At 56.0% G+C, this 70,690-nt stretch overlaps 1 protein-coding gene across 1 annotated transcript; it reads right to left on the reverse strand.

The window, feature by feature from the left end:
• Positions 1-35,217: 35,217 nt before the first annotated feature.
• WNT9A (Wnt family member 9A) lies at positions 35,218-58,689 on the reverse strand. Its single transcript, XM_065875230.1, has 4 exons — positions 58,595-58,689; positions 39,306-39,562; positions 37,951-38,213; positions 35,218-35,700 (listed from the first exon to the last, which is right to left on the reverse strand). Exons 1-4 carry the CDS (start codon positions 58,687-58,689, stop codon positions 35,218-35,220), a joined length of 1,098 nt encoding a protein of 365 aa, XP_065731302.1.
• Between the last annotated feature and the right edge of the window lie 12,001 nt (positions 58,690-70,690).

Consider the following 70,690-nt stretch of genomic DNA (forward strand, 5'->3'; position numbering starts at 1 on the left):
AGTCTGTCCCTTTGGTTGTGCTGCCTGTCTAGGATTCCATCATGGCAGTCCCCTCCTGGAGTCATTCCTGAGACAAGGGTCATTTGATCTCCTGCAGGGCCCGTCACTTCTGAGTGGATGGTTCCTCAGGCCAGTTCAACTGCGGTTCCTGGCAGGGGCCGAGGTCTCTGGTACCCCAACCCGGGCAGGATCTGGAGCATGGGATGGCAGCCCCTGCGAGGAGAGCTCCAGGGCGCAGAAGCCCTGGGAGACGACCTCCCAGCCCCACCGCAAACCCCTCCTCTTCCAGGGTCTCCAGGGGCCCCTGATCTGCGAGGCAAAGGATCCCTGCCCTGCAGCTCAGCGCTGAACTGGCAGGCTGGGCCGGGCTGCGGCCCCACCCCTACACCGCGTCCCAACTTACCGCAGAGAACATTTGAACCCTGGCAGCCAGTCCCACTCCCGCCCCTGGCCCAGCTGCTGTGGCCACCGCTGCTGTTCAGGCCACCTCCGGGCTTGCGGGAGCCTCCGCCCCTTCTGCTTCTTGGGACCTACCCCCCTCCCCTCTGAAATCCCCTCTCCTCGCCCAGCCCCTTTCCCAGGACTCTCCCCCAAGCCCCTCCCCTTGTCCTACCCCTCCCTCTTCTGGGGACTTCACCCCTCTGACAGCGCCTCGTCTCGCCCCGCCCCCTCCGGGGGACTCCTCCCACCACCAAAGGTTTTTCCCTTTCTCCTTCCCTTTCAGGCTCTCCCAGGCCAGTTCCGTTGTGAGCTGCCTGCTCCCTGCTCCAGGGATGTGGGACAAAGAGGATGCGGTTACTGTGAGCAGGGTAGGCCTGGAGCTGCAGATTTAAACGTAATGTATGTCTCTGTGCAAACCACAGGTGGAGTGCTGTGGTCGCATTCTCCTGCCAGCCCTTATTCTGAGGAACTCTGTCCCAGAAAGGCGCCTGTATACTCCAAGGCATGCACCCTCTCCCCCTCTGTAAGTGAGTAACAAGCGGGAATGCAAACCAGGACGCTGCCTTAGACCCCACCCATTCACCCAAGGACCTCTCCCACTTCTGCTTCCTCCCCCTCTTCATTACTGGGTGCTGCATACTGTCAGTGCTTAATAAGTGCTGGGGACTGACACCCCACTGTGGCCTCCGGGGGGGGGGTGGGAGTAAAGATCTTCACCCCAGGAAACGGTTGGAGGGGGCAGCAGGGTCCCCTCACCTACCCACTGCGCCTGGACTCCCCGCCACCCCTTCTACCCTTGACTGTCCGGGAGCTTCAAGAGAGAGGCCCACTTTAAGTGCTGCACCCCCAGGCTATGTCCTGGGCAGGCCGGCCCCCTAATCCACAGCCCAAGGTCTCGCTGACCACTGAGTCCTCAGGAACCCCAGGGAGGGTGAGGCCGTTGAACCACCCCCTAATCCCCCAGCCCCAACCCTAGCTGCCCTCTACCCTTCTGCCTGGCCCATGTCCCCCAGAGCCGAAGAGAAGACCCAAGTGGACAGGCGCTGTGGGGGTCATGGGAATGTGGGCTGCTCTGAGCTCCCACCCCACCCACCCAGGCCTCACGGTCGGGGGACACTCTCAGGCTCCTCTTGCTCAGTAGCCCAGGCACACGCAGGCCCTGGTGATCACGAAAACAGCACTTCACCCGCCCCATGCTCCTCCCGCCCCCCGCCCCCCCCACCCCACCGCTGCTACAACTCTCCACATAGCTTAATGCCCAAAACAGACTGAGGCCACAGGCGCTTGGAGGCTGGGGCGACGACAGAACGCAAGAGTGGATCACACAGTGTTCCTTCCCTCCATCTCCATCTCAGAGAGCTGTGAGTCAGCTGGGGTGGCCCCGACGGAGGTGGGGGGCTGTTCTCATGCGCCACCATCTCCCCAGCCCTGGCCAGAGCTGGCAAAAATATATACATACATTCAATCTTTAAGAAAGTGGCTGATATTTCTGTATGGAATTACAGCATCAGCTCCCAGCTCCCCCCACCCCACGAAGATCTCTGGGATGCTCTCCCAGGACAGAATGAGCCCAGCCCCTCTCCCTCCAGGAGCAGGAGAGAACTTCTATCCCGTGAAGGCCTGGGAAGGGAGGGGCTAGGGAGGGGTGTTCTGCAGCAGCAGGGAGCATGTGCAGGGTGGGAAGAAGCAGGGTGGTGGCCAGTGGATATCAGATCTGAGGGAGGGGCTGACTGGATCCCCTACAGGACCCTTCTCCCCAGGAAGCCCTTCTCCAGAACCCCCCTCCCCCAGGACACCCCTCCCCTAGAACCCCCTCCCCCAGAAGTCCTGCCTAAGCTTCCCTCTCCCTGACTGGGGAGCCAGCCCAGCTCTCAGCTCCTAAGTGGGGCTCTTGGTTCTTTATGAGTCTCCTACCCCATAAAAGGATCACCGCTGTGCACAGTCCAGAACCTCTGGAAAGAGCTGACAGCAGCCCTGCAGGCCCTGCCAGGCCCCTGGCAGCCCTGGGTTGGGCGGATGGGAGAGGGGCTGCTCTGAGCGTGGGAAGTATGGGCTCATGACCCACAGAAGCACTACGGTTGCTCCGTCTCAGGTCTTGGTTTCTCAGTGGGCCTGGTTCTGGTCTCTGTGGCCTGGGGAGCTGCCGCCAACCTGGCCTTGAACGTGGGACAGCTGCAGCCCTGCCCTGCCTCAAGCCCTCCCACTGACTGAGGCCCAAGCCCCTCCCAGGAATGTCCAGAGGGACCAGGTGGGGATTAACAGCAAATGCCTCCGATTAATAAAAGGTTTGATGGGAATTTCATATGTTGATGCAGATCCTAAACATTTTCCAGGAACATCTGGCAGAGGTGGAGCCCTGTTTATGCTCACAATGAGAGTATACTTTTCCAGGTCTTCAGCCTGTCTCCCTCGCTGGGCCCCAGTGGGGTCTCTGGGTTGCCACCCACCGCCTCGGCCTTAGCCCACCCCTTACCCGGGAGCAGAGAGTCACTGGAATGGGAGCCAGAATCCAGGCCCACCCCTGGGAGGGGCCTCAAGTCTGATTCTTCCCACTCACCTCTGCCTGCCTCCTTCCTCCTCCTACCAGTACAGGAGAAGAGTCCTTCCTGGACGCCATCAGCCCTGCAGGTGCACAACCTGGGGAGGGGGGCAGCCGGGAGGCGGCTCCAAGCCTCTGCAGTATGGGTTGGGCTGGGGTGTGGCCCCCTCTGGCCCTTACCCACGGTAGCTGCCTCCAGCCTACACACGCACACACAAACACACACGCACACGCACACACACATGCACACGCACACACGCACGCGCACGCACACTCACACCAGGGCCTGGGGCTTCTGCGGTCCCTGTGGGTAGGCTCCAGAAAAGACAGGGCAAAGCAAACCAAGGTCTGTCTGAGGTGGTGACAGGAGAGAGCTGGACTCCAGGGGTAGGTTGGGCCTAGGGTAGACCTGGAGATGAGAGGTGGGGTGAGGGGTACCCAGGGCAGATCTGGAGGTGTCAGGTCAGGGGCGGGTCCCTAGAAGGGTCAGCACCACCCCAACGCCGCTGTTTGACAGGCCCCGTGGCTGCCGGCGTCCTCAGCAAAGACCTCATTTGAGGCTATGTGGGGCTAAAAGAGATCTCGTGACAAGTCAGTCTCCAATCAGAACTATGCCAAGGGGGTAAGGGCCAGGCGAGGCTCGTCCCCCAAGCTGCCTCAGCCTTAGTCCCTAATCCCAGGGCAGCAGGTAGACAGTGAGCATGGAGTCCTGGACTGAGGCCAGTGAGACTCGTTAGTACTAATCCCACCCATAGGGCCCCCGTGGGGGTTGGGAGCCAGCATCATGGGGGCGGGGCTCCTGTCAGTCAGCGGGGCACAGCCTGTGCCCCCCGCCCCCGTTCCCCCAGCTGCCTCATGCCATCTGTGTGGCCCTTGTAGGAGCCACTGTTTATTTGTTTTCTTTTCTCTTTTTTTTCTAATAAAATGCAGCGGAGTGGCGGCAGACACCACACCCTATCTCCTTATAAAATGCATGTGTGTGTGCTGCGGGCCCGTGGGCAGCTCCAGCCCAGCAAACTGTCCCCACTGCCCTGGGTCCCAGTGGATCTCAGGGCCGGCCTTGGAGACCCCCAGACACTTGCACATGGAGGCTGGGTCGGCTGGACAGCATACCTGACTAGGAGGGTATGGGTGGCAAGGTCCCCCTCCACTCGGGGCAGTCTGAAAGACAGCCCCGGGCACCCAAAAGCAAGATGGGGCCCACCGTCCTGGGCCCTGACAAGGTGCCCCTGGGGCCTGGGAGCACAGGGCCACGCTTTGGCACTGGGGCTCAGGGATTATTCCTGCGTTCCGTTGGAGTGACTAGATGGGGAAGGGGACTGTTCTCTATCCCCTACTGCTGGGCTTGCAGTGTGGAGTGAGAGGGGCATGTGTGGGCCTGTGTGAGGGTGCCCGGCTGCTGTGGGGCGTGGTGGGAGCGTGAGGCCTCCCTCAGGTTGGGGCGGGCCCCCATGTAAGTCTCAGCACCAAACATTTGCTCCAAATTACAGCCAGTGTGTCTCTTAAAGTTTTATGCTTTTCCTACAGAGCTAATCCCTGCTGCCTGCAACACCCACCAGACAGACGTCCTCAGCCAATCCTGTGTGAATAGGCCCAGCCCAGCCCTCCCGGTCGGGGCCCAGGGGACATGCCACCCCCACCAAACCACAGTGGCGCCTGGACTAGGTAGACGCACGAGATCGCCTTAGGCCCAGATGTACCAGGCTCCAGGTGTCCACAACCCAGATGGCCGTGACCCAGATGATGCCCACAGCCCAAAGAACAGGAGGGTGGATGGCCTGGGGCCAGCTCTCCATCTCCACCTCAGCCCAGCAGCAGGGCTGCATTATCAGGTGTCACCTTCAGCTGCCTGCCCCTGTCTATCCGGGAGCCTGTCCTTCTGCCAGCACTGATAGGACCTCCTCTCCAGCACTCGGCACAGATAGCTTACCTGTCAGCCCGGTGCCCCCCACCTGCCTGCATGGCCCCACATGCCAAGGAGCCTGGGAAGGTGGGGCCTCCCCTCAGCACCTCATGTGGGGAACCTGCCCCCATCACCTCTTCTCTGTACCCACCCACCCTGGGGCCCAGCCAAGCTACCCCTGAGGCCGGCTGTGTCCTGGCCACTCTCCTGCCAGCTGGGCCAGAAGCCACTTCTCTCCCCACTTTCCCCTAGCCATCAACCCTCAGGACCAGTACCTGTCAAAGAGGCCCCTCCCAGGAGACCCACTCAGGAAAGGCCCCTCCCAGCTTCCAGCTCCCACGCCAGAACTGTCCAGCCACACACACCCCGGCCTCCCTCCAGCCGGCAAACCCCATACAGTCCCTGCCTGGGCCTGCCTTTTAGGTCTCAGAATCCCCACCTCCATCCCGCTCTGTTTACCTCTAGACTCCCCTGCCCAAGGGCACTGGAAGTTGCCCTCCTTCTACGACCTCCAAGCTCAGCAAGCTCCTGCCCTGCCCCAGGATCAGCCACACTCACCTAAGGTTTCCTAGAAATGTCAACCCAGCCACTCTGCTGCCCCCTGGGTGGAGATGGAGGGAGTTGGCTGTTTCTGCTACCCAGAATGGCTTCCGTCTACTTCCTTCTCGTCCTGAGGAAGGACCTCTGACCCCACCCCTATCCTTTGGAGTGGGCTGTCCCTGGGCCCTCCCCCAAGCCCCTCAGCATCTCTCGGAGGCATTGGTCAGCGCCTCTTGGCAAGAATCCTCCAAGGACACCTTAGTCCGCGGCCTGGTTTCCAAGGCCAAAGGCCCTAAAGTGCCTCCCTTGCATTCCAGATGAAGGTCAGTGACCCCAGGAGGGAGGGATGGTAGGGAAAGGAAGGACCCACAAAGGGTGGGGGCACAGAGGGGATGCAGCTGGACCCCGCACCCTACGATGCAGCTGGGGGTTCTCTCCATAGGAAGGTATCTTCAACATTTCCTTCCCTGGGTCCCAGCCACTCCATGTCTGTCTGTCAGTCTGTCCTCTGTACTGGGCCTGGGGCTTCCAACTGTCTTGCCTGGGGTCAGGGTCAGGACTGGGAAGAAATGAAGCCTTTTCTACGAGGCTGCAGCTTACCTGGCCCTGAGTCACAGACCCTGCTCAGCATCCCCTTGGTGTCAGCTGCCTGCTATTTTCACTAAGCAATCTATAACGAGCCTTCTCCTGTGTGAAAGCAGCCATTCTCAAGATGGACCTCCGGGCCTTCATGCCCTTGGGGGTTACTTTAACTGTGAGCTAAGGGTAGCCATGCAACCAAGCAACTCCTAAGTGAGGTGAGCACTGCGGAGGCCCCTGGACCACCTGCTCTGGGGACAAACACCACTGTGTCGCTCAGTCAGCACTGTGGAGAGACCCTCATGAGAGACCCTGAGGCCTTGGCCACACCAGCCTTCTCCAGCCCAGCAGTCACGGGTCAGCCCTCTTGGAGGACAGCTGCTAGCGAGAGGCCTCAAGGCAGAATGGCCAGGCAGACTCCAAAAAGAGGAAGTAGTTGATTGTTGATAATTGCGTTGGTCACTCAGTTTGGGGCTATTTCTTACGTAACCAGAACACATTCCCCCTGAAGCCACTGCCGGGTGGTTTTCCAGGTGTCCATGTGTGTGATCTGCCATCCTGAGGGTGAGTCATGCCAGGCCCACCAAGGCATGCAGCACATGTGTGCCCACAGAGCTGCTAGATCCCAGAGCTCCCGGGATTGTACCCAGTCACCCCCCAACCCCGACTGTCAGTAGGGATATCTGTCCACATGTATCATAGCCAGGGTGTGACATGAGGGGCCCTAAAGGGTGCAAGAGAGCTGTCTCTCAGGCAGAGGGAAGACGGGAGGATGAGGATACACCCACTGGGGCAGGAGGCCTAGGACCCAACACTGGATGCCATGGCTCCTGACCCCCAGGAGATCATAGAAGGTGCAGAGACAGGCAGGGCCATGGCAGTCAGCTGCCCTGCTCTGGGGCCTCGGCCTGATGCAGTGGATCCCCGGGCAACCTACAAAGTCCACAGTTGGGGGGCAGGTAAGGAAGGCCCGAGGCCCCGACCTGTCATGTGCACCACCCGTGAGGAAGGCCCAGTCATTCTCAGGGCCCCTCCCCTGACAAAGCTGCACACCCATCCCTGTCTACCTCTCCAGCATGGCTTCTCCAGGTTCCTGGTTCAGAAACGGGGCATTATTCCCTACCCATCCCCCCTTACCTCACCCACCCAATGCCAGAGCCAGTCCTGTGTGCAGATAGAGAAACTGAGGCCCAGAGGGCTAGTGAGGAGAGCCTGACTCAGTATGGTCCCCTGGGACCAGGAGTCACCCCCAGAGCTTTGGGGAGCTTCCATCCATCTGTCTGTGCAGGGGAAAGCCTGTGGCCATCGTCCTGGGAGCTGGGGGCTACTCCGAGGGTCTGGGGGCTTTGTCCAGGTGGGCCAGGAGGAGAAGGCCAGTCCTGGCCCATACAGGCAGAAGGCAATGTGTGCAGAGCTGTGAAGGCTGGCCTGGAGTGAATGGAGGAGCCAGGCCTTTGTTCAGCCACACTCGCACACTCACACACTCGTGCTCACTTGTGCACACAGCCCCAGGAGAATGCACACACACTCATGCACACACACAGTGTACACTCGTATTGATATATGCATGCACGGACTCCCAGAAGAATACACACCCCCCAGGAAAACACACACACTCACATACACACCCAGGAGCATGCACACTGGCACACGCAGGCGTGCATGGCTGCCAAGTGCACCATGGGCGTTCCCTCAGTTTCTGGCCTGGAGCTGGTGAAGGCTGTCACCAGCTGGCCCCACCTCCCTGCTCCTGTACTCAGGGAAACTTTATAGGAGGCAAGGTGGAGGCAGCCACCAGCTGGACCCTACACCAGGCCCAAGGATCTCAAGTGCCAGCCCAAAGGCCTGGATCCCGGGAGGCGGCCGCTGGGTCAGAGCACATGTAAGAGGTGTGGGTGGCGCCCTGCGTGTGCACATGATGGACCCAGGGGCTTGGTTTACGATGGGGCTCCCGCACATAAAGGCACCGTGTTAAGCAACGGCATAAAAATAATATATAGGTTACCGCAACATTTTTATGACCTTCCCCGGCCCTGCCCTGGAATGCTGGGATCCAGCAGGTGAAATAACACACGTGTCAGCGGCTATGCGGAGCTGAGTGCATCGGGAGCCTGGGCAGCCAGGATGCTGAATCTGGACCCTAGTCCTCCTGGGGAAGCAGAACCAGGATGGTGTCGGGCATGCCTCTGAACCCCAGAGAGCCCGCAGCTTGGACCAGGGTGGTGCCGGGGCATGCTACAAGAGGGGATGCCCTTCACGTACTGTGGGCAGGCTGCAGAGGAAGACTGCACTAGAAGAACCTGCAAGGGCTTGCAGCCACTGTGGGGACCAGAGAAGGTTGAACCAATGCAGGTAGCTTTGTGACAGGGAAACAGGTCCCTTGCATTCATGACAACCTCTGGCTGCAACAGGGACAGAGAGCGATGTGGGTGGTAGGGCAGCTGCAGACATCCCCCCCCATAGGGGAGGGGCATCCCCCTGGGGACACTTTCCTTGTCTGTGAGACAGGAAGTTGCAGAGTCTGTGAGCAAAGCCCTGTAAAACACCTGGTCCTGCACGAATCTCACAACATCGTCTGTCTTGGTGTGCAGGCCAGCCCAGGTCTTGGAGCCAACAGGAATTGCCCTTTCCCTCCAGGCCCAGGAGAGCCTGAAGATCTGAACTGACAGTTGATAGGGTAACCAGCCCATGTGCCCACAGCCCATGCTCCCGAGTCCACTCACCCACCTGCACAGCATACCTCTCTGGACCTGGGGGCCCCTCCTCTGAAGCCTTCCTGAGCTGACCACATAGAGGCCAGGCTGAAGCCTCTGTGGCCACAAGCAGACTCTGGTCAGCTTCATCCAGTTGTCCTGAGCTCCCAATGGCCAGCAGAGCCTGAGTTTGGAGACCTGCCAGGCTGGCAGGAGAATGTGGCCAGCAGGGGCAGGTGGGGCTCAAGAGGCTGCCCCTCACCCTGCCCCAGGACCTCTAGCACCCCAAGCTTCCCCACTGGGGCTGGTTGCAGATGGACAGAGTCCAGGCTCAGGCCTCTAGCTGGGAGGGCCCTGGCTTGGCGTGGCCCTGGGGACTGGAGACCGATCCTGGAGAGCCCTCCATGAGATGTCCCTGACACGAGTCCAGTCCCTGGGGCCGTGGCAGCCTGGGGCCACACACTACAAGGCCCCAGAATTGCCCTGGTGTCCCCCAACCCTGGTGTCCTTCAACCTCTGCCTGTTGAGGGACTCCTGGTGGGGGAGGTCTCTCTGAGTGTGAGGCACCATTAAGGAAGCTGGGAAGGGAGGTGGGGTCAGCCTGCCCCAGGCCACAATGGACTTTTTGAGGGGGCCTCCATGGGGCTCCCGAGCACCCCAGGGCCCAGGTGACCAGGAGTGGGGGGACCTGTGGGCAAGGCAGGCATAGTCCAGGAGTCTGCACACCAGGACAGGGGTCCATAAAAGTGGTTATGGGAGGGCCTTGGAGGGAATCCACAGAAACACACATGTCCCTGCAAGAAGCAGAAAATGCCAACCGCCCCCTGCCGGAGGGCCCCTCACTTGGGCAACCTGGGCCACCGTGGGCCCCACAGCTGCTCACCAACCCCTCATCCATGCCAGACCTGTTGGGGTCCTGGGACTGCAGTGGTGACAAAGCCAACTGGAAATTCAGCCAAGGTGGGGTGGGGCCAGCCGGGCCAGTGGGGGGTCAAACAGCAGACAAATATGGAATTTTTATAGTACATCAAATAAATGCCAAGAAGAAAAAACCAGACCCTGACAGAAGATACTGGGACAGTATCCTCCAAGGTTGGGTTGGCTGGGACAGGACCTTCCAAGGACAAAAGAACAGAGCTGGGCTTCCCTGGTGGCGCAGTGGTTGAAAGTCCACCTGCCAATGCAGGGGACACGGGTTCGTGCCCTGGTCCGGGAAGATCCCACATGCTGCGGAGCGGCTGGGCCCGTGAGCCATGGCCGCTGAGCCTGCGCATCCGGAGTCTGTGCTCCGCAAAGGGAGAGGCCACAACAGTCAGAGGTCCGTGTACCACACACACACAAAAAAAAGAACAGAGCTGCCTACTAGGCCCCTGCTACAGAGTGGGACAGAAAAGACAAGTATGAAGGGCATAAAGGTCAAGGAAACCCAGCAGAGCTTACCCTGGGAGCAGGGTCTCTACTGCAAGAGGGGGTACAGGCAACAGGATTTTGTGGTGTGGAAACTGAGAGGTCAGGTGCTGTGTGTCTTTGCACCCACTTTGCCCATTGAGTTTTCCACAAGTACCACCGCAATATTTTAAGCTCTACACACTGTGCTAGACCCTTGCACACCCCTGCCAGGAAATGGGGGCTCTCCCGTCAGAGCTGGGGACCGTGTGATCGCTTGGACATGGACGTGGGTGCTCCGAGTGACCTCCAAGATCAGGCACTGAAGGGGACACAGCCTCCACCTGGAGCCTGTGCTCTCTCACTCTCCCTCTGCCAGGACCCCAACCCCACCCACGCCATGCTGTGAGGAAGCCCAGGAGTAGATGCGCCCCACAGGTCCCAGCCTGGCCTTCCAGCCCCTGTGGCCGAAGGGAGCAGGGATTAGCTGTCCACCAACTCCTGCCCAGTTGAGAACCCGGAGTAGGACAAGTGCTGCTGCTGGGAGCAGCTGCATCTCGGGGTGGGGGTCATGTAGCCCCCACCCTGGACCGGATGGCCAGCAACAGGTGCTGGTCTCTGAGAAAACTATGGGCACCACTTAGGGAGCTGGTCTGGACCTGAGCCTGGAGGCCACAGGGCAAGGACTCAGAGAGAAGTGCTGTGGTTCTGGATCACACCCAGCCAAAAAGGAGATTGAGAAGGAATTCTGGGAATTCACGGGGAGATGGGGATGAAAGGGGGTGGGGGAAGAAGGAGGCAGAGGGCGCCATAGGACTCTGGCGTGGGTTTTCTGGGTACTCCAGACTCCCCGAGGAGCCTGTACAGGACTTACCTTTTTTCTGCTTTCCTGAAGTCCACAAGAGCTTGCGTCACATTTATGAGCAGAAAAAAGTTATTAACCGGGTAACGTCTCCCTGCCCTCAGGCTAAGGCCAGACTCCTGGTCTGCTCCCAGAGCGCTGTGGGTGCGGCCGCCCACAGGCTTCCTCTCTGTCTTGTCCCTCCTCCCCAAGGCCTCCCCGCACTGGCCTCCAGGCAGTGCCCCCCACCCAGGTCCACAGGGAGGCAGGAGAATGGGGTAGGGCCCTCACAGAGGCCTGGGGAGGGAGAAGTCTTGCCCCAGGAGACATGAGACTCAAGCATCAGGCATATAGCCAGCATCCAGGTGCAAAGGTGAGACAGGACAGGCCACCCAAGGCCACATCTCAGGGTCCAAGGGCAAGTCTGTGGGGCCAGAACCCACATCCAGGGTCAGGGATGCTCTCGGCGGCTAACTCAACAAGTTACAGCACAGAATCTGGAGAGGGCAGTGGGCCCAAGGGCCATCAGAAGTCTCAGGGCTGTGCCCTGGGACCTCGGAAGGACCTCGGTGACTCTTAGTTCCTGAGCATGGCTTCTGGATAGCTGTGTGGCCCCAGGACCCTTGGGGCCCAGGAAGGAGAGAGTGATGTCCAGGAGACACACGGCTGGGGGGCGGGGGTTGGGGGTATCCCTTCCTGCAGAGACCAAGTGGTTGCAAAGCCAAGACCTCACTCGGCACGCATGTGCCATCACGAGGGAGACCAGGCCCCTCTGGGGTTTGATACCATGGGAGGAAGGTGGGTGTGCAGGGCGTGCTCTCAGACCTGGGAGGACAGAACAGGGTGGGCATTGCCCCCCACCCAAAAGGTCATGGGCTGCCTCCCAGTGGTCCTATCCTCCCAGGTTGGTGGGCAGTGGTTTGGCTTCAGCCCTGCCAGGTAGTGAGCCCATAAAGCTGGGAGAAGGGAGGAAGCCATACCCTGGCCTTGCTGCCCTTCCCCCAGGTGAGGCGCCCTAAGCACATGCAGCTTCAGGGTGAAAGCCTGAGCAGAGGTGACCCTGGCCAGAGCTCACACTCCGGCCTCAGCCACAAAAACCTCCACAGGAGCAGGACATGCCATCAGCACGGGAGCCCTGAGGAAGGTGTGTGAAGAGCCTGTGGAGAGTAACGCAGGGGCAGCAGCGGTGAGCCTTGAGCCTCCCAGTCTGGCATTTGGGGCTTTCCAAGGAGTGCTCCTCTCGGCCATGCTAACCTCCACAAACCCGGGGGCGTTGTCCCAGCCCAGCCAGCGCCTCCCCCTGTGGGAACTTCCCTGGCCACTCACTTCTTCCTTAGAGCAGCCACCCAGAGGTGGGGAGACACAACTGGGGGTGCAGGGAGATTCTACAATATAGAGCCCTGGGGGTGGAGTGAGGCCAACCTAGGAGCCAGTCCACGTTGGGGCATGTAGGGGGTCCCCAAATGCCCACCCTTCCAGCCACAGTCCAGGGGTGCTGTGCTGGACTCCCCCCCAGCCTCTCCACCCCCCAACACCCCCCCGACCCTGCACCCAGGTCTCAAATATTCACAATCTGGAAACAGCAAAGACAAAACACAAAAACAAGGCGAAAGAAACCACTTATCCCCTGGAACATCTTGGACACGTTTCTCCTGGACGTAAACCTATGCCTTTGAAACACAGCTTTGGGGAGTGAAGCTTTTCCCCATAAGAAGGGAGAGAAAAGTGGTTAGGCTTAGTCAGAGCAGCTACAGCCTGGAGGCTCAGGACAGAGCACGAGCCAGAGAGCCTGGGAACACAGACACTGGTGCCAGCACACAGGACGCATCCAGGGTGCATGGCGCCCACGATCCACTCAGGATACACTGCACCCACACGCACACATCTGCTCCCATGGGTTGCAGAGCCTGCAGCTGTATGCACACATATGAGGCCCTTCTCTCTGCTAACTGGGAAGGGAGCACACTCCCCTGCTCATGACACATGGGCACACAGAAGTCCTCCAGGAGCCCACGCCAGCCACCTCAGCAACATGGGGGACCCCAGGAGCCTGGAGGGCAGGAGAAACCTGGGGACCCCTGGGCCACTCTCAGCTCCAAGGGCAGTAGACCGGGCCGCAAAGCACTCCAAGCAGGGCCTGAGGCTCTCCCCCATAGCCCCTTGGATTCCTGGATCTCAACTTTCTCCAGTCTCAGCTGCCTTTCCCAGGAGGGACTCTGTGGGCAGTGGTGGGCACGTGGGGCCTGTAAGGAGAACCAGCTCAGGACTCTAAGCCTCTGCCCCCTGGGCAGTCTCAGCTCTGGAGTATGGCTGGCCGGGAGGGCAAAGTCCAACTGGGTTCCCAAGCCCTCATTTCTTACATTCTATGCAAGGGCCAGATCTGATAGGCAGGATTCTTCTCACCGAGTGCCCCTGGGCCAGCCACCAGTCCTTGCTGGGAGTCTCACTGGGCAAAGGAACTCGGTGTCTAGCTGCACCCCCTCAGCCAAGTACCCCAGGAACAGTGTCTGAGCTGTCAGCCAGCAGAAAGCAGAGGACAAAATATGTTTGTCTGTGGATTGAGGCGAGAGGAAGGGCACGGAAGGATTCTGTGTAGCCTCCACCTGCTCCCTCCCCTGTCAAAGCCTCAGTTTCCCCACCTGGATGTCCTCCTGGCATCCATCGGCTCAGTGATTCGTTCATTCACTAAATGGTTCATTCACTCGACCCCTGCCAGGCCCTTGGGGCTGGGACCCCAGCCGGCCCTGGAGGACCCATAGTCAGGCCAACCAGCAGGGAGGTGTGGGGGCAGACCAGGATAGAGCAATATCCAGGGACCTATCAGCCTCCAGGGGCGAGAGTCTTCCCTCCCTCCAGGGAGGGTAGTCAGGGCAGGTAGCCCAGGCAAAATGCATTTGAGATGGGCTTGGCAGTGCAAATAGGAGTTCACAAAGCTGGAGGGGTGCTCTGGGCAGTGGGGGACTTGAAGGAGGGTGGTGCCTGCGGGTTGGGGGCTCTAGGGTCCTATGGCTGAAATCTGAGCCTGGGAAAAACGAGCAGGGCAGAATGAGGGCCAGAAGAGTTTGGGCAGGTCCTGAGGGTGGTGAGAAGGGCAGGGTCTGTTAGACTGCATTAGAAATAATCCTTCCTCCTCCTCCAAAGCCGTGGCCCCTGTCACACCCACCCATACACCCCACATAGGCCAGCCCTCACCGTAGCCCACGGGGGACACAAAGATGCTGCCCGGTGTCTTGACCCTGCCCCACACAGCCTGTCCCAGGGTGTCCTACCACATCACCCCTTCAAGAGGAAGAGGCCTTCTGCTCAAGGACGGGCCTGGGGACCACTGGAGTTCAAATGGTCCTTCTTGGCCTTTGGGGAAGCTTCAGGGATCCCAGCTTCTCACAGAGCCCCCCACTGCCCTCGAGGGAGGCCAAGCAGAGTTCTGAGTCCCACCTGCACAATCTGTCCCTTGGAGCCTCCCTCACCCTGAAAACTCCAATGTCCTCACCCAGGAAATGGGTAAATGAAGGCCACCACACAGGACTGCAGCAAGGGCAACATGAGGCACTGGGTGTGAGGTCCATGCCCCTTCCATGTCCACCCTCCCTCCAGGGGCCCACGCCCTCCTGGGAGAGTGGATGCACATGCGAGGGCCCTAAACTCAAAGTTCAAAATCAAGAAGAAGCAGAGCCAGCTCCGAGCTCACACTCCTTTTTCATTTATTCCCTTTGGATTCATGTTAGCACTTAGAACAGCTCCAATTCTCAAGTATTAATGAACTACATTGATTTTTTTCTTTTAAAAGTACTGGAATTTGATTCTTAAAATCTCCCTTACACAGTGGGACTACAAGGAAGAAGAAAGTCCCGATTCACGGGGGCAGCACATCCCCTGTGAAGGATCTTCAATAGAGCACCCATCCTCCACAGGCTAGGAATGATGCAGAAGACAGAACACAGAACTCTCTGCGACCCCCACCCTGGGCCTTTGCCAAAAGACAGATTCTGACCCGCCAGGTGTGGGGGGTGCTGAGAGCCTGGTTAGGGTGATGGGCAGCCCACTCTCTCAGCAGTAGGGGCCACAGCAACACACATCCAGTCTCGCTAGAGAGGATAGAGGTGTCTATGCCAGGCCAGGCAGGGCCCAAGTCAATGCAGTAGTTTAGCCCTCTCCTCATGGTCCAAAGATGGCTGCTGCCCTCTGAGTCTCACGTCTCTATCCCAGACCAGAAGAAGGGAATGAGGACAAGAGCCAGAATGGACCACAGAGCCTTGCTTCTCTCATACAAGTTTCACCCAGGCAGGTGGGCAGGCCTCCTCCCAGCACCTGCCTTCATCTCTTTGGCCACAGGGACTCCACCGGGGGCCTCATGGCCCAAGGTGGGGTAGATGGGACAGTGCTGCTCCTCAGTGAGGCCCCGGGCAGACCAGGGCCAGGACTCAGAATGACACTGGGGTTTGGGAAAATGTCCCTGAGAAGATGACACCTGAGGGAAGGATCAAAGTGGGTGCTCAGGGGGAATCAAACCAGGCCTCATCGCAGGGAGTCTTTGGGGCCAGTGACCTAGCGGAGTACTGTAGAGTCCCAGGTGGGAGCTGTGGGAGGACATGATGACCTGGATTTGAATGGTGCAAGAGCTGGGGGTGGGGGGCTTCATCAAGTGGCCAGGAAGAAGGGGCATTCCAGCGTGGGCAGGTGGGGTCCACCTGAACAAGAGTTGGGCAAAACCACCCATTGGGTGCCTGAGGCCATGACAGACACCCTAGTTGTAACATGTGCTTTTTCTGCCAGGAAGCTGGACGCCAGGCTCCAGGGGGGGACAAGCAGCAGGAAGCCGGGCCCTGTCCAGGCCCTGAGGCTCCCACTGAGGTCCCAAGTGGCTGGAGCCAGGACCTGGGAGGAGTGAAGGAAGCAGGCCAGGATCTGACCATGCAGGGCCAGTGCTAGTGCAGACATCCTTCAGCAGGCTCAGAGGCCCAAGGCTGGAGCAGACGAGCCAGGGGTCAGAGCAGTAGATGCCCACAGGGTCCTCATCCCAATGTGCAGGGGAGAGAGGGTCACAGTGCTGGACCCTGCTCTGAGCACACAGCCCTGCGGTTTGAAGAGGGAGCCCTGGCCACACATATCCCCTCCGCAGGTTTCCCCAGCCAGGCTTGGAGGCCAAGGGTGATGCACGCCTGCCTTGGCAGGTCCCCGTGCTGCCACTCAGGGCCAGCCAGATGCTGGGGATGAGGGCCTGCCAGCTACCGATAAGTTATAAACCATCTGCCCTGCAATGGGAAATCCCTTACTTCCTGGGCTCAGGAGTGAGCGGCTGAGAGCAGGGAGAGGAAGCGGGGGCCCTTGGGTGGGGACACACAGATGGATTGGGGTGTGGGCTCAGCCTAGGACTCTGTGTCCAGCTGACCCTACCCAGAGATCCCTGCAGTGTCCTCAGCCATGGGGAGCTCCTTACTTCCCAGAGCAGCCCACAGTTCTGAGGGAACCATCTCCCACTTCAGCTCTGCCAGGACTAGACCCACACAGTGGGCCTCAGATGGAAACAGGGCCATGCTCTTCCTCCAGGCTGAGTGGCCCCCACCCCGGCTGTTCCCTCAGCGTCAGCCTCATAGCAATCTAGAGTATGAACGAATGAGTAGATGAATAAATGAGTGGGTGAACAAAGGAATGAATGAAAGAATGGATCCGTGGATGGATGGACGAATGAACAAATGAGTAGATGAATGAATGATTGAGTGAACAAATGAATGAAGAAATGAAGCACCTGCTCAGTGGAGAATGAAACGTCTGTTCCTTAGCAAACACCTCCTGGGACAAGGGGTCAGGGTGGCTAAAAGGTGCGGGCCAGCAGGAAGCCCAGCTTCTTTTCTCAGGAGCACCCAGGGACACATCCTGCAGGAAATCTGAGGCCCCGCCTGCAGCCCAGCCCCCGCTTCTCCCAGCCCTGGGTGCTCATGCATGCCCATGGGTCTCCTTCCTCACCTGTTAACCCTGAAGTGGGTGGGGCGGCAGGAGGTAGCAGAGCCAGCCATCACCACCCCTGGGACTTCATGCATCATAAACCTCCTGGTGCCTTAGTTCCCCCACCTATGAAGTGGGTCCAAGTAACTGTCCTCCTCTGGGGTCGTCTAAAGGGGGTGGTATACACACACAGCCATGCAGCCACGCATAGAATCATGAAACTATACACAGAACTACAGATCCACACATGGAACCACAAAGCCACACACGGAAACATGAAGCCACACACAGAAACCACACATGGAACCAGGAAGCCACATACAAAACCATAACACTGCACACAATCACACCTTTTGTCAGTCATGAGAACCTTGCACACAAACCACACTGTCACATGCACACACATCAGAGAACTCAGGGTTTCTTCTGCAGCTCCCAGAGCAGGGACCCAACAAGTCCCAAAGAGTGTGGTCAAGCCTCCCATGGTGTCCACAAATCTAGCCTGACCCAGCCAGTTCCCTCTGCTACGCCTTTCTGGGGCTCACCCCTCTGTAAAGCTGTTCCCTCCTCCAAGAAGCACTCTCTGAAGGCCCAAGAGAAAGTGAGATCTGGGCCTCCCAGATGTAGACGGTGGCAGTAAGTAGCAAGGGAACTGGGGCAATGAACACGCCCCTCTGAGTTTCCTTGTCCTGTGTGCACAATGGACTGTGCAAGCATTCGCCAAGGTTCCCTGCCACCCATAGCTCCACGGCTCTGCCCCAGGTGTGCAGAACTGCCCTGTGCCCTCGTGCAAGGGGGGTGAGGGGGGTTCCCAGGGACCAGGATGCTGGACCAAGCAGCGTGTGGCCACTTTCTCTCTGAAGCAGACTGAGATCTCAGACTTCATGGCCTGTTCCCCCAGAATCTCGGGATTTGAAACCCCTCAAAGAGCCCTCCCCAACCTCTAGGCCCACAACCAAGACAGGGCATCCCAAGTTTCTAGCCTCTGCCAGGACATCTCCTCTCTCTAGTACCCGCCCCCCCAGGAACGTCATAGGAGGCCACCAGGCCAAGGGGGATACTGGTCGAGCAGAGGCCCAGCTTATCTGGGGAGCCTATCATCTGAGGGAGGGAAAGCCCTGAGGTGACAGGAGAGACACTGAGGTAGCCACACTGGGGGGAAAGGTGTCCTTGAACAGGAGGAGGTGGACCCAATGAAAACATTAGGAGCAAGACCCTTCCAGCATGGAGCATAGCCTGCATGGAACCTGTGACAGAGACCTCTCTGTCTGCAGTCAGCCCAGATCCACTGCCCACATCCTGGGTCCCACAGCAAGCCAGGCCTGGGCGCTGAACAGAAGATAGGTGGACTGTCAGATGGACTAGTGGGTGATGAAGGCTTAGTTTCTGTATGGCCAAGTGTAGATGAGTAGGGTGGGTGGAGGTGTGGACTGGTGGGGTGGGAGCTGGGTGAGGGGGTGGGGGTGAGGATGGGAAGTGGGGGTGGACAGATGGGAAATGGACTGATGTGGACTGTTGGAGGTTCCCACTATCTAGGAGACCACAGGGCATCAAAGCTTCCACAGGAGGCCGGCTGGGGGGGCAGGGGCACAGAGGCCCCTCCTTTTCTTCCCCACGGGCACAGATATGCTTGCCACCTCCCACTTTGTCTGCCTCCAGCTCCCTTCAAAGCTTTCGGTCCCGTATCAGTATTTGACTCACACTGTTGCGTGCATGTCGGCTCCTGCAGCACGTGCACACGCTCACACACACATGCCCCCAGTCCATCTCAGCTCACTGCACTGCTCCCAGACCCAGCCTCTTCACCTGTCACCCCCTCTGCCTGCCTTGGGCACCCCCCACCCCGCCTGCCCAGCAAACTCTATGAGCGTCTATTAAGCTAACTTCTGTGCCCGTTCTCCTTTTACTGACTCTAGTGGGATGGGGATGGGAGAGCAGGAGAGGGGGACACAGGGACTCACAAGGGAGGCACCAGGCAGGGGAGACTGCCGGTCTTCAACTCCCACACGCTGCACGAACAGCTGGATCACAGGACCGCACCACCCCCACCTGAGCTGCCGATGCAGGGAGACAGGTTGGGGGATACAAGGACCCAGTCCTGGTGGGAAGAGCACAGGCCCCAGGTCTCCCAGACACCCCTCTACACACAGCAGCTCCCACTAGGCCCATGAGTGATGGACAGACCCTCACCTGACTCAACTCTCCCCAACCGACCTCCTTGGGGCCCCTCCCCACATCTCGATGAGGACCAGGCCATTGTCACCACCCTGTCACCTCAGCTTCCCCTGGTTATGCTTCCTGGGTCAGCAACACCTGACACATTGCTTGCTTGCTAGGTCTGTCTGACCCTATCTCTCTGTCTCTCCCTCTCTCTCTGTCCGTCTCCCAAAATTCTTCTCCCCTCCGAGGGTGTGGGGAGGGGTGACGAGTTGTAGCCAGCAGCTCCCACAACTGATGCTCTGTTGTTGCAAACTTCCCTTCATGCAGGGCCCAGATGCCAGGGGTTCAGCATGGGAATAGGGCACAGTCTGCTTACCCATCATGCCCTGGACATGAGGAACCCAAGTTCCACTCTGGGGCTTGGGTGGGGGGAGCGGCAACAATCCACCCACGACTATGGAGAGGAGAGCCCCTCTGTGGTTCCCCCACACTGAGGCCACCCTGCCTGACTGTGGGCTCCGTGCCACCTGAAAGCACGAACTAACAGCCATATACATGGAGTGCTCATGGAGTGACCACATGTCCCCGATTCCCCCATCCCAAGTGATCTTGTGCATGTGAGGTGACCAGCCTTCTCCATTCTTGACATTTTTCTCGGGTTAGTTATTCCTTTGCTCCTGGATCCCAGTCACTGTCTAGAACATTCTCCCCTGAGGTTGGTTGGTACCCACGGCTGGGGCTGGTATGAGGTTAGTTATCTGTTCTCCCCTCCACTGAGTTGCCCTCAGCTGATCACTGTGGTCTTCGTCCAGTCGTGAGCCTATGTGGCGTTGGGCCTCAGTTTTCACCTCTACAAAATGGGAACAGAAACCTCTGATCTGCAGCCTTGAAAAGGCCTGTCAGCAGCCAGGCAGTAAGAAACGTGTGTCCTGGCGGGTGTGGCCAAGTCGTGGGTGGCCTCAGGCCCCAGGCCCCTCCTGGCCCCTTCCCAGCGCCAGAGCCTCGTTACTCACACCGCCAGCCTTCCCGCTGCATCAGCATTGAGGTCCCTCACTAGTCCGCTCACTCATTCATACTTGTGCAGTTATGGAGCACCGACAACATGCAGGTCCCTCCCTCTGGGCTCACAGTCTCCTAGAAAAGAGCCAAATTACACAGGAGGCTGACTGGGTCCGGGGCGGGCAGCAGGGCCTCGGCCACCCTGGTGAGCGACCCTCTCTCCTACAGGCTGTGGGAGAAGGTCTGGGGCCAGGGAAGGGGCAGGTAGAGACCCCCACCCTCCTGGTCCCTCTCTGTCCTGATGCCCCCGTTGCAGGCTGCCTCTGTGTGTTTTCTTCTCTAGTTCTGCCTCTGGCACTCCAGGTGCACCAATGCTTCCCTTGCTGGACCCCTTTCAGGGTGAGCCTGATCCAATCCCGGCCCCTCCCCAGCCCTCCTGGCCAGCTCTGCTCCCCGCAGCTATAGGAGGATGACTTCACCCTGCCAGAATCCAGCAGCACGCAGTATTTACATAAACATTCCCCCACCCCTGGAACTGGAGTGCGGAAAGGCAGGCGGGCGATCTGTGGGGCTGCTCAGCCCCCCACACACTCTGAGCTCTAGGCAGCCAGCCCAAACTTCTGTCCCTCTCTGAAGCTGCTTCTCAGGCTGCAAATGGGGCCAACGAGGCTTCCCCCATGCACAAGCCCAACTGGAGAGGCACCTTGATGGGCAGGAAGCCAGGATTCCCGTCGCCCCCCTCTCCTCCAAGGCCAGCTCACCCGGAACCCAGAAAGTCCCCTTCTCCCTGTAGGCTTGAAGGACAGACCCATCTCACTAAGGAAAGAAACATTCTCACTCAGGGGGGCACCTTGGTCTGGGGCAGGCAGTCCAGGAAGACTGTCTGTTGGGAGTAGCGGCAGCCTTAAGTCTTAATTGATGAGAGGCAGATGAGAGGGTGAGGAAGGTCCAGGCAGAGTTCAGAGGCCTTGAAGAGGAAGGCCACAGGTAAGGAGGGGACACTGGCCACTAGAACCGGGCAATCAGGGCAGGCCTTACAATCCAGCCGGGTGTGGCCCCAGGCTGACCCACAGGGGAAGTGGCAGCCCCTAGCTTTCTGCCTCTGGGGCCTTGAGAAGAAGACTGGGTGGGGAGAGATGGTGGGAACTAGCCTCACAGGTGTGGATGGCCAGGGAGATGGTGGTGTGGAAGGGGTTGCCCAGGAGAGAAGCCCAGTGGGGGTTGCAGATGAGGGCACCCAGCTGCCTCTGGGCCTAGCTGACTGACTCCTCTTTCCAGCAACCCCAAGAAGAGGAAAGAGAGAGTCCTGATGGGAGGAAGCCCTGCTTCCTGCTCTGTGGCTGCTCCCCTCTGTTGACCTTTCCCAGCCACCATCCAGATCAGGACCCCTCTCAGATCTCAGAACATGTTTCCCATCAGTTCCAAGCTGGTTCCTCTGCCCCCTGGTTGCCATGACATTTGATGTGGATGCTGGAGTGGGCAGCTCTGGGTGTTCCTTGCTGACAGTGTTCACCCGGGGTTGGGGGCGCTGAGGGCCTATCTAGGCCTGGGGCCCGAAGGGCTGAGGCACCCCTGTCTTAAGCTTGGGAGGGCTCCAGCCCTCCAGCCCTTTGGGCCTGAGTTTCTCTACCCATGCATTGAGAAGGTTTGGAAGGCCCCTCCTGCAGGTCCAAGGCCAGGTAGGTAGACAGAGGGCTCTGTTTGTCGTGGAGCCTACAGAACTGCTCCAAGACAAGGATCTTGGGCCAAAACGGAAGAGAGGCCGTGACTGCAGCCCCTGCCCCACCCAACTTGAGGGAGCAAGAGTCCCCCCAGGGCCCTCAGAGATCAAGGCAGCTGTGGTCACTGGATGGAGATAAGGTGGGAGAAAGAGCAGAGAAAGAGGAGCAAGGGGGCTCAGGCGGCCTCAAGTGTTCACTGCCAAGCACTCCCAGGGGGTAGAGGCTGCCAGCAGCAGGGGCTGTCCTGGACCCTACCCAGAACTCCGTGCTGCAGCTACTTGGGCCGAGGCAGTAATGCCAAGGTGCCTGGGACACCTTGCTGCCCCAGGTGAGCAAGAAAATCCTCCCCCACACCTCACAGCTGTACCAGTCTGAGGCTGGGGGCCTAGGAGACCCGAGACATTATGGAGTGAGGGGAGGTCCATCTACTCCACCCACCCTCCACCTCCCCAAGACCTCTGGGGTCTCAGACACCACCTGGGAGAGCTGCAAATTCAGGAAAAGCTAGCCTCAGAGAATATAGAACCTGTCCTTAGGTCTGGGGATATGGAAGATGTAGCTCTCCCTCGGGGACTGGTCTAGGGGACACAGCACTGCCCTGGGTCTGGGGGATATAGCCCTCCCTGCACTGGAGTCTGGTCTGGGGCCCCGACTATGATCATAATGGCAAACTGGTCCAGATACCCAGCTGAGCCAGAAGCCAAGCCCCTTCCTGGCCATGACCTGGGCGGCTCCCACCCTCGGGGCCTGGGGAGGGGCAGGATTCAGCCAGTGTACAGCTGGCTGGTCTGCAGGCCCTGCATTCCCAGCACCCACTGGAGCATGTCCCTGCTGCAGTCCAAGCTTCAGCTATTCAAGAAATTTCCACTCAAGGCTGGGACCCACCCTCCCGACATCCCGGACCCCAAAGTCTGCAGGGCTGAGCCCTCGCCTGACCTGCTGCTCTGGAGGGCCCTGCCACCTGGGCCCATAGCACAAAGAGGGGGGCACTGTGGGGGACTGTCCCTACCAGCACACCTCCGCACAGACCCAGCCTGGGAAGGTGTGTCACTGCCACCAGATGTGGCCCCAGGATTCCACCCAGCCGTGTGGGCAGGGCAGGCCAGGCACCTCAGGGGGGCCCTCGAAAGGCACCTCTCATGGTGCACTCGAGCTGCATTCAGTTCTCCGTTTTAGGAGCATGCAGGGGGTTGGGGGGCTGAGGGACTCTCACAGCTGCCTCCCAACAGGAGGGCCAGCTTCCGTGGGGCCTGCCTGTCTTCCCTGAGTCTATTCTATTCAGGGTTTGAGCATGCACTCACCACCACTGTTACCAGCTCTGTCAGCCCCTCTCAGCAGGGTCAGGGAGAGCAGCGGTATGGCCCCAGCTCCCTCCTGGCCCTGAGCGGGTACAGGAATCCCGTCCAACCTCAGTCACTGAGACATTCCCCTGCATGAAAAATCACATACTTGGTAGAAATCAGGCCCAGGCCACAGTGGAAGACCATGTGAGCCCAGAGGCCCGTTAATAAAACGTTTACAGCCTCTGTGTCGTCCTCGGTGTCATGTGTTCATCACATGTGGCCCCGGTGAGCTATTTGGCATGGAAATTGCCCTTCCCCTCGGGGCCACAGAAATCTCACTGGCTGTGGCCACCATCACCAATGACAGTGACCAATGTCCTTCCTGGCTAGGGCAGGGGCTTCTCCACTCCACCCATCTGTTGTGTGACCTTTGGTGAGCTCTCTCACCCTCTACCCACACCCCGGAAGTGAGCTCTGAGACACACGCAGGGTGGGTAGGGAGCAAACACTGTAGGAGCACCAGGATTGTGGATCTGATGCTAAGTCGTGGCCACAAAGAAAAACTGGTCAGGGGGACACTCAAGGCCCCGCCCCTCCAGGACCACCGCCCTGCCCCGGGCAGGAGGCTTCGTGGGTTGAGTGCCAGGACTCTGAGCTGGTGGGGCTGGTCTTCATTGCTTTCCCAGGCTGGTCCACACCATCCAGCCCCTGGGTAACCCTGAGCATGTAGCCCACAGGAGAGAGGTTCCCCAACTCCACATACCAGAAGCTTCCAGGCCCAGAGCCCATGATCTGCTAAGAAGCATTGACTTAACAGTAGCCCTGGCCCCATGTCCCCTGTCCCTCTCAGCCCCATGTCCCCGTGTCTCTGTGTCCCAGGTCCCTCTCAGCAATCTCAGCTCACTCACACACATTCACACGCACACAGTCACACATATTCTTATACACACTTACATAGTCACACATGTTCGCAAGCTCAGACATCAGCCCTCTTCACCTCCCCTCCTCCTCAACTTCCCTCTCCCTCCCTCTCCCCCTCCAACAATGGGTTCCCACTGCCCCTCCCCTCCTCCTCTCCCACTTCCCCCTCTCCCCACAGCTGGGTCTGCGGGAATGCCCTCTCTCCTGCACCATCAGTTGCTCTCTCTTGCTCTCTTGTTCGCTCTCATCTAGAACACGGTGCGGGGGTGGGGGCACCCTCTCCCTGTGCTCTTGTCTCTAGGGTGCTCTTACGCTGTGTTCGCCCCCGCACGTGGTTATGGATATGGTTATCCTGTACCCGTTTGTGTATTGCAGTTCAGACCTTGCTCTGCACCTGAACTTGTCCTCCAGTCTGGGCTATCGGGCTCCGTGGGGCAGGCTCTCTGAGGACCTGCTCGGCAAAGCACAGACCAGAGAAGCAACAACACCATTCACTCTCTGCCCCTGCAACTCCTTGCTCGCCTGAGTTGTGACCAGCATTCAGGTGCGAGTCCCGCCCTACGGTGAGCAGCAATGGGGAGGTCACTCTGCCAGGCACCCTGAGCACCTCTACGCCTCACACTGTTAAGCCCATTTCCTGCTGGGGGCGGATGTTTCCTCAGGCACTGGCTGGGGCTCCTTTGTGGCCAGAAAGTGGAGACGTCTTTTCCCCTTACTCTCTTCGCAGTGGCCAGCAGAAATACTTCTCCAAATATAAGCAACATCGGTGGTCTGGTTTTTCCTTATGGTTTGTGCTCTTACGGTGTGTTCATAAATTTTTTCACATATATATTTTCCTCCATTAAGCTGATGGTTTCAGTTCTAAAGTTTACATCCTTAATTTCAGCATCTGCATGTATCAGGGGCTCAACAGGTGTTTGTGAAATGAGTGAGTGAATGATTCTTTAAAGAAAAGGTCTCTGGACTGCACAACCCCTCTCCGCCCCTCCCCAGCCTGTCTCCCCAAGGGGTCTACATTCCTGTCCCACTGGTCCTCAACCTCCCCCAGGAAGCCGTCTGTGGCCTGGCCACTGACTTGCTGGGGCCAAATCCACCCGCTTGTCCTTCCTTCTTTCTCTTGGTCACCTCAGAGCATTGGTGACATTCTCCGCACTTCCTTCACTCTCAGAATGACTTTTTAAAGAGGTGAAATTGATTAAACCTATGTATATTTTTAAATCAAGCAAAGCTAAAATGTACCGTGAGAGTAAATCATTACCCCAGACTCCTTCAGTCAGAAGTAAACCTTGTTTACAGGAATTGAATTTTAATCCAGGTCTTTTCCAGGCATCACACATGGTCCAGGGATCAACACATAGGCAGAAGAAAGGAGAGAGCGGGAGGGAGGGAGGAAGGAGGAAGGGAAAGAGGGAGGAGGGAGAAGCCAAGTGAGGCAATGAGATTCAAAGATTTACTTGCTGAACTTGGGATAAATGAGATACACGCATGTTTCTAAATAATCCTTCTAGGATTAAAAGAGAGAGAATATGCGAAATGAGGACATTGGACTGGTCTCCATTCAGCCAGCACTGGTGTCTGAGAATGGATCTGTCCCTCCTCCTGGCCCTCTCCTCCCCCGAATCCAGGTGTGCCCTCCGCAGCCTCCTGACTTGGCAAGCTTTCTACAATTTGCTACAATTCCTTGTCTTTATTTCAGTGGGCTCAAAACTCACTCCTTCCCCTCAACCCATGCTTTCTACCAAAAACTTCCCCATTCTAAGCTCTGTACTTTGATTTGTCTTTCCAGTGGCTGGATCTAATCACAGGGAGAGGACCTGTTTTGTATTGTTTTTCATGAGGGCCCACACATCCTGAATTTCATCAATCCTGAGACATCTGCCATCTTCCTTGCACCCCACCCTATTCACACCTCTGGGGTCCCCCCGCCCCTGCCCCAGACATCCCAAGGTTTCCTCCCCACTCTCTGGGTGGAGCCTTGTTCTCTGCATCCCCTGGATTGCTCTATGCAGCACTTCAAACAATTTACTAGAAAGGGTGTGTGACAGAAGTGAACTTTCTGAGAACTTGCCTGCCCAGAATGCCTCTGTTCTGGTTTTTTTATGCAAGCTTGGCTAGGCGTGGACTTCTAGGTTGGAGATGACTATCCCTTGGAGCTTGGAAAGCCTGGTTCCGTTTTAGTCTAGCACCGCCCCCCCCCCCCCCCCCCCCATTGCTGATGATGGCCAGTATCTGTTCAATCCTCAGGGCTCTATGTGCACATGAGTTAGGAATGATCTGCGTATCAGATAACAAAACCCAACCAGTGGAGCCTAAGCAAACAGACGTTCATTAGTTTTATTTTATTTTTACTTATTTATTTTTTGGCTGTGCCACGCGACATGCGGGATCTTAGTTCCCTGACCAGGGATTGAACCCATGCCCCCTGCAGTGGAAGCGCAGAGTCCTAACCACTGGACCGCCAGGGAATTCCCATGTTCATTTGTTTTAAATCACATGCACAGAACAGAAACAGAAGAGGCAGCGTGGGATTAGAGCAAGAGCTCTAATCCCCAGGGTCACTGGGGACTTAAGCCTTTTCTATTTGTGTCCCTTCATCCTTCATGTTTGGCTTTTGTACTCATGATCCCAGGATGGCTGCTGCAACTCCTCCATCACAGCCTGTGTTTGAGGCAGGAAAAGGATGGAAGGGTGTACAAGTGATGAGCAAAATGGGCATGCTCTTAGCAAGCTTTACCTTTTCATCAGAGAAAGGATGCACTCCACAGGAATTTATCACCACATCTCCTTGGTCAAAACTGTTAGGTGACCACCGTAGCTGGAAGATAGCCAGCAAGAAGTTGGCCTATGTTTTTCTCACTAGATTTCTTGGGCTTTATCTTTCATTTTTTTATTTAAAAACAGTTCTTATTCCACCAGCCATATTTTCATTTCCAATAGTTCACTTTTGTTTTTATTGTTCATTTTCCATAGATTCTACACTTGTTTTATGTAGCTCCTCCACAAATCTTTCTAATGACACTGATGAGTTTATTTAAGACTCCTTTCTGGGCCCTGAATTGTTTCTATTTCTTCCGAAGTCATTTTTTGGGACTATCTCTCTAGAGTCCCCAGAGTGACTCTCTGAGCACTTTCATTCTGTCTAAAAACCCTAGAATCCAGAAAGCAAGGAAATCTGCATAGACAGATGGGACAGAAAAGCCAACTTGGTGGGGGCGGGGGGTGGGGTTCCTCCTAGCCAAATTTGGAAAAATGTGAACACTTGAAGAGTAACAGCGTCATTGCATTGTAACATTTTGAATTAAAAAAAGAATCTGTGTGTCCTTGGCAATGGGAAAAAGCAAACAAAAGTTGGGGAGGGACATTTTCTTCATAGAACAATGACAAACATGTAGCAGAAATGATAGAATTTGGAAATTGCCCTTTCACAGGCACCAGTGCAATCACTGCTTGGAGCAGAGTATCCATGAGTCACAGGACCACTGATGGAGTAGATTTCTCACCAGTCACAGGAAGACCACGTGCCTGCATGGCACAGAGAAAGGGCAGTTACCACTTCACCCATGACCTGCCTCGGTATCCCTGAAGGGGCAAACAGGTACATCCTTGATCGGCCCTGGATCAGAAAACAAAAACCAAAACCAGCTACGCAGTGATGTTTGTTGTTCCACTGACGTTGAATAGTCAGTGTGAAGACAATAGGGAGTTATGTGGATGAGTGCTCGTGTTACTGGAAGATACACTGGAGACTTATGGGGCTGAAGTGTCAGGATGTCACCAACATACTCTCAAAAGATAAACATAGACGTGTATGTTTTTAGAGAGTAAACAAAGCAAATGTGACTAAATTAACAACTGTTGAATCAGTACAGGATACGTGGGAGTGTGGCAGGTAGACTACCAGATGTCCCCGGGACCCCTGGCCCTGTGGCTTTAAACCACAACTCTGGATAATCTGTTATGCAGCGATACATGACTGATGCTCATCGTAGGATGGTCACAAATTCTCTTTCAAAGTTGGGGAGAAAATCATGTGGATATGCACAGTTGCCCCTGTGATAAAATCCGCACTGAGGTCTTGTTGGCTGGTCCCGGCCAGCGCTGCCCCCAGGACCTCGCCCCACTCTAGGCCTTGACCCTGCCAGTCCAGGTTTGGGGCATCCCAGCACTTCCCACACAGGCTATGAGGGCTGTTCCACCTGCCTGGTGTGCTGCTCATCCCCCATGGCATCAGGGCCTCCCACTGTCCACACCAGTATCATGAAACCCCAACTGCCCCTATGTTCCTCCTCTGGCCTCCTGCATCCCCTCCCCCACCATCTCCTTCCCTTCCCCTCCCCCAACCTTCTTCCTCCTCTGCCTTCCTTCCTCTTCTCCCTCCCCTTGCTTCCCACCCATCTCCTCTCCCCTCTCAGCTTCTCCTCTCCCTTCCCTTCTTTTTCATCTCTCTCCTCCCCTCTCTCCTCCTTTCTCCACTCCCTGTCTCTCCCCGCTCTGGAAGGTGGGCCTCTGGCTGCCCAGCTAATAACCACAGCAGGAGCCTCCCGGCTCCACTCCCCAGCTCCAGCCGTTTCCATGGACGAGGGCCCACACAAACACAGGATGCTGCAGCTCCCCCTGCCAGCCCAGGACCCCCCGCAGCACAGGGCTGGTGGCAGATGAGGTCATTGCCACAGGGGCCCCACAGGCCTGTTGGGGGGGACTATTTGTTTGGCCTTGTTTCTGTGGCAACCTGCTAGACCCCTCCTTCACTCCATCCACGGGGGTGTTTGCTGGTGCAAGGGACGAAGCTGCCCCTGAGCCCCCAGCTCCACCTCCAAGGTATGCATAGGGAAACTGAGGGGCAAGAGCCAGGCAGAGGCAAGACCCTGCAGGGTCAGGACGCTTGTCCCCAGACCGGGGTCTCCCTCTGCCCGGGAACTCAGGCGAACATAGGCCAAGTGGGTCCGAGGCACACAGCCCGTCGCCCAGAGCAGGGGTCCTGGCTCTGCCCAGCATCTGTCCTGCCCAGGGATCAGGACCCTGACCTATGTGCTGGACAGTGGGCCGAGAGGGTCCTGTCCCAAGAGAGGAGGCCCTGGGCAGGAAGCGAGGAGGTGCTCAGAGGGCAGGGCAGTTTCCAGAAGAGGCACTGTGGCCAGGCACTGGGGAGGAAACCACGGGCAGCCCAGGTGGGGAGGAAAGAGGCACAGTCACAGGCTGGGGTGGCTCTAAGAAGAGGGGGGTGGAGACAGGAAGCTGGAGGAGGAGCTGAGAAGCAGGAGGGCAGGTCGAGGCAAGGCTGTATGTCCAGGGCACCAGCACATAAGCCCACGGCATGCTGTTGCCACTGTCCCGTCTGTCCAGTGGCCTTTGCAGCAGCCAAGAGCCTCCTTAGACGGGGGCAGTCCCAGGAGGGGTGGCGTAGGCTCAGGCCAAGGGCATCAAGACCCCCAGAGCACGGCCAGGAACGGGGGCTGTGTGCTCACAGTAGTGGGGTCCACGTGGCCCTGGCCCGCCCACAGCCTCCCAGCTTTCCGTACGTCAGTGCTCTGGGCCTTCAGCCCTCCTGGGCAGCCTCCTTCTCACACCCCTCATGGGCTGCCCCCTGAGCACCTGCTGTGCATGGCCTGGCCAGGCCCTAACAGAGCAGCAAGTGTCACTTCCTGTGGCTCCTATGGTCCCGGGGACTTCAGGGTCTCACAGCAAGAGGCAACAGGGCCCCACCATGCCCTGTCTGAGCTCTCTGGCCATGGTGAATTGGCCTCACTTTTTCCACCCTTTCCCTCCCCCTCATCTTCCTCTCCCTCCTCCCCTTTCTCCATCTCCTCCCTCCTCCCCTCCCCCTTCATCTTCCTCTCCACCTCATCCTGTCTCTGAAGTCATCCTGGAAGGCAGGTGGGATCCAGCTGAATACCTTCCCAAAGTGCAGGCCCGTCTGAGACGTTACCTAACCGCACCTTCTTACCTAATCCCCCAGCCATCTCCTGCTTCCTGCGCCTGCCCCCACCCCAGCAGGGCCAACATGGGCTCGAGCCCAGACTTGCCTCTGGCCACCTGTGGTCTTGGGCTGCCTCCCCAGGATGTGGTCCTACAGGGCAGGCCTTCCCCTGCCTCAGATTCTGGGCAGGCCAGCACGAGCTTGTCAGCTGGAGGAGGCCAGAGACAGGGGCAGGAGAGACTACAGTCACTGGGCACAACGGGTAGCTGGAAAGGAGAGTGACAGCCTGGCACTTTGTCCTCACAGTGCGCACATTCACGCATACACACGCACAGGCACGTGGACCCAGCGCCCCGACATGTTTGCACACAGGCACACAGACACAGATACATGCAACGTTAGCCAGGTGTACAGAGCTTATCCACCGCATATGGAACCCAGGATCGAGGCGAGACCTGGGTGCCCAGATAGGGATCCTCGGCAGGGGGCTGAGTGCCCAAGTAGGAGGAGGTTGGCCCTGGCAGGAGGCTGTGCATAGTGACCCTGTCCAGCCTGTCCTGCCTGGCTGGCCCCTTCTCTCCTCTGCAGCCCCCACCCGCTTGCAGCCCTCAGCCTGCACCTGGGTTGGTTTCAGCTACAGTTTCAGCCACCCGTCACTCAGGAAGAATGGCCACATTCAGGCTGCCTGCTCTCTAACCCAGGCAGCTCACAACCCTCTCGCACCCGGGGCACAGAGGCCTGAGCCCTCTGCCTGCCCCTCCATAGCGGTGCCGGGCAGGAGGTCTCAGTTTTCACAACATGCGAAGACGGGGAGCTGCCCCCATGGGCCCCCCACGTGGTGAGAGGGCCCTCAGCCCCCCTCTGCCCTGTTGCCACCCACCCCCATCCCTCACCTGTGGATCCCGGTGCCTGGCAGAGGGTCTGGCCTCAGGAGGAACCATTCGGTCTCCAGTGGCAGTGTTCAGGAGGGCAGAGAGGGGGTACTGCAACCCTTCCGCCTGAGGACAGTGATTAGGCAGGTAACTCCACATCCCTCGTGCAGCAGCGCCTCTCCTGGGTATCCAGGGGGACTTGGACAAGACCCGAGGTGTCAGGGAGGTGACCTCCCAGGAGAGGGGCCACCAGGGGTCCAGCAGGGCACATCACAGCTGTGGGGGGGAGGAGGACACACGAGATGGGCTCGAGGGAAGACAGAGGCCAGCAGGGAGGGTGGAAGGGCTAGGGACTGGGGACAAACTCGGTGGGAGCGGGTCGTGTTGGGCCCAGAGGGCCCCAGACTCAGAGCAGGTGGACGGACAGATGGACAGGCTGTGTCAGGGACTCAGCGCTGGGATGAGGCACAAGGAACCTGCTTCTGGAAGAGGTTGCAGGCTTAGAGTGAGGAAGAGAAAACTGGGGGTCGAGCAGGCATCCTGAGAGGAGGCAGAGGGCGCCCTCCGGCTAGCCAAGGGCTAGCCACACACACAATGGGGGGGGGGGGTCACATGCCCCCGTGGGATAGGGAGAAGGTGGCCAACACAGGGGCCTAATGCATGTACTGCGGGATGGGCTGAACCTTCAGCCGCTCTCTGAAGGAAATAGGCCTTGAGGTGATGAGGGAAGAATTGCCAAGAAAGAGAAAGTCTTCTTTCCTAACTGGGCAAGAGAAGGAGATGTGCTCTGTCCTGTCCACCACAGCGCCTGGGCCCACCCTTGCTCCACACTCCTTTCCCCGCTCAGGGACCAGGTCCCAGGTCCCCTGGACTGCAGTGGTTGGGGCTCTGTCCCCCAAAGTTCACATCCACCTGAACTTCAGGATATGACTTTATTTGGGAAAGGGTCTTTGCAGATTATACTTAGTTACTTGAGTCAGTGATTTCAAGATCAGAGCATCCTGGACTGTCTAGGTGGGCCCTATGTTCCATGGCAGGTGTCCTCCTAAGAGACAGAGGGGAGAAGACAAAGAAGACACGGAGATGGCCACATGAAGATGGAAGCAGAGACGGGAGTGATGTGGCCACAAGCCCAGGAACGCCTGGAAGAGGCAGGAAGGATCATCCTCTACAGCCTCTCGAGAGAGAGCTCAGCCTGCCCACTTCTGGCCTCCACAGCTGGGAGAGAACAAATTCCTGTTGCTGTAAGCCGTGCCCCTCACCCTGTTTGAGGTCATTTGTTATGATTGCCCTTGACTAATACAGGGGACAAAGCCCCCCCGGCAGTCCCCACACTCCTGCTCCAGAGGAGAGAGTGAAACAGGGCCTCAGCAGGCACTCTGGTAGAGATGAGGGTTTGGAGGCTCACTGAGAGCACTGTTTGAGGGTGTGCTGGGACAGAGGCCAAGCTAGAAGGAGTTGGGCATGTGGTCGTCCAGTGCCAGCCTATGAGAGGATCCATGGGGCCACTCAGTGACCGGGGACCTGGGATATGGTCCCTGCACATGAGAGCTGCTGCATCTCCAGGTGCTAACAGGGAACTACCACCCCCTCCCACCTCTGGGGAGGGCTGGGCTGGACTTGGTCTGTGAGAGGCCTGTAAACCCTCTCATCTCCCTGGGCCCTCCTCCCTCAGGCCTCCTCCTCACACAGGCCCTTCTCCCCAGGACCACTGGAACCCCCCTGAAGGCAGCCAATGAGATGAGGCTATAATTTAAAAATACATTTATTTAGTGTTTCCATTTGTTTCTGTTCTGTTACACAAGGCCATTAAATAAATACATTCTCCAAGTCACTCGAGTACACACCTACTCGCTATACAGATGAGGTAGAGAAATGAACAGGCTCACACAAGACTTCTCTCGTGTGTGAATGCCCCTCTCCTCCCGCCCGCCTGGACCTGGCCTAACCAAGCTCGGAGTCACGCCTGTGCGTGCTGAGAAGAGAGCAGGTGGCCGGGACCCGCCTGGCCCTCAGCATGGCTCTGCCCCTGTGGCCCTGGGGGGTCGGGGATCTGGACCCCGCCACACAACACGTTTTCTTTTAGAGATCCTCGGCTGCACAGACAGAAGCACGTTAATGAGAGGCTCCGTCGGCGGGAGTTGTTTCTTTGCTTAGCAAGACATTCTGATATATATTTATGCATAAACAAACCAGCCAGCAGACGTTTTCAATCTGCCTTGTTTAAAAAAATACTTTTCTTAATATTTATGACATAGAGCTAAATGTGGTATTTGATTAAAAAAAAAATCCTTCCTCTGACTTGCCGCCTTTCCAGACCCAGTAGTGACCGAGCTACAGTCTTGTCATAGAAGCATGGCCAGGTCTGCCTGCTCCAGGCCCCAGCAGGTGGGAACGCTTGGGGACAACTGGGATGCACCCCAGCCTATCCTCACCCTCTCCAGCCAGGCGTGAAGGAGACTGAGGGGCGGACCCACATCATCCACTGTCCCCTCCCAGGGGACATGCCTTGGCTGCACCACTCTGCCAGCATGCACTTATTCATGGGGATGTTCTCTGAACCACAGGAGAATAAACTTTACTATTTACACTATAAAACAGGGACAAAGAGACCCACATCCACATAAATAGGTTTTCTTTTAAAAACACAGTCCCCAGGGTTCCTGAAGCGCCCCCTGGACTCCGAGGAATCCCTTCACTCAGTAGTTCCCGTGTCCACGCTGCCACCCAGCTCTGTGCTTGCCCAAACCCCAGCGCACACCCTCAGAGCACAGTCATAGAGCTGAGCAGGATGGGCCCAGGGCTGGAGGCCCCACCAACATGGGAAGTAGAGCTCCACACCTAGGAAGGGCACAGGGCAGAGGCCACACCCCAACCAACCACTGACCACAACCCAACACAGTGTACATGATCACACACCACACATATGCAGACACGCTTACGCACATGCGTGCACGCACACACGTATGCTCACACGTGCGCACACGAAGCACAGGCACCACACACGCACAAACACGTGCACATGGCCACACACACACATGCATCCGTGTACGTACATGCACAGATGTGCTCGCATTCTCATGCGTGAACACACACATGCAGATACATACACGTGCTCACACACAAGCACGCACATGCACTTATGCATACACACATCACATACTCACACACATGTACACTCATGCATGCACACAAACATGCTCATGTACACACACCACACGCTCATGCATGCATACACACATGCACACATGTGTGCACACACCCTCAAACCAAATCAGGTCAGTGCTGGCCATCCTTTTCCCTTCCCTGCAAAATCAACAGCATGGCCAAGGAGAACAGCCTTCCATCTGCCACATCCTAACCTAGACTCTCTCCACCCATGTCTGTCCCCACCCTGCCTCCCCCACAGTGACAGAGAGCAAGCTGTGCCTTCCTCGTGAAATGAACCTCCAAGGGGCTGGCCCTGCCCCTCTGCCCGTGCCCACCTCTGGGGGAGAACAGGCCACCTTCTGCCACCCCCAGCCCCAGAATCTGCATTGAGGAGGCTAGAGTGTGGAGCCATGTGCCTGCAGGGTGCAGAGCAGGGCCTGTCCACTTCCCAGGTCAGCCTTGCTATGGGTAGCCGACCTGGACCATGGGACCTGGCTTCCAGAAACCCTGAGGGTGGTGGCCAGACACAGCCTGCTTTACTTCTTCAAAAACAACGACAGCACGTCTCTCTGGATTTAGTGGTTTCAAACGACAAAGCAGATCAGGCGAACAGTTTAGGAGGGGGCGTGGAGGGGAGGGAGAAAGGGGCCCCTCCAGGCCAGGCTCTGCTGAGAGGGGGAGAAGCCACAGCCTGGGAGACTGCAGGGATGGAGAAAATAATAATTATATATTAGTTAAATAAAAATAACTTAAAAGTCACTGATATCACTCCAAAGAGAAGTACTCGATGTCAGAGGGGGCCGGCAGTAGAACCCCCGCACCTGGGCAGCCAGGCATCTGCTCTCTACCCTAGTGGTTTGACTCTAAGCCAGTGCTGGTGCAGGACAGGCCACAGGCAGCTCACACAGAGGCCATGTGGTCATGAAGGTGTGCCCGCTGCTCCTCATAGGGCACCCAGCGCAGGAGGGGCACCTGGTGACTCAGGGGGACACAGCTTGGAAAGCATCTGTGCAAAGCTCTCAAGTCATGGGGAGGGACAAACAGGGGATGCAGAGGTCAGACTGGGCCTTTGAGATGGGGAGATAAAAGGGCAGAGATGGCCAACAAAGCCAACTCCCTGGCCTCTGCCCCTGCCTTGTAACCAAGTATACTGGGGGCGCCCGGGTCAAGGACTCAGCCCCTGCAGGTCTAGACCCCTCACATGGCACACACCACCTGTACCCCTGCAACAGCCTGGCCAGGCCCAGGGGCTCAGCCCCTGCAGGTGTACACCCCTCACATTGCACACACTGCCTGCACCCCTGCAGCAGCCTGGCCAGGCACAGGGGCTCAGCCCTTGCAGGTGTAGACTTCCTCGCGCTGGGTGCACTGCCTGCACTCCACATAGCAGCACCAGCGCACCTGGCACTGGCAAGGCCGGGTCACCACCCGACTCTGTGTGTTGTGACCACGCCCGCAGCAGATACTCTCGCAGTTCTTCTCACGGTGGCACCTGCGGCCGGCAGTGCCTGGGGAGAAGCGGCCGGCCAAGCAGAAGCTGGGTGAGTCGTCCAGGTGCACTAGCTCCGGTGTGCGGGGCAGTGGGTCGCCACCACCCGTCCCTGTGGCCCGGCCCCGCGGTGGTGAGATGGCGCCGGCCTCGCCGGTGGCCTCATTGGTGGTGCTGCCCACCTTGAGCGCTGTCTCGTACTTGTGCTTCAGGCGCTTGCCCACCTCATGGAAAGGCGCCAGCTGCCGCCAGCACGTCCGCACGGTGCACGAGCCTGACACGCCGTGGCACTTGCATGTGGTCTCCACCCCAGCCTTGATCACCTGGGAGGGAGGTGGGCATAAGGGCCACTCTGAGCAGACTGGAGACCAGTCCCCAAGGACAACCCTCAGAGGGGCTGGAACTGCCATTCACCCCAGGGCCTGACCTCATGGCCCCCCAGACCCAGGCCCAGGCAAAGGGGGTCACCACTGCTCACTACCCAGGCTCCCTGGTACCCACACATGTCCCTCCCCCTCCAAGCCATGAACCACCCGGACAGAAACCCCATAGCCAGCACCACACCTTCAGAGTGGCCACTGCAGCACCCTGAACCCACCTCCTGCACCATCATGGTCCTCCCTTCCCATCCCTGCGTCCCAGGCTGCCCTCTGCAAGGCAGGGCACACCTCCCCACTAGCCCCCCTGTCAGCACCCCCCAGGACCACACAGTCTGTCCTCAGCAGTCTGCTCCTTGAAAAAGTAAGGACAAGCAAGTTAGCTTGCCTAGTGGACAGAACTGGCCATGCCCCTGCCTGAACACAGGGATCAGATGCTACTGCCTGTGCAGGCACCATCCCCCACCCTGCTACTTGGAAAGTGGGAGAAAGCCTCCAGAGAGGTCCAGATGGGAGGGGGCTGCACCCACCGCACACATGCAGGCAGGAGCAGGCATGGCCCAGCACCAACACTCCGCTTGGGATCTGGGAAGCTGCCTAAGACCCAGGCTGGGCCCTTCCCCTCCCAGGACTTGGGTCCAACTTGCAAAGCCGTGGAGTCAGCCCAGCTGTCCCACGGGGCCTCCTGCCTGACTTTCCACACTGGGGTCCCTAGAGGGACACAGGGAAGAAGAACGGCAGGGGAAGGGGAGGTCCCTCTCCCAGTGGGCCCCAAGCCAGGCCTGAGCTCCCACACTGCCCCCAGGGAGAGTCGGCTCAAGGGGGATTAAGAAACATAGCTGCCCTCCAGCCAGGCAACAGAAGAGTCACATTTAATGATACTGTGCTGAGAAACCCGGACAAATTTAATTAAAACGAGGCTTACCCAGGACCAGTGGAGCTAATGGAGCACTTTCATATTCTGACTTTTCATTAATAGCTTACAAAAGGGCGAGTGCAGAGGAAAAGAAAGGGCCTCCCATGGGGGATTTAATCAGCCTGCACCCCTCCCCGGAGGGTGGAAGGAGAGGCAGAGCTCCTGTGGAATAGGGGGAAATTGATTCTTTAATAAGCCCACACCTCAGAACTCTGGCTTCTCAATAAAGAGGGGCTCAGAGTGAGGCTGGCATTAATTACCTCACGCCCCTCTCCAGCCCCCAGGCTGGGGCTCCATATCCCAAGGGCTGCCCAGCAAGCACGCAGATCCCCCTCCCAGTCCCTGACTATCCCACAGCTCAGGCTGAGCCTTGGGAGGCGTTTGACTGGCCAGGTTGTGCACGGACTAAGAGGGTGGGGTGTTCTGTCCACAGTGAAGGTGGCGGGACCCGATGCCTCCTCCAGTGGCATGGAGCCAAGGGGCTGGCAGGTGGGTAGAGAGTGTGCGGAGCCAGGTTCCCCCAGGTCCAGCCATGCCTGCAGCCAGCAGCTCCCAGAAGGGCCCAGCAAGAGAGCTGAAACAGTCCTTTTCACCTTGAGTCTTTTGTTTCAAGTTTCCTCGGAACAGTCCTGGCCACAGACAGGGTCCCTGAGGTAGCAGCCGCCTCCCCAGCTTGAGCCAGCCACACCCCCAGCTTTTCCCCGGGACCCCTGGACCACACACTTACCCGTTTGCTGTCCACCTAGGTCCCTGGTGACAGGACCACCCACCCCTCAGCCCTGGCAGGTAGGGACCAGTCCACTGTCTTCGTGGTTAGATGGTGCCCAGCAGGGAGACCCTCCCTGTGGCCTTGACCAGCCAGGACCCACCTGCCTGTTCACCAGCCAGCAGCAAGTAGGCCTTCTGGTTCCACCCAACCACGGGAGACCACGGGGCACCCCTCCATGGAGTTCCCCACCATGACAACTAGTATCCCTGCCCATCCGGTAAGTAATGAGCCTTATAAGCAGAAGGACTGGAGGCCCTGGCTGTCACCAGTGGCTGGAACAGAGCCCCAGAGGAAGCCGACTTCACCTCCTCCCAGCCCTTTCCACCACCAATGCCCCTCCCTCAGCCCCTGCACCCCAGCCCTTAAACACATATGCACCCTGCCCACCCCTCTGCACTTTCCCGCCCTGCTCCCCAACTCATGCCACCTGCAACCCCACACCCACCCCATGCCCTGCCCTGTGCGCCCCCCACCCTGCACCGTTTCCCACTCCGCACCCCACCCCGCTTGCCTTCACACCCACGAGGTTGTTGTGGAAATCCACACGGGCTCGCAGATCCTTGCTAGACCGCCGACCCAGGAACTCCTTGACGAACTTGCTGCTGTACTTGAGATTGTCCCCGCAGCCACCCCACTGCCAGGCCTCTCGGTTCTCCAAGTCAGGGGCCTCATCACAAGTGCAGCGCTCCATGCGGCCCGCACTGCACGCCTTGGCCAGTGCATGCGTCAGGCCAGCAGAGGAGATGGCGTAAAGGAAGGCTGTCTCCTTGAAGCCTGGGGTGGTGGGGGCAGAGGCAGGTCAGCAGGCCACAGCGGCCCCCGTCTCGCTCAGGTGCAGCCAAGTCATGGCATCCCCAGGCACACATTCCATACAGAGCAGGGTCTGCGGGAAGGATCCTTCCTGGTGTGTTCCATGCAGGGAGGGGCATACCTGCCTGGGCTGCCATGTGCACCTGGGGACAGGAGGTGCTCCCTTGTGCCCCAGACATAGGACTGGTCAGGGGCAGGAGAGAACCCAGAGTGTACTGGGCCACAGGTGTGCCCAGCAATCGGAGACCCTATCCATCTGGGTCTCCAACCTACTAGACTGGCCAGGGCCCTCTGTGAGCCTTGCCATGCCCTGGGCCCCAGGTCCCTAGTTTTTTTTTTTTTTTTTTAACATCTTTATTGGAGTATAATTGCTTTACAATGGTGTGTCAGTTTCTGCTTTATAACAAAGTGAATCAGCTATACATATACATATATCCCCATATCTCCTCCCTCTTGCATCTCCCTCCCTCCCACCCTCTCTATCCCACCCCTCTAGGTGGTCACAAACCACCGAGCTGATCGCCCTGTGCTATGCAGCTGCTTCCCACTAGCTATCTATTTTACATTTAGTAGTGTATATATGTCCAGGCCACTCTCTCACTTCGTCCCAGCTTACCCTTCCCCCGTGTCCCCTAGTTTTTAAAACAACGCTGTTGAGAGACTCAGATGAGAGTCCCCCTTGGCACCCTCATGCAGAAGGAGACACAAGAGAGGAGGCTCCGTGCTCTGGGCTGGGGCACCAGCTGGACCCCTGCTCCTGTGCCCAGGCACTGGGCCTCAGCCACTGCCATGTGGCAAGAGCCATCAGAGCTGCCTCAGGCCTTGTCACAGCTGACCACATGTGCCTTGTGCCACCAGCAACTGTTCCATGCAGGTGTGAGAAGGGACCGGGCATGGGGGAGAGGGCAGGAGGAAGGGGAAGGGGGGGATCAGGGGAGTCAGATCCCACCCACCGCCCAGTCACCTGGAACTCAGCTGAGGTGATGCACTAGGGGCGCACACCAGGGCTAGGAGGTCCTGCCTCCCTGCTCCGGCCCACTGTCCCAGCACACTCACCTCGCTTGAGCAGACTGGCCCGGTAGCGACCCTCCAACGTACAGTTCCAGCGCTCAAACCGGAACTGGTACTGGCACTCGAGAGCACTCATGCTGACCGCTTCCACCAGCGTCTCAGCCACACCGGGGTCCCGGCGGCACATGCGCCGCTGCTTGCGCTCCAGCTTCAGCCGGTCGCAGGCCTTGTAGTGTGCCTGGGCAGCTGCTTCTGGCTCCAGGGTCAGCGGGAGGATGGTCAGGGGCTCACTGCCCGTCAGCCTGGGCACAGAGAGGCCAGAGTGAGCCCTGCCCCAGAGGCAGAAGGTGGGCGCTGGGCGAGGGCTGCAGACGCTGGGGCAGCAGAAGAACCTGCTCGGCCGGAAAGCATGGTGGCAACTGGATAAGAGCCCCAGTGGGCCCACCTGGGGGACAGAAGGGGCAGCAGGCCCAGGGACAGGTACAGAAAGGCCACAGAGAACCTGGCAGGGGAGGGGTGGTGAGAAGGCCGTGGGACCCTTGCCCACCAGGCATCCTCTCTACACCCGCTTGCCCCCATATCCACTCATGCCCTGCCCTGCCAACTGCTTGTGGACCCCTGCCTGGCCCCCTGCACGCCCTGGGTTCTCACACTGGCTGCCCAGTGAGCATAACTCAGGTACCCACATGGATGCTGACTACTCCCCAACAAGTCCCTTCAGGGAGTCACACCCCAGCTGACACCAGCCTCACTGCCCAGGTCTGATGACAGGGGAAGGAACACACAGCTAGAAACTCATACACACACACCTGGGAAGACTGCCCAGCCCAGGGTATTGGCCAAGGGCATACAACCAAGGCAGGGAGCGGACACAGTTGCCTCAGGCCACATGAGATGTACATCTACCGTACCCTCCCCGACCCACTCCCATGTCTGCTTACCCAGCTTGCTCTAGGACTCCCACACTCTGCCATCCCCAGCTGGGGTGCCCCCCACGGCCCTGTGGTCCCTTGAGGATGGCCCTGGCTCACTCCCTGTCCTGCAGCCTGTGCAGATGGCCCCCATGGTTCCAATGGGGTCTCCTGGAATATGTGCACCAGAAGGGGCCTCCCAGCCCAGGACCCAGGTGCCACCCAGGAAGTGGGCTCCTGGTTCTTGTGCAACTCCACCCCTTCTCTTGGCTGAGCCAAGGCCCTGGCCTGTGTCCGTCTTCCTCTGTCTGGCCTGCCTGCCCTAACTCCTTACCAGCTGCTCCATCCAGGGAATGACTGGCTCTGGCCTTCTGCCTGCTCTGTGCTCAGAACCATGGGCCTCAGTGTCCCCAGACAGACAACTGCACATCTGGGCTCCAGGAACGTCCAAGCCCAGCCCCACCCAGACCTTCAGCCCTCAGGAGGGAGAGGTGCCCACCTGGACGTGAACGGGGCTCAGAGCCCACCACTAGAGCATCTTTAGAAACAAGCCCCAGCCCCCACCTCTCACCTCAGCCAACCCCAGGAACCAAGGGTATCAGGAGTTCACAGATACTGGAGCCCCACACCGTGCCCCATCCCATTTCTGGCTGACCTTCCAAAGCCCCCTCAGGGGTACGGTGGCCACTGGGCTGACAAGGAGAGCTGCAGCTTTCTGCAGGGGAAGGGAAGTGGGCAGGGCCTTCTAGAACCCTACCCTCTAACAGACTCCAGCAGTAATGCTGCAGGTTGAGGTTCCCATGGGAACAACCTGGGGTACCACATTTTGTAGCTGCATGCACACACACCCCAGCATGCCCTGCCCTGCCTAGTGGAGAGGGGAGTCGCTGCATATCCACCCTGGTAAGGGTGGGGCCCGTGCAAAGCAGAATCAGCCCTACCCTGAGGCCTCTGGACCCCGGTCCCTGAAGGAGTTGCCCCTGGCTCACCCTCGCTGATCAGCTCCCTGAGAACAGCAAAGCAGGGTGCTGAGGCTCGGGAACCAGGCTGACAGGAGGCCCAGGCAGCATTGGGCAAGGAGGCTACCAGAACACCAGAGCTGACTGGTCAGGCCTAGGGGTGCAGAGCAGAAAGGACCACTACCCCCCACCTCTGCACACTTAGGTACCGCATGAGTGAGGCCATGGTGGGCGCCCTGAGAAGACCCACCCCAGGCCTTGGCCCTGCTCTCCACAGCGCTCAGAGCTAGTGTACCGGTGAGCTGTGGGAGAGCAGAGGTGGCAACTGCTCCCAACCCTGAGACCAAGGGTGTGGGTGAGCAGAGCCCACAGAGGCATCCCTGCCAGCTCAAGTCTGTGCAGACGTTGCTGAAAGACCCGTGTCCCTCTCCATAAGCAACACTCTGAATCAGGAGGCCCCTGGGTGTGCGGTGGGAGGTCAGCACGGGTGCTGGCTAGAGGAGAAGCTCCAAAGGTCCCTGAGACACGGACAGATCCTTTGTGGGCCACTGAGCAGTGGGGATGCAGAGGCAGTAAGACCTTCGGGGAGAAGACACATGAGCTTGGAGCTGGGACGATGCACTGGAGGGGTAGCAGCACACGGCAGCCCCAGTTACCTGCACCCCTTATCTAGCATTAGGACTTCATGCCTAAGGACATGGGGATGTGGCAGAGGCTGACGTCAGGGGGCAGTTTTGTGGACTTCCAGGCCCCTGCCTGAGGACAGCTGCTGCGCTGGGGCAGGGTGAGCAGGCAGGGGCCCGAGGACCCTGGGCTGGAGGCTGGAAGAGCCATACTCCTCACACAAAGACAGCTCACACAGTGGAGACTTGTCCCCAGACAGGAATGTCAACAGCTGTGCCCAGAACTGCGTGCCACATGGCTAAAGCACTGTAGCCTCCAACCAGCACATCCCCCAGGCAGGATTCAGATTAACCAAGCTCCCACCGCTGCCAAAACATTCCAGCATCCAAGAAGACCCCTACTGTAAGGCCATCCTGGGGGACATGGGGATGGAAACGGACGAGGAGAGGGAGACAAATGGCAGGTGATGCTGCCTTCCAGTCTTCCAGGAGGCATTGGGGGTGCCTGTGTCCAAATTCTGCACATGGGCACTGAGGACAGGGCCCTCCCTACCTGGTGCCAGCCTGTGTCCACACTGCACATGAGGAGCTAACTCAGGGGTCCCCCACACCCAGGGCCAGTCTACATAGCTATAGGTAGTTTCACTCCCACCTGGCCTCAGCATGTCCACCAGGGTACCAGAGGCAGCTCCATAAACACAGCCACAGGCAAGCTGACACTCTCCTGAGGCCAGGTGGGGTCTACATCTGTTCTGGGCAGAAGGATGTTGTGGAAGGGTCAGCTCAAGTCCAGGAATGGCCATCTGAAAATCGTGTGGCCACATGGCTGAGGCCTGAGGCCCCGGGCCAGGCCTTTCCCCTGAGCCATCACCCAGCTCCCATGGTAGGCATGAGGCTGAAACCCAAGGGGGCAGCACTGCTCTACCCCCCGGCGTCCCTCATCCCAAGGTGGCACGTCCCCACCTCCTTTTTACGGGGGCCCAACTGGCCCCTGCCCAGGCCCCCTTAACAGTCAGTGTGGACTCAGTGCAGCCAGCCTGTGAACTTATGGCCCGGAGTGCAGCAACAGAGGACAAACCCTCACGGAGGTGCAGGGGTGAGACAATGCATGGGGTACAGGGAAGAGGGTGGCCGTCAGGTGGGTCCGGGCTCAGTGGAGAAGGTCCCAGGGACAAGAGGCAGAAACGACAACACAACGAGGAACCCACAGAAGTGCTGGAGGAAAGATGAGAGGTTCATAAAACATTCTTAGAATCAGGGAGGCTTTTGTCAGAGGGACTCAGAATCCAAAATGCCTTTAAAATTTAATAAATTAGACTATCGAAATGTACAAGAATCTCTGCACAGCAAAAAGTAGCATAGAACCCCAAGACCAACAGAGGAAATGCTGCAATTCAGATCCCAGGCCAAGGACCAAGTTTCTTTGCTTGTGTGTGGGCACATGCGCATGTGTTGCATGTACATATGTGGACACAGGCGTATCTTTTCCTCTAGATCAATAACAAAGGAATCAACTGTTAATTGGATACAGGATATGAACATACAGTTCAAGGGAAGAGAATATAGCTGGCTGTTAAAAACTTATTTGCATTTCACTCAAAAAAATGCAAGATAAAACTATATTGAGGGCTTCCCTGGTGGCGCAGTGGTTGAGAGTCCACCTGCCGATGCAGAGGACACGGGTTCGTGCCCCGGTCCGGGAAGACCCCACATGCCGCGGAGCGGCTGGGCCCGTGAGCCATGGCTGCTAAGCCTGCACGTCCGGAGCCTGTGCTCCGCAACGGGAGAGGCCACAACAGTGAGGGGCCTGCATACAGCAAAAACAAAAAAAACAAAACTATATTGATAGGTTATTTTTCATTCATCAGAGGAGTACAAATCAATGTCTGATAGGATTATTGTCAAGGACACAGGGAAGGAGGTGTTCCTCCTTGGCTGGAATTCTGGACTGACATATCTATAAAAATTCACCCACCAATTCTCTTTCTAGAAATACAGACTACAGATACGTTATCTTAAAACATATAAGCAAAAAAAAAAAAATTTAATGTCAGCAAGAAACAACGTACAAGCGTATGTCACTCACATGTTACCCAATGCAACGCTGTCATGCAAAAACACTGGAAGCACTGTTTGGTATTCAAAAAGACTGGAGATTGGCTGAATAAATGGGCTCCATCCACTCCAGTATTCAGCAGGCCTCAGAAAAGCCGCAGCCCACCTGCTGTGTACACTCAGTGCAAGGCACAGGCCTACCTCTGCAGAGTACCTGCATGCACACCTGTGGGTGCACGGGGCAACCCAGGATAAAGGCAGCCTGGGGCAGAGGAAACACGTTCTTCTCCCTTATGGCGTGTGAGCCACTCACACGTTGTCCCATGTACATGTGGCCCATTCAAAATGACAAAGTTCAACATACAGCCAGTGGCATGGAGAAGTCCCTCACAGGCTCTCAGCCCTGTATGCCAGCCTGGAGCAATGAGCCTCTGCCCACACAGCCTATCTCCAGGGGCTGCGCCTTCCAGCCCAGAAAGCGCCCAGGCCACCCGGCACAGCACAGACCCTCCAACCGCCCACTGCCCACACCAGTGCACCTGCCACTGTGCTCACACAGCTGCCCCTCCCTCTCTGTGGGCATCTGGTCTGAGACAGGCGGGTCAATGGGCACATAAGCCTGCCCAGGAAGCCCATGGAGGACTTGAGTCCAGGTTGGCTGCCCTTGCTCCACCTGGCTGCCCTCTCCCCAGCTCTGGACCCATTTCCTGGGAAGAAACGAGACCTAAGTGTTGGTCTGGCACTTTACAACACTCAGGTATCTTCAAAAGATATAATACACACATGGAAGTGAGCAGCACAACTGGGAAACACAGCTCTCACCCAGCTCAAGAAACAGCCTTGTGCCCAGGCACTCTCAACTGCCACCACTAATGTCATAAACAATCTCCTAAACATCCTCCAAAAGCTTCCTCATCTTGCTGTGCACATCCAGCTCTCCATCCAGCTGACACCAACATCTGCCCATGAAGTATGGTGGGGCCAGCATCCCTCCCTCAGGATCCCAAAGGTTCCATCTCCTCGCTGCTCTGTGATGTCACAGCAGCCTCACATGTGGCTCATTTCCAGGCTCCACCCTGGGCTAGTGTCCCGAGCTCCTGACGTTTTACTGGGATTCCGTCAGGAGCTCCTTCCAACAGATTCCAAGGGCACACGGTGGCTCTGCATTTGCACACACGTGACAGGGTTTGCTGGGGTGGTCATGACTGCTCTGTGCAATTTTTTAAAATAAATTTATTTATATATTTTTGGCTGCATTGGGTCTTCTTTGCAGTGTGCGGGCTTTCTCTAGTTGTGGCGAGCGGGGCTACTCTTTGTTGCAGTGCACGGGCTTCTCATTGTGATGGCTTCTCTTGTTGCAGAGCACGGGCTCTAGGCGCGTGGGCTCAGTAGTTGTGGTGCACAGGCTTAGTTGCTCTGCAGCATGTGGGATCTTCCCGGACCAGGGATCGAACCCGTGACCCCTGCATTGGCAGGCAGATGCTTAACCACTGCACCACCAGGGAAGTCCCCTGTGTGTGCAATTTTGAATCTCTCCATTGGTGAGAACAGCATCTCTCTCCATTTACTCAGGATTCCTTCCTGCCTCTCTCTGAAGTCTTACACGTTCCCCCACTGAAGTCTGAAGTCTTACAGCCTCCCACAGGGCTGGCCTGTATTAGAGTCAGTCTGTGTTCCAGAGTGATAGTGTATAAAAATAAAATAACTTTATAAAGTCAGTCTTCCCTCTGTTGCTGACCTACAAAAGTCCAACTGACCCTATGCTGATTTAGTATTTGGTGACCTTGCTATGTGTTGTAATTCATCTCTGATGATTTTCAGATGCTCTGTGTACAATCATGCAGTCTTACTATGCGGTTCTTCCTGCCTTGCTACACTGGCTAGGGCCATCAGCATAATCGTGCAGAATCTGCCAGCTACCCTCTGGGACCCAGCCTCCTGACCCCCAACTCCACAGCCACCAGTCAGCACAGAGCTGTCCAGTGCCCTTGCCAGCATGTGTGGCCATGAGGTGAAGGAGAGAACTGTGGGCACCACCACCAGAAAGTGGGGACCCTCATCCTTGCTCATCTCTGCTACCCAGACCCACCCCTCCAGACGCAAGGGCGCCCTAAAGACTGGCACTACAAGGCCAGAGACCAGGAGTCAATGCACTCACAGAGCCAGAACGTGATTGCTACACGAGAGAAATGACTCCCATCATGCTTGAGGGTCTGTTAAGACAATTGGCATCACCCAGATTTAGACAACGGTGACGACAGGCATCCCTGTCTGACTCTTGGTCTTAAAAGGGAAGCTTTTGCCATTTCACTGTCAAGCATGAGGTTTGCTGTGTGTTTTTCTGGACACCCTGTATCAAGTTAAAGAAGTTCCCTTCTGCTTTTAGTTTGCTATGAATGTTTTTAAAAATCACAAATGGATGTTGAACTTTATCAAATGTCATCCCTGCATCTTTTGATGTGTGATTTTTCTCCTTTAATCTGCTAAATTGAGGAATTTCACGAATTGATTTTTCTAATGTTAGACATTAAGCATTCCTGGAATAAACCCAGTTGGCCACGATGGGTTTTATCCTTTCTCTGTTTTGCTGATGTAACTTGATGATGTTTTGTCTAGGATGTTTGCATCCGTGCTTGTAATTTTCTTCTCCCATGCTCTTCCTGCTGAGTTTCAGTGCCTTAGCAGGAGTTTTTTGTTTTGTTTTGTTTTTTTAAATTTCCTAGAAGAGTTGTGTCAGATTAGAATCGTGTCTTCTTGACTGTTTGGTGGAACTTGCCATGAAGCCATGCAGGCTGACCTTTTCTTGGTGGAAACATTTCCTTTCTGGTCCAATTTCTTTTTCTTTTCTTTTAGAACACCTTTATATATTAAGATATAATTCACTTACCATAAAATTTGCCCATTTAAAGTATGTAATTCAGCATTTTGTAGTATATTTGCAGATATGTGCAAACACCACCACAGTCAATTTTAGGATATTTTCATCACTTCAAAAAGAAACTACATAGCGTACTCTTTAGCTATTACCTCCCTATTCCCCTCCCCCAACTCCTGGCAACCACTAATCTACCTTCTGCCTCTGGGGGTCTGCCTGATCTGGACATTTCCTATAAAAGGAATCAAACAACGTGTGGCCTTTTCTGACTGGCTTCTTTCACTTAGCACAATGTTTTCAAGGTCCCTCCATGTGGTAGCATGTAATAATATCCCACTGTATGGATATACCACATTCTATTTTTCTACTCCTCAGGTGATGGACGTTTGAGCTGTTCAATCTTTTTATTTATTTAATTTATTTTTTGGCCGCGTCCTGCAGCATGAGGGATCTTAGTTCTCTGACCAGGGATGGAACCCGTACCCTTGGCATTGGGAGCGCAGAGTCTTAACCACTGGGCTGCCAGGGAAGTCCGAGTTGTTCACTCTTCAGCTATTGTTCATAATGCCACTATGACCACTCATGTACACATATTTTTGTGAACATATGTTTTCATTTCTCATGGGTATATACCCAGGAGTGGAACTGCTAGGTCATAGAGGAATTCCACATTTAATTGTTTGAGGAACTGTCAGATTGTTTGCCACAGTGACTATACCACTTTACATTCCCAGTGACCCAATTTCTTTGCTTACTGTAGTGTTAGTCAATATTTCTATATCTTGAATCTGTTTCTGTTACTTTTTTGGTTTTCTCCATTTCCTCTGAATTTGCAGATTTATCAGCATGGAACTGTTCATTACATTCCCTTGTTTTTGTTTGCAGAATCTGTGATGATGTTCCCCGTAGCTGGACACTAGCACTCTGAGCCTCCTCTTCACTGGGTTAGTCTCCTCAGGTGTTTCTAAGACCTTCCCAGAGAGGGATCTGTTCATCTCTAATGCACGTTTTTTTTGTTGATTTCTGCACTACTTCTACTTTCTTTCGGTTTACCTTACTTCTCTTCCTCACTTTTGCGATGGACACTTGCTGAGTGCTTTCAAGTGTCTCTCCACTTCTGAAATATGCATTTAAGCTACCACTGTGGCTGCTTCAGTCTCTCCGAAACTGCAGCCTCAGGGCACCAGACTGAGCCTGATACAGCCCCAGGTCACTGACTAAAACAGTCACAGCTCAGGTCACTGTGCTGAGTCCGAGTCTCTCTCTACTCTCATTTCCCTCTTTACCTTATGGCCCATTGAGCTGGTGTGTTCTCTCTCCATTCTCTTACATTCTCTATCCTTACATCGTGTGTCTCTCACCCAGAGCCTATAATTAGACTCAGGACGTGACCACAACCCCAATCACCTCAGCCTGGAACATTTCATCCACTGGGGCCCTGGGGTCTCAGTTTATCCTTTCTGCTGGCCATGCCTCTTCTTTTTCTTTTCTCCTCTCCTGCCTTCTTTTGGGTTATTTTCATTATTCTCCTTTTCCTTTTGTTAATTTGAAGTCATATATTTCCATTATTTTCATGGTTACCCTCAAAATTACAACATGAGTCTATAAGTTACCCATGTTCAATGTTGGTCAATACCACCCCCTTCTCAGTAATATGAGGCCTGAGAACACAACCTTGCTGACCCCCTGGAATTATATGCTGTTGTGTATTTTAGTTCTACATTTAGGACCCAACAGGAAGTTGTTCAGTGCTCCCTTATCCCCTCCCTCCCTGTGACCTTCTCCTTGCCGTTCACTCCTTTTTGTGTCTGGAACACAGCAGGGCCATTTCCCATGCCTAAGCTGCGGCGTCAACATTTCCTTCAGAGCAACTCTCAATTTGTCTGAAAATGTCTTTATTTCACCCTCATTTTACAGTAATCTTCACCGAGCGTAGAGTTCTTGGCTGGCAGTTATTTTCTTTTCATGCACCAAGGGGATGGTCCCACCACCTCCTGGCTTTGCTCTCAGTTCTGAACGTAGCTGTCAGCCTGACAATCCTTGGAAGGTAATCTGTATTTTGTTTTTTGGGATTGCTTTGGTGTTTTGCAGTTGCAATCTGCCATGTTCTGGCATGAACTTTTTTTTTTTTTTTTTTCTGCTTAGAAAGACACTGGGCCTCTTGAATCTTCTTGATTGTTCTGACCAGTTTCAGAAAAACTCTCAGCCATTCTCTCCATGTATCACCCCATCAGTTCCTCTTCTCTTCTACCTCTGGGCCTCTGGTGGAGCATGTGGGACCTCCTCACTGTGTCCCCAGGTTTCTCACCCTCTCTGCTTTCTGTGTATCTGCCTTCCCATGCCACACTCTGTGTAATTTCTCTTGACCCATCTTACAGTTTGCTAATTCTCTTCAACTGTTTATCATCTGCTTTCAAATCAGTCTACTACTTAAAATTTTTCCCAGTTCTATTTGGTTTTTCCAAACTTGCTGGGTCAGTTTTTGTGGCTTCTCATTCCTTACAGATATCTCAAGCTTATCTTGCTCCTGCAAGCACAGTGAGAGTTGTTTTATTCAGTGTGGGATGCTCTGTTTACTGGTCTGCTGCCATCATTTCTGCAAGTCCTTTGGCTGCATTTCCCTGCACACCAAGCTATCTCTGACCATATGCTGGTCGCCGTATTTGAGAAACTGTTTGCAGGAATAATCTGAAGCGCAGGATAAAGGTCCCCAAAATTCACAGCCACCTGGAACCTCAGAATGTGCCTTCTTTGGAATAAGGCTCTTTGCAGAAGTAATCAAGGTAAGGATCTTGAGACCAGATCATCCTGGATCAGGTCCCACGTTGCTGAGGGCTCACCCCCCTGACGAGCTCTGCAGAGAGCACACTCCAGCCCTGGGGCAGCAGGAAAGAACCTAGGACAGACAGAGCCAAGTCTGGGGATACCCAACCCCCTCTGTGGACCAGGCCTGAGGCTGTCATGCCTGACTGCTTGGAGACTACTAGCGCAGCCCCTCTGAGCACCCAGCCAGTCACACATCCTCACATCTGCCCCAAGGACAGCCAGGTAGCGGGACGGGCATTGTCGGAAGAGGGTGGGTGCAGGTTTGGCCTACACTGGTACTGGAGCCATCCTTGTCCCACATCACTCAGCCCCTAGAACACCTCACCCCTTCTCACTCACAGTTGGGGTAGGGGAACAGATTTCGATTGCCCTTTCTCCTGCCTACAGGCCCAGCCACCACAAGGGCCACCCTGCCCGCAAACCCAGCTCCCCGGGCATGGGGAGCTGAGACCCTGGGCTGGGCGGAAGGAGAAGAGGCCGGAGTTCCAGAAGCCACAGCGCCCTGCCAAGGAAACCTCAGCCCCACCAGACGGCGTTTAATTTCTGTGTGAATCAAATTCAAAACAAATTCCAGTGCTGAGAACTGGTTCTGAGATTAACCCTCCATCCTCCCGTGGCCTGCAGCCTCCCACCCAAGCAGGCGGGTGTGGGGTGGGCATAGACGCCACCAGAGCCTGGGGCTCCCTGAGAGCTCCACCATCACTTGGTGCCCTGCCGTGCCAAGGAGGAGGTGAGGGCCAAGGGATGGGGCTGAGCAGGGCGGGAGGGCAGCTCCCCGCATACAGGTCACACTGTGGCGGAGACCTTGTGTCTGTGACAGCTGTCACCTCCATCAGCTGTGAGAACTGCCAGGTCCCGACTTCTCCACCTCATGGGGCCCGAAGATTCCAGGGCACGAAGAGCTCTTGGTCAGTCCACAGATCCATCACTGTCCAGGGGATTGCCTAGCTAAGGCCTGGCCACCCTGGGGGTCAGCTGGCAGACACAGGACTCAGCAAACTCCACTACACTGGGACCCACAGCACTGCCCACCAGGCCTGGCACCCCCAAGCCTAACAGAAAGGTCCTCATCCACACTAGGCCCCTGAAGCGAGCAGAACTCGTGGGACCCCCAGACTCTGAGGGCCACCAGCCAACTGCCCCCTTTCCAGAGCAGGACGATGGAGCCCAGATTGGACAGTGGCATGCCGAAAGCCCCCAGGAAGGTGGCTGAGGCTGCATGGGACCCCCAGATTCACTGACTGCCGCAAGGAGAAGACGGGCTGCAGTGGCTTCATGGAGGAACCAGAGTGACCAGGCCACCTCTGTGCCCTGGTCACCACATCCCCAGGCCTCAGAGATGGCTGTGGACCCATGACGGGGCTGCCACAAAGGACAGGCAAGATGCAGGGCAGGTGCTCGGAGAGCCACCGGACCCCACCACCACCGCCGCCACTACCAGCATCACTTTGATATCTGGTTTCCTTCCTGGAGCTGGCCTCCCAGGGGCCTAGCACCATGCCAGACACAGATGGGGAACACTGGGACAGCCTCAATCAACACCCCACCCTGGGGTGGCCTGAGGCAGCCACTGCTGCTCCCTCTGTCCAAGAGGGAGCCAGGTCTGGTGTGCTCTGGTCTGGGAGCCCCTGGCAGCCTCTACTCTCGGGCCAGACCACTTCCCTGGCCACGTCTACCTCAGGTATCGCTAAGAAAAACAAACGCAGCTTGAGGCTTGCCTTTTTCCATTCCCTCGTCCGGCTGCCGGTCTCGAGGTGCAGGGCCTGCCAGCTGGGCGGCTGGGTTTCCTCCTGTGGCTAGGGGCACCAGGCCAGCCAGGAACCTCACTGGGAGGAGCAGGGGAGCATGGCGGGCTGTGCCCGCAGGTCACAGAGCCAGATGGCCAGCACACCACCCAGGTTGATACCGTCCTGAGTGGGGCTGCCCTCCTCTGGAGACCCTGGACCAGCCCACAGATGTCCATTAATGATTAGTCCCTGCAGGAAAACAGGCTGGTCATCATCCAGCCCATGCTACCAAGCCCCGCTCCAGAGGCCTGCTCAGACCTGCTATGCACCGTGGGCAGCCATCTGCTCCCACCTCCCCGACCCTCGCTCAGTGGGGTCCTCAACCCCCACCTCCCACCCTGGGAGCTCCAGCAGAGCCCTCTCCCCTCAGCACGGCACCACAGCAAAAACGCCCGCAAAGCCTCTGTCCAACATCCAGGCCCCATTGTCTTGTGTCTGCCGCACCTGGCCCACCATCCGTGCGCTGGAAGGTGTAATGGCCCAGTCAGCAAGTGTGGGTGCAGCGTGGTGGAGGTTAGGGCCAGGGGTGAGCAGGGGGCTGGGCCTGACCCCACACCAGGCTCCTGGGTGCAGAGCCAGGAAGCGGAGGGGCCCCCTCACAGGCCTCGGAAGAGCTAGCCCAGTGCAGTTTGGAAGAGACACCACAAGGGAACCTCCTGGCTTCCCCAGAGGTGAGCTACAGGTAAGGAGTGATATTTCTGGGCTATGCTCTGGCTTCCTGGAAGAGGCAACAGCTGAGGCAGACCCAGGAGGATGGGTAGCCCCATGAGGACAGTGGCCCCGTTCCCCACCCACCAGAGGCTGACCTTCAAGCAGGGACCTGGCCTCACCCACTTCCCAGACAACTGCACCTCCTCTGAAACCTCCTGCAGTCTGCTGAGCCAGGGTGGGCACTGCAGGGGCACCCCCACCTCTGGGACAATACACAAAGGGAGCCGGGTGCCCCCCAGGCTGGGATTAAGGGGGCTGAGTGCCGGCCCTGCTGACAGGTGTCATTTTTCTACAGCCAGGAAAGCCAAGCCAGGCCCCTTATCAGCTCATCGCTCCTCCCCGAATTCAGGGCCCACAGCCCCCCGGGAGGAATCGTGTGTGTGCATTCTTTTCCAGGAGAAAAAATACCCACACACTTCTATTGTCCTCTATATCACAAGGCCCCTGGGGTGGGTGGTGGGCGCCACCCTCAGTCTGGGGCCACCCTGAGAGCCTGGGCAGGATCATGCTAGTGCCCATGGCTCTGGAGTCAGGTCCTGGACCACAGTGGCAAGGACGGGGGTGAGATTAGGCCAGCTGTCCTCCCGTCCAGACGGCCGCCGGCTGTGGCAGAACATCTGCTCACGCAGCTGAGGGGAGCCAGATGGCGGCGGCTTCCTCCTCACCTCAGACCCCACCAAGAGGCCACCGGACTCCACAGCCTGTGTGCACGAGATTCCCAGCCCAGAGGCCCAGTCCTGGCCTGATGCTCCCAGCTGCCTCTATCTGGTCTCTGTATTAGGGGGCCAGGGCAGGGCCCCCCCAGGAGCCTATGGAAGGGGACAATAGGCCAGGCAGGGGCCAACGGTTTGGGAGTCCACAGCCCCCCAAAGAAGACTGGCCAGGAGAAGGGGGGAGGCAGGAGGGACTCTGGAGACGAGAGATGCAAGGGGCAGTGAGCTCCCCAAGGGATCCCCTCTGCCTCCCCCGCCTGCTCTTTCCAACTGCCTCCCCATGTCTGCCCTGGACCCATAGGCTGGGAACCTGGAACACCTAGGTCCCTCTGCTGGCCACAGAGGTCCTGGACCATAGTCCAAGAAGAATCCCCCCTCCTTTGCAGGCAGGAAGCCCAGGCTCCTCTACACACCACCCCTCTATCCTCTCCTGTCCCTGGAGCTCCCTTCTCTGACCTGAAGCCCTCCCCACATCCCCAGGCACCTTCCCTCAGCCTGCTGCCCCTGCCCTGCATCCCTCATCACCTGCTGTTCTGAGGTCTCACCCATAGGGCTTCCAAGGGGCCTCAGCAATCTCCCTGCCAGCCCCTCAGCTGCCCTGGACACTGTGGATAGGGCCCCATCGCCTGGGCCCTCCCCCACCTCAGCTGCCAGTGCAGACCTACCCTCTCCTGACCCTCTGAAGCACACTGCTCTCCATGGCCTCTCCCTCAAACACCAGATCTGAGGCCTTGCAGGACTGTTTCGGGCATGTCTGTCCAGAGGTGGGTCTCCATGGGTAGCACCTGCCCTGTTGCCCAAACCCACGTGACTCCCCAAGCTCCTGCCTGCTTAGCTCACAGCACCACCACCCCTGGCCGGGGAATCCCCTGGGACACCTATCACTCTGTCAGCTCCTCCGTAGCCCCAGTGGACTCTGGGTCTCCCCAGCCTCTCTGTGAAAGGCTGACCTCCCCTACAGGTGAGCCCCAGCCCTCAGTCCCATACACAAGCCCGCCAAGCCCCTGTCAGAGCTGTCTCGTTCTCTCAGCAGGGCTCCATCTTATCCCTTGCCCACTCACAGGCTCACCGTACAGCCTTGTCATTCTATCATTCTACCATTAGGCTCGCTCCTGCTGCCCAGGAAATCTTCCCTCCTTCTTCCTACTCTAGGGACCAGCTGGGAGCCCCTACTCCAAGCAGCCAGCAGGCACGTGGCCACATAGGACCGCCAGCTGAGCCCCAGGCTCAGTATTCAGAGAAGCAGAGGAGATGCCCTCACCTCCTGGCGCTGGGCAGTCGACCCTCCCTGACCCGCACTCAGAGCCCTCTCTCACCCCAATGACAGCAGCCCCTCTGGGGCAGACCTCGAGCACAGTGCCAGGGCCTCCAGCTAGCCCCAACCCCAGACCAGGCTCCAGCAAATGAACAGCCACCTGCACCCTGGCCCCCCACATAGTCCACTGGGGGCCAAGCAGGGGGAAGATCTGTTGTGAAGACCCATGGGTGCAGCCCCTGTATGAAGGGGTGAGAGCATGCCAGCTCACAGGTCAAGAAAACAGGTTTTCCTCAGTCCAAGAATAGATCTAGAACGTTTAAAGAGCTCTTACAACTCAACAGAAAGACAAACAACTGAGCCAAAAAGTAGGTAAAGAAACTGAATAGACGTTTCCCCAAAATAAGACATTATAAATAGCCACTGTGCACATGAAAAGATGCTCAACATCACTAGTCATCAGGGAAATGTAAATCAAAACTACAACGAGACACCACCTCAAATCGACCAGGGTGGCCAGAATTTAAAAACAAACAAAAAAATATGTTTTCTTTAAAATCAGAGAATTAACAAGCATTGGCGAGGAGTGGAGAAATTGGAACCCTCGTGCATTACTGATGGGAATGTAAAATGATGCTGTGGAAAACAGTGTGGTGGCTTCTCAAAAGGTTAAACGTAGCATGACTATATGATCCAACAATTCTACTCCTAGGTATGTACCGAGAAAAACTGAAAACATACAGCCAAAAAAAAACCTTGTACACCAATTTTCACGGGAGCATTATCCACAATAGCCAAAAGGCTGAAACTACCCAAGTGTCTATCAAGAGATGAATAGGTGGAAGAAAACTGCCCTATGTCCAGCTAGTCAAATATTATTTAGTCACAAAAAGGAATGATGTACTGATTCTTGCTACAAAGGTGAATAAATCGTGAAAACAGTATGCTCGGTGAAAAGAGCCAGACGCGAAAGGCCACGTATGGTATGATTCCATTTGTATGAAATGTCCAGAATAGGCAAATCCACAGAAACAGAAAGTGGATTAGTGGTTGCCAGGGGCTGGGGGAGGGGGGGACGGGATATGAGGTTTCTGGGGTGATGAAAATGTTCTGGAATTAGATAGCGGTGCTGGCTGCACAGCCTTGTGGGTATATTAAAAACCACTGAACTGTATACTTCAACTAAGTAAATTTACAGGATGTGAGTTACATTTCAATAACAAAAAGACCTTTGGCCCTAAGGCCAATTGCCCTCCCCCATTTGCAATGGTCCAGAGCACCTCAGCTGCCTTTCAAACTGGCTCCCAGCACCCCTCATGGGGTAGGGAAGCCCTTAGTGTCACACCTGGTGCTGCCTCTTTCATGCAGGCCTCCAGGCTACTTGGACCAGAGAGTTGGGATGAGCCCAGACCTCACAGCAGTGCCCCACTCCCCCACATCACACTGCAAATGTTTCCTGTATAATGTGGAGTGCTGAAGCCAACACCATGAAAGAGCCTCAGGGCTCACAGTGCCCCTTCTTACTTCTATAGAAGATTAATCACTTTGGAAGCCTCAGGCCTCCGCTGGCCTGTGCAGCCCCTGGATGCCTGTCTAGCAGTTTCCCCAGGGGCCTCTGCAGGGGGCTGGCTCAGCACACACACAGGACCTCTAAGAAAGAGGCAGCAAGGTGCTGGGGAGCCCAGACCCTGCTCTGACAAGCACAGATCCCCCATATCCCCAGATCCAGCCCCTGGCTCCAGGCTCAGAGGAGCACAAGGGTGGCTTGCCCCAGGGCCTGGGGCGTCCCTTCCTGAGCAGGTTTCAGCACACAAGGTCCACCCTTTAGCTCTATATTCTCACCTGAGGATAACGCCAAGAGAGGAGCAAAGTATGGGAGAGCCCACCCAGATCTATGGGGTGGGGCAGGGGACTTGGTGGTTGGCAGCAGGGAGGGGTGTCCAAGTTTGTATCTCAAACTTGCCACAAGACCTTGGGACAGTCTCTTCCTCCTTAGAGCCAGGCTCCACTTCCTTCCAAGAGAGCATCAGGCCAGCTGTCTAGGCCCCCAGAGCACAGACATCTCTGTAGCCCCAGGAGAACCAGATGGAAACACCACCTGCTAATCACACCAAAAAGAATGGTCAGGCCAGGGAGGAAGAGAGGAGAGCCCCTTTCCCATGGCAGGCAGGTGACCTGGAGGGCCCTGCCTGGTGGCCAGAGGCTGAGCAGGACAGCAGGAGCAGGGCGGGTTGGGTTGCAGCCTGGGGGGGTGGGGGGGGCGGGGCAGGGAGGGCTCCCACCACCCACGTGATCCTCCCCCAGGCCAGCCTCTCTGGGTTTCTGGGCTGTAACTGGAGCTGCCCTGCCTGTGAGCCTCTGTGCCAGGCAGAGCTTTCAGAGTGGGGGAAGGGAGAGGAGGGCTGGATCCCAGCTCCTTCCCCCTGTTCCCTCTGTACTTGGGGTGGGGAGGGAAGCCCCAGCACAAGGCACAGAGAGGCCCCCTGGCTCTGGCCCAGCCCTGCCTGGCCCTGCCTGCCTTGGGCCATCTCCTCCTCCCCCTCCCCTCTGGCTCCTGCCCCTTTATTAAGCCAGGAGAAAGGGCCCCAGACCCAGGCTCAGCCAGTCACTGCTAGCCAGAGGCTGGGCCTCCATGCCTGGTGCTATCCTGAGTGGACTCCAGCACCAGGTCCCTTACCTTCTCTGCCTGTGGGGCTGGCACAGAGCCTGCCATCCTCCAGGACCTCCATCCACCAAGCTGAGTCTTGTCTCTCTTGTCTGGTGGCAGGGGGAGGGGGGAAGTGGGGTGTACCCCCAGCAGAGGCAGCAGAACTGCTTTCTATGCTACCCACGGGGCAGGACTTGGGAAGCCTCACTTGAGGGGGCCTTTGGGATTAAAGAACAGGGCCAGAAGGTCTAGCTGGAGAAGCCACAGGGGCTCCAAGCCCTCCTGACTTGCCACACAGCCACTGGCCACACTTCCCTGTAGGTACAAAGTGCAGAGAAAACACGGAGAAAAAGAGGGATGCTACAGGGGTTGGGATGGAGGGCGGGAGCCAGGACCCTGAACGCCACCCTGTGGGTCTGATCTTCCCAGAGAGAAAAGGCCAGCAGCAGGGAGACTCCAAGCAGAGCCCAGCGTGGCGCAGACAAGCCTAGGGTGTGTCTGAAGCCTGGTGAGCAGACCCATGGCTGAGCCCGGACAGCGAGAAGGCACAGCTGGCTGACAGGCCATCGTGACTCACCGTGGACCTGCAGCCAGACAGCCAGCCTCTGACCCTCCCTCTGCCCGAGAGGGTGAGGCAAAGGCTGCACAGATGGCATGCAGGGGCGTGCCAGTCTCTGCACAGCCTGGGCCCCAGGCGGGCCAAACCCACAGCCACAGCTCTGGCTGCGGGGTGGGGTCTCCAGGGTAAGGAGACAGGGAGCTGACCCTGGAAGACAACCCAGGAAAAAAGAACAGGAGAAGGGGGAGGGGGGAGAAAAACACAAAGGGAAAGTTTCCCATGAAAATATTTTATTTTCTTTGAGAACAGGATACACCTGCAGGGCTTCTCGCCCAGTCGGCCTCTCCCCGCCCTGGCAGTGCCACATTTCTGGACCAACGGGGCCCTCTGCCGGCCAGGACGCTGCGCGCCGGCGCCTGGTCCAGGGGAGAGGGAACAGGTGACGACGGGTGGAGGGCGGCAGCCCGGGAACGGCCGCAGGGCACGCAGGACAGGGACTGGGCAGGACGCGAGGGTGGCCTCGGCTCCAGGAGTGGCACGGGGTAAGGAGGCGGGGAGACTGGGGAGATCCGGAGGGCTGCCCACACGATGCCACCCAGACCCCGGTGTGCCCATCTGCAGAGTACAGCTAGGGTCCCCAAAGCTCGCCCGTCTGGACATCCCAGATCTGGGAGCGAGGAACGAGGAAGGGCAGGAAGGAACGTCGGAGACGAGCCCAAACCACACTAACTGCTGCTGCGGAGAAGCGCGCAGGACAGCGACCCTGGAGGCGGCGGGAGGCAGCATTCACGGCTGGGCTGGGCCCTGCGCACCGGAGAGGTCCCACAGACGCGCTCCCGCGGGCCGGGGCCCGAGCGAACGTCAGAAGCAAAGCGCAAGAAAAATAAAATTCCTCCAGTCTAGAGTTTTTTTTTCCCTTTGGGGCTCAGAGCAAGGAACATCTGGATTTTGTACGTATTTTTTTGTTGTTGTTAAATTAACTTCTCGAGGAGAGAAAGGAGGGGGAAACTGCAAGGGGGGGTGGGTGTGCAGGGGCCAGGGAGGCTCCAGACGTTTGGCAAGAAATCCTGGCCTAAGGGAGCCGATAACCAGAGCTTGGTCCCGGAGCTCCAGGGAGCCTCACGCACGGCCGCGGGCGCGGCCGCAGCGACTACAGCTCCGGGGTCACGGAGGACCGGGGCCTCACGCCAGCCCGTCGGATACGCCGGCCCCTCTCCGCGCTCCGCGCCACGGGGACACCGACTCGCGGACCCAGCGACGCGGGCTCCGCAAACAAACAGCTCCAGGCAACCCGGGGGCCCTCGCTAGCCCGGGCACCGCGCCCCGCGCACCTGGGTCGCCCCCGCCCTCGCGCCCGCGCCGGCCTCGGGCACGGCCCGCCCGCCCCGCCCGCCGGGCTGCCGAGGCACCTACCCGAAGTAGGCGGCCGAGGGGCGCAGCGCGGCGAGCAGCAGCGTCAGCGCGAAGGCCGCGGCCAGCCAGCGCGCCAGCAGGGGCCCATCCAGCATCTTGCCGCGCCGCGGCGGCTGACCATCGCGCTCCCGGCCCCGCGCTGGGCGCCCCGCAGCCGCCGCCCTCTTATAGCGCCCGGAGCGCCAGGCCGGGGGCGGGGCGCCGGCCAGCTGGCCCGGCCCCGCCCGCGCCCGGGGCGGGGTCACGCCGGCGCCGGGGGCGGGCCGAAACCCGAACCAGCGCCCCGCCCAGCCTCGTTGCTGCCCGGCCACTCGGGTCTCAGGGCGCGCCTCGCGCGTGGGAAGGGAGGCACGCGAGGGGGCGGGTGGGAACCGGGGCGGCCGGAAGGGGCGGGAGCGTGGCGGGGGCCGGGGGAAGGGAACGAGCCACAGGGCGGCTGTGGGGGTGGAGCCAAGACAGAGTGTTGGTGGCCTGGGGCAAGACGGCGGGGCCGGCGTTGGGCGGCTAGCCGGGTGGGAGCAAGCGGGTGGGAGCGTTGGGAGACCTGGGGGTGGGGGACTTGGGGCGGCCGCGGGGGCGGGGTGTGGTCTGGGGCGGGGCCAAGGCGGAGCTCTTGGCCGCGACGCAAGGGGTGGTGCCGCAGGGGACTCCGGTGTCAGTCCGGAGCTGGAGCGCGCGCGTCGGCTCCCGGAGGAGTTTGCATGAAAGGGGAGACAAGCCAGCAGGTGATGCCCCTGCCTTTTGCGAAGACTGACAGTTCAGGAAGCGAGGCCAGAGGGGCTCTGCTCCCTGGTTTGTTGTCCTGGGAATGAGGCGACCTGATGAGGGATGGTGCGGGCCGGGTCGCTCAACATTTTGGGACCTCTCTCGTCCTATCCTTAAATCAAGGGAGGTGAACTAGAGGCTGAGGTCACTGCCAGCGCTGATCCTCGGGTGACCTCCTTCTCAGAACCTCTGTACTGTGAGAACTGGACAAAGGGGTCTTGGCGCTGCTAGAGGCAAGAGGAGTTGCCAGGGACACGGAGGAGAGATGACGCAGAGCCACTGCTAAAGCAAGTCAGTGTCCGAAAACCAAAATTAAAACAGGTAACACGAATTACCAGACACAGGATGGGGTCAAGGAGAAACCTTAGAAACCCCTGAGCCAAGGGTTCTCCATGTCAACAGCCACAGACCAGGGAGGAGAGCACTGCTCTGGGGTCCAGGCTGTGGGATAAGTGTCCACGAAATGCCAGCCTTTGGATGACACTAGAGGCTCCATGAGCCCACTAGGGCAGGGCTGCCAGAGCCCTCAAGTCCTGGGCCTGAAGGGGAGAGCCCAGCTCCCTATCAGACATCTGTACTCAGAGTTGCTGCTTCTGGGCACAATGACCCAGAGTCTGGGGGTCTGAGCACCCCCCAAAGGCTGGGCTAGTGGGCTCTGAGGATCTACTGCTTTGTGACCTGTGTCAGGACAGTGCTGCGAGGCAAAACAGGAGGGCCAAAGATGTACCCTGACAGTGGCCCGAAGAGCAGGACATATCCTTGGGCTCTCAGCTCTCTTAGAAGGCCACCCAGGTGAGCATACCCCATCCTTCCTGGGGACCTGGGTGCTTGGCTGGGTGAGAAGAGGGTGGGGAGAAGATGGGGCCTGAGCAAATCGCTGCCTCTCTGGGCCTCAGTTTCCCCATCTGAGACCCATCCAACTCCAGGGAGTCGTGTTTCTAAGTTGTAATATCACACTGTAGAAACCTCTGCCCATAGTTCTGCCTCTCTGTGGGTGTGACCAGCCTCACATCATTCCCCACTCCGGGGACTCTTCCTGTGGGAGGGGGCCCTCCAATGCCCTCATCTGCTCACACCACACTCGGCCACCTCACCAACAGGGCTGGCACAGCAAAGAGAACACCAATCAAAGCAGCCCCAGCCCATCTGGACTGCAGGGCTTGGGGACACCCTGACATCCCCACCTCCGAGGGCCTCAACACAGCCCCCAGGGCCTCCACCTGAAGGACTGGCTCCCACACCCGGGAAATGTGAGGCATGGGGTGAGGGGACGCAAAGTGATGACATGTTTAAAGGCACAGAGATTACGTCCAAAAAAATGAAGTGTGCGATTGTAAATGTGTGTCTGGAAGGCACTGTAGGCCTTATAGAGTTCCATTCTGTGGGGAGTGGAGGGTTCTCTTCTGGCCACCCAGAAAGTCCCAAGGAAAGAGGCGGCCAGCTGAGGTTCCAGCCAGCGACTGACAGGGCTATAGTTGGCAAAAAGGGGACTGGAGAGATGAGCACCATCTGTGGAAGGGGAAGGAGGGCTGGGGTTCTGCTTTCACTGGGGGCTGTCTGCTCATAGCAGCTTGGGGGGCTATCCCAGCCAGACTGAGTGGCCCTATGGCACCTGATTTTGAGTGCTAAGCCTCCCCCAGGTATCAGCAGGGGAGGAATTCTGAGAGACCCCTTCAGTCCAGGGAGTGAGAACCAAGGTCTATAGGAGGACCAGACTTTGCCGGGCCATGCAACATGGGAGTGGAGTGGAGGGGGGGTTGGGGGGGAGGGGAGGCAGTGCCCGGTGCAGAGTGACGTTGGGAATACACCTGAGGGTCTGGGAGAGGCTGCCCTTGGCCCCTGTGCCTGGGGTGATGGCAGCAACTGAGGTGGTGCCACCAGCTACCCCCACCCCAGCTAGACCTGGGGACACAGGTTCCCTCACCCAGGAGTCTCCCAGGCCTCATACCTCCCCATCAGGTCTGACCTCCTCGCCCCGCCCCTGCCTGCATTCCCATCTCCTCCATGGCCAAGGTGGCCCTACTGCCTACAGACCTCAAGGCGCCCATGCAGGCTGGACCTCTTCGGAGGGGGCCAGGTGCTTCCCACCTCTGCGTCCACAGCTCCTGCCTCCCCCACACCCAGCCCCAGCCCACCTTTGCAGCTTCTGGTCACCTGCAACACCTCCCCTGGCCATCCCACGTTGGTCTCGCCTCACTGTGTCTGCCCAGCGTGGAGAAGGAAGGTAAATTAACGTGGAACAGCAACTGACAGACCAGCACCTGGTTCAGTTGACCTTGGATGGTAAACTGAGGCCTAGAGAACTCGGCAAATTAGCTCAAAGGACACAAAGCAAGTGGGGGTGGGGCAGTGGCAAACACATGATCCCAGTCTCCTGCTTTCGCCAGCTAAGCCACCTCCAGATAATCTTGCTGGCCTCAGCACAGCATGAGGAGGGTGTGTTATCCAAGGAGGTCAGAGCTTTTTCTTCCAGCATAGCATGCTCTGGCCAATGGCAAAGTGGCCCCGTGTTTCTGTTAGAGAAGCCTCGGCTTGGGGCTTTTTTTATTCCCCCTGCCATGGCCACCCAAGCCTGCTTGGCATAGGCCAGCTTTCTGGGAAAGGACATCCAGAGTATGAGGCAGGACAAGCTGACACTAATAAGGGGGCTGCAGCCACCCTGTGCAGCATGAGGGAAAGCAAGGAGTGGTCCAGGCTGGGCTGCGTCTCTACCCTGTACATGTTCCTAACCAGAGTTATGGCAGTGCTCTCCAAGGGGCGGATGGGCACAGCTCCAAGAGGACCTCATCAGCGCCAGGGAGGGGTGTGTGCTGTGAAACAAAGCCCACCCCGAGACAGGAAAGACAAGGGTGGTAGGTTGTGACGGCTCACTGGCACTTTTGCAAACATCCAACTTCATGGAGACCTTGGCCCTGTGAACTGCCAGAATCTTGCACAGCAGTGGGTCCTGAGCATGTTGACACCCAGCCATGCAGAGGGGGCTACCCAGGTCTCAGCAGAACAGCAAACTCCTGCAAAGCTGGGGGTGCCCACCATGACCCCAAGCTGGGCAAGGGCAGCCCACCTCCCTGGGCCAGGCCCACCTGACATCTTTAAGGCCTAGTTTGGATGCAGAAGCAAGGCCTCAATTGTCAATTCAGTGACTTTCTCAGTCGCCTCCTCCCAGGGCCAGAGACAGAGACAGAACGCACAGAGGACCACCTTCCCAGCTGATGCCCACCCACTCCTCAGCCATTCAGGCCTCAGTTGCCCAGCCAACAGTATGATGAGAGTGAGGTTTGGGGAGGATCTAGGAGGGCCAGACTGGGGAGCTTGTGCTGCCCAGATGCTGCCCAGAACAGGGAGTGGTTCTCTCAGGTGGTCTGGAAGGAGTGGGTGAGCAGCTGCTTATCAGAAAACATTGCCTAATTGGGGCGTAATTGGGAAGGTTTATGGGGCCAGTAAGGGGGGCTCCTTGGGGAGATGGTGAAAGCCACTCATGAGTCATTTGAAACTGAGCCGGACAAAGAGCTCAAGGAGAAATGATCCCACCCAGCCTGCTAGCCATGGGTAGAATGAGCTCATGGGCTCTGGGATGCACATGCGTGCATGTGTGTGCACGTGTGTGTGTGTGTGTGTGTGTGTGTCTGTGTGAGAGAGAGAGAGGGAGGGGAGGGGAGGGGAGGAGAAGAGAGGAGCTGGTACTCATACAGCTGGTACTCAGAAGCTGAGCCCTGCAGAGCCTCCACTGCGGGCCCCATCACTGCATGGCCAGACTGCCCCCTGCAGGTTGGGGAGGGAAGGGCCCAGTATCTCAGCCAGCGTCCTGGCTTAGCATCCTCACCCAGCATCCCAGCCAGCGTCCAGGCCAGCATAAACATACCTTCTCTGCAGTGCCCAGCACAGGACCTGTCCTGGGACAGATGCCAAATGGACATGGAGCTTATTCTTCACAGTGGGACACCATCTGTTCACACCACTTCATCCTCTGTGAGATGTGTTTTGGAGACTTGGATGCATAATAAACATTTTAACATGTTTATTCAAATGTTTAAAACTTGTTTTGAAAGAAATGTAGATTCACATGCAATTGTGAAAAATAATAAGAGACTCCTTGTACCCTTCACCGGGCTTCTCCTAATGGACAATATGACAGCCAGGAAACTGACATTGACAAAATGCATCGACCTTGCTACATGAACTCATCTGTGTGCATGTATGTTTAGTTCTATGCACTTTTATCACACATGGAAGTTCATTTGTCCACCAGAGTCACACTGAACATCTCCATCACTCATGGAGATCCCTTATGCTGCCCTTTTATAGCCACACACCCCTGGCGTCTACTAATCCACTCTCCATCTATCATTTTGTCAGTTCAGGAATACTATATACATGGAATCATACAGTAACCTTTGGGGGTTGGTTTTTGCACTAAGCAAAATTTCCTGGAGCTCCATCCAGGTTGTCAAGTGTATCAATAGCCCCTTCCTTTTGATTTCATCATAGGATTCTACTGTATGGATATACCATTCACACATTGAGGGACATTTGGGCTGTGTCCAGTTTCTGGTTATTATGAATAAAACTGCTGTTAACATTTGTGTACAGGTTTTATGTGAACATAAGTTTTATTCGTCTGAGATAAATGCTCGGGAGAGCGATGGCTGGGTCATATGGTAGCTGCATGTTTAGTCTTGTAAGAAACTGCCAAACTGTTTTCCAGAGTGGCTGCACTGTTTTACATTCCCACCAGCAATGTACAAGAGATCTAGTTTCTCCACATTCTCACCAGTATTTGGGGTTGTCACTGTCTTTTTATTTTAGTTGTTCTTATAAGCATGCAGTGGTATCTCATTGTGGCTTTAATTTGCATCTCCCTAATGGCTAATAATGTTGAACATTAATGGATTTTATTGCCTCTTTGGTGAAATGTCTATTCATCTTTTGCCCATTTTCTAATTGAATTTTTTAACATTGAGTTTTGAATGTTCTTTATATATTGTAGGTATGGTTTCTTTTGTCAGATGCTGGTTTGCAAATATTTTCTCCCAGTCTGTAGTTTGTCTTTTCATCCTCCTCACCCGGGCTTTTTCAGAGCAAAACTTTAATTTAGTATTTCCTTTTATGGTCATGCTTTTGGAGTTATGCCTAAACTCTTTGCCTAAGCCAAGATTCTGAAGATTTCTTCTATTTTTTAAATAAAAGTTTTATAGTTTTACAGTTTACCTTTAAGTCCGTGATCCATTTTGAGTTTTTATATAAAGTGTGAGGTTTAGGTTGAGGTTCATTATTTTGTCTATGGACATCCAGTTGCTTCAGCACCATTTGTTATAAAGGCTTCTTCCTCCATTGAACTGCTTTTGTGCATATTTGAGTGGAGCTATTTCTGGATTCACTGTTCTGTTCATGTATGTGTCTAACCCTCTGCTGATACCACACTGTCTTGATTTCTGGAACTATATAGCAAGTCTTAACGTTGGATAGGGTGATTCTTCCACTTTGTTCTTCTTTTTCAAGACTGTTTTAGGTATTCTAAGGCCTGCACCTTTCCATATAAGTTTTAGAATAAGCTTGTGTGTGCCTATCAAAAAAAACAAAAACCTTACTGGGATTCTGATAAGAATTACATTAAACCTATAGACAAATTTGGAGAGAATTGGCATATTTGCTATGTTGGGTCTTCTAATCCATGAATACAAAATGTGTATTTATTTAGGTTTTCTTTGACTCCTTAAAATCATCATTTTGTAATTTCAGCATAAAGATCCTGCACGTTTTGTCAAGTTTATAACTGAGTATTTCATTTTCTTTGGAGTGATTATAAACAATATTGTGTTTTACATTTCAATTTCCACATGTTTGTTGTAAGTATATGGAAATGTGATTGACTTTTGTGTGTTGATCTTACACACAACCATACAGAGCTTACTTAGTGCTAGAAGGTTTGGCTTTTTTCTTTTGAAAGGTTCATTGGGATTTCCTACATACAATAGATAATTGTGTCATCTGCCAATAGAACTTCCAATACTATGTTGAAAAAGAGTGGTGAGAGCAGACATCATTGTTCTCGAACATTAGGGGGAAAGCTTTCATCTTTCACCTTTAAGTATGATGTTAGGTGTAAGGGGGTTTTTTAGGTGTTATTTATCAGTAGGGAAAATTCTCCTCACTTCCTAGTTTGATGAGAGTTTTTTTCATAAGTGGATGGGTTTTTTCAAATGCTTTTTCTATATCAGTATAAGCTATGATTTTTCTTCTTTAGCCTGTTGATGTGATGGATTACATTGATTGATTTTCAACGGTTGACCAAGACTTACATATCTGGAATGAATCCCACTTGGCCATAGTATCTAATTCATTTTATACATTGCTAAGTTCATTTTGTTAATATTTTGCTGAGAATTTTTATTTCTAAGTTCATAAGTGATATTAGTCTGTAGTTCTCTCCGGCTCTGTCTCTATCTCTGCCTCCCTGTCTCTCTCTATCTCTATCTCTCTTTGGTACTGTCTTTGCCTGGTTTGGGTATCACACAGGGTAATACTAACTTCCTAACATCAGTTGGGATCTATTCCCATCTCTTCTATTTCCTAGAAGAAATTGTATAAAATTGGTATAATTTCTTCTGGTCATGGGGATTTCTTTGGGGGGGTGCTTTTTATTTACACCAATTTTTGAAATGGTTATAGGACTATTCAGGTAGCTTATTTCATCTTGGTTGAGTCTTGATAGTTTATAGTTTGTGAGGAATTGATTCATCTCTTCTAAGTTGTTGGATTTATAAGTATAAAGTTGTTCATAGCTTACTTTATTATCTTTGTAATGTCCCAGGGTCTGTAGTGATGTCCCCTGTTTCATCCTGATTTTGGTGATTTGTGCCTTCTCTCTTTTTACATTCTTCAGTCCTGCAGGAGTTTATAAACAATTTTAAAGACTAGCTTTTAAAAATTGATTCCTCTATTGTTTTCTGTTTTTTATTTCTTACTTCTTGCTTTGGTTTTATTTTGCTTCTCTTTCTAGTCTCTTGAGACAGGAATTTAGAATATTGACTTGAGACCTGTCCCCTTTTCTAATGTAGGCATTCAGTGTTATAAATTTTCCTCTCAGCACTGTTTAGCTGCATCCCACATATTGTGACATGTCGCACTTTCATTTTAATTTCCAAATATGTACACAACAAACAACAGAGCCTCAAAATCCATGAATTGAAAACTGATGAAAGGAGATGTAGACAAATCCACAATTATAGTTGGAGACGTCAACACCCCTGTCAGCAATTGATAGAACTACTAGACAGAAAATTAGCAAAGACATTTAAGAACTCAACAACCCATTGACCAAGAGGGTCTGATAGACACCACCCAAAGTACATTCTTTACAAACACCCATGGAACATTTGCCAAGATGGACCATACCTCATGGTGTGAAATAAACCCCAACAAGTTTAAAAGAATTGTAATCATACAGGGTGTGTTCTCTGACCACAGTGGCATTAAACTAGAAATCAGTGCCACAAAAGACACCTGGAAATCCTCTAAACACTCTGAAACTAGACAACACACTTCTAAATAATCTATGGGTCAAAGAGAGTCTCAATGGAAATCTTTAAATATGTTTTTCAAATTTAAAATTTTTAATTAAAGCAGAAATAATCTACCCCCTATTTGGAGAAAAGATTTCATTTCTATAATCTACTCCAAACCAATTTTCTGAATGGTCTCTTTTCCTCCCTTGGTTTATCCACAGCTAACAGGGACAGTGCCACTCCAGAGACACTCTCACATCTGTAGGGCCAGCAGAGAAAGGGGGAAGTCACTCAGACTGAGACACCATTCCACCTGGACCACAGGTTGGGACTCGGTGGAAGGGGAGCTATTTGCACTTAGGGGTTATACTGGAGTATGCCAGGTGCGGGGCCAGTGTCCCATTTTTGAAGTCCCATCCTCATGGCTGGGACTCCCGCCCAGCCTGCAGTCTCCGTGTTGGGGCTAGGGAGCACGAATCCTGCATCCAGGCTTTTCCTGGCCCCTTGCACCCATGCATTCCTATCCCCCCAGGGAACAGCCTCACTCTCCCATCCAGGCCTGGGTGGAATTCTGACACCAAGACCACCATATCCAGTCAGGTGCCCAGATAAGATGCCCTGAAAGGTGTTCCTGTTCCATGGGGCTCACTGGCCTCCCCGGTGGTCAGCATGTTCCCCAGTGCCTGGCCCCAGAATTAGGAACTCTCCCCAACATTTTCAGGTTCCTCTGAGGCCACAGGGACAGGTTCCAGACTCTGCAAGCTGCCGCTTCATCTCTTGGAGCCCTAACTGCCAAATATCACCATTTGCCAGGTTGGACCTGCATTTCCCATGGCTTCCTCCTGAAGATTCAGGCAGCCTGGACACCCCAGGAATATTTTGTGTGGGATTTGGAAAGAGTAAGTGGAGGAGAGCTATGTGCTTTTGTGCCCAAGGGGTGGGTGCCAGGCCTGGGTGCTTCCCTGTGGTCAGTGAGGCCCGCCAACTCATGCTGGACCTCCTGGATTGGCCAGGGCATGCTTACCACAGTACAAAGGGCAATAGCACATCCTGCTATGCCACCTCCATCTGTCTCCATTCCCTCCTGGACTTCCAAATGAACAGCTTCATAGAGACTGTGTAACCATCTCCAAAACTGCATGAGGTCAAATCTTTGTCATGAATATGAACGCATCTCTGAACAGTTTACGTCTCTGCTCAGACCCTACAGTTTGATGACAGAGACTTCCTGAGATGCCAGTTAACTTGGTGGTTGGTAAAGGTGCTACTTCAGTGTCAGTGAGGGAGGCTGCTGGTGTCATAGTAGGGCTGCCAGGGAACAGCAGTCATCCTTGAGAGTCCAGGCCCAGAAGCTGGTCCCACCCTGTCTGTGTCCCTCCCAAATGCCAGGGCCAGTGTGAGGAGGGAAGGAAGCATAAATGTCCAGCAGGGTTGAAAACTGATTTAACAAGAACTAATGAACTATTTGAAAAAGAAAAAGAAAGTCACACCCTAGCTTTGCCATAAACAATTTTCAGAGGGATCAAAGAGACTTTAAAGTAATGAAAATATAGGACACCTTTCCATTGAAGGGTTAGAATGATTTTTGTAAGCATAAGTAGAAAACATTGGTAAAATGATGCACCTTTTTAGGCCACCTGGCAATATATCTGAAAAGTTTTCACATTGTCAAAACTTTGACCCAGTCTCTGGGCTTTTATGCTAGAAAAGGAACAGAGGTGCACAAACATTCTGGGAAGGGATAGGGATCAAAGCATCATTTTTAATAGTACAAAATTAAAAACATTATAAATGTCTTCCAGAGGAGATCTGTTTCCAGGAATTTTTAACTGCTTAAAGATACAAGAAAATTTCTGGTTAAAGATGGCTCTTGGGGCTTCCCTGGTGGCGCAGTGGTTGAGAGTCCACCTGCCGATGCAGGGCACATGGGTTCGTGCTCCGGTCCGGGAAGATCCCACATGCCGTGGAGCGTCTGGGCCCGTGAGCCATGGCCGCTGAGCCTGCATGTCTGGAGGCTATGCTCCGCAACAGGAGAGGCCACAACAGTGAGAGGCCCATGTACTGCAAAAAAAAGAAAAAGAAAAAGAAAAAAAAGATGGCTGTTGGATGTTTTTTCAAAATGGTGGAGGAATAGGAGAATGTGGAGTTTATCTCTCTTCACAAATGCATCAGGAATACACCTACAGATGGAACAATTCACACAGAGCACTGGCTGAACTCTAGCAGAAGACCGTGGACACCAGAAAGGACAGGAAAGATCCTTTCATAACCAGATAGGATGAGAGAAAGAGAAGGGGAAAAGAAGAGGAGAGGAAGCGGGATGGGACCTGCGCCCCTGGTGGGGAGCTGAGGAAGAGGAGAGGTTTCCACATTTGGGGAAGCCTGCTCATCAACAGGGAAATCAGTTGGGACAGAAGGAGCATCTGAGGCTGTCAGAGGAGGGTGAAACAGCTGGTCTGTGGCAGACAGGACAGAGTGTGACCTACACAGATGGTTCATGCCACAGCCCTGTGGGCCCCAGACTGGGATGTGTGTCTGCCAGTGTATGAGGGCTGGGAGCTGGAATGTGGAGATTGGAGAGCAAAGCCGGGGAGAAGGCTGCCATTGGCTGCAGGGAGACAGCCTGAGGGGACAGGAAGGAGGTAATCCAGAAATTGGAATGCTTATGGAGGAAATCCAGACTGCCACAGAAGCAAGGTGACACTGTTGAGTGATGTGCAGGGGGTGGAGCCACCATTGCATCCTCTCTCTTCCCACGTGCCAGCCTCTGCCCCTACCAGGCACTAAGAAAACGCCCCCGCCAAGGCTGGCACACACGTGCCTGCCTCCAGGTGCTAGGAAAAGCCCCTTCCAGGGCTGGCCTTCTCATGCCTGCTGCTGGGCAATAGGAAAGGCCTCCACCAAGGCTGGCACACATGTGCCTGCTGCCAGGCACTAGGAAAAACCCCTACTAGGGCTGGCCTTCTCGCACATGCTCCTGGGTACTAGGAAATGTCCTGCAAAGGCTGGCACACACACGCCTGCTGCCAGGCGCCAGGAAAAGCCCCTACCAGGGCTGGCCTTCTTGTGCCTGCTGTCAGGCATTAGGTAAGGCTACTGCCAGGGCTGATCCTCTCACAACAGCTGCCGAGCGCTAGCAAAGGCTCCCACCAGGCCTGGATCTCTTGCACCCGTAGCTACCAGTTTCCCTGCAGACCGCCTCACCATCCAGATGGATCTCTCGCAGCCGCCAATCCCCCACCCACCGACGCACCTGTTGCCACTGGGGCTCCCCTGACCCCAGAAGTCATGCCACCTCTGTGTCCTGTCCTCACCAGGGCAGACCGACACACAGAGGTGGGGCTAAAACCACAGCTGAGCTCCACGGGTGGGGCAGCTAAGGAAGAGGAACGAAAATCTTTCTGTGCAGCTACACAAGCCATGGATTAAATTCCCACGATCAGCTTGGTAAACCCTGCATTTATGGAATATCTGAATGGACAACCAGTGTTCCCACAACGGAGACTGGTCTATGGGAGTAAGTACATGCGAGAGTTGGGCCAGGTCACAGTCTGAGCTACCCCCACAGTGCCCACAGTGGGTCCAGAGACCTACCTAGAGGTATTAGAGGGCCTCCTGGGGAGGCAGAGGTTGGCTGTGACTCATCATGGAGGAAAGGACACTGACAGCTGAGACCCCAGGAAAATATTATTATTACTAATATTTTTAATCTGTTGTTCTGTTCTTATTTATTATTATTTTATTTTTTAATTAAAAAAATTTAATGGTCTTAATTTTTTATTGTTATTTTTTATTTTTCTATTTGTACTTTTTCATTGTTTTGTGT

Source organism: Phocoena phocoena, chromosome 3 (genome assembly GCF_963924675.1).
Source record: "Phocoena phocoena chromosome 3, mPhoPho1.1, whole genome shotgun sequence".
Lineage (NCBI taxonomy): Eukaryota > Metazoa > Chordata > Mammalia > Artiodactyla > Phocoenidae > Phocoena > Phocoena phocoena.

Excerpts from the sequence above, each read along its gene's own strand:
- WNT9A (XM_065875230.1), bottom strand. The coding sequence starts at position 58,689 with ATGCTGGATGGGCCCCTGCTGGCGCGCTGGCTGGCCGCGGCCTTCGCG. Across the intron at positions 39,563-58,594 it reads CCCTCGGCCGCCTACTTCGG|GCTGACGGGCAGTGAGCCCC; the intron begins GTAGGTGCCTCG and ends CTCTGTGCCCAG. Across the intron at positions 35,701-37,950 it reads ACAACCTCGTGGGTGTGAAG|GTGATCAAGGCTGGGGTGGA; the intron begins GCAAGCGGGGTG and ends CCTCCCTCCCAG.